The following is a 60948-nucleotide window of genomic DNA, read 5'->3' on the forward strand; positions in this document are numbered from 1 at the left end:
ACAAATCACATTTACAATAATTATTGTAGAATTGTTAAACGTTAGAAAATGGGTCAATGACGTATAAGGATTTTCTACAGGCCAATTTTAAAATACAAAAAAAAAATAATACCTGTTGCAATTGTTCAAACATTAATGATGTTGTGTAAACATAAATTCATATTAAAAAAAATTTATTTAAGTGATTTTAGTGTTTCTTCATCTAGATTCTAGATGAATTGGCCGTAGCCTTCAAAATGTCATGTGGTGCGACCGTGATTTATCTTAAAATTAATTAATTTCCTTAACATGCTTAACTTTTTTTTAACAAGTTCTTAGTATTTAAAGTGTTTAGAAATAAAGTATCTGCATTTCTTTTGAGTTTTTGTAAATAATGATCTCATTTTTTGTTCTATAATTTCAGAGTTGCCTTTTAAATCTAGTTAACAGACTTATTTTTCCTGTAAATCACATACAACTGATAAAAATGTTTTAAAAATATCATTCACTTAAGCATACTGTATCAGTGATTCATATTTCAGCCACAGAAATAGGATTTATTTTTTCTTTTATTTAATACAGTGATTGCTTTTATTGGTCGCACCACATGATGAGTGGTCGCACGAAGACCTTATATAGTTAAAAATCTTTTTAAAGAGATCAATGAACAATACATTTTATACAAAAAATTTATTTAAACCAGATTTTATACAAATTTCACAGAATTTTCCTGAACACAAACATTTTTTAAACTTTTTTAAATTATTTTTTTATAAAAATCACATCGCAAACATAAGTGCACCATTTCATATAACTTGACTTTTCTTTCTAATAAATAATAATTTTATAGATATAAATACAAGTATTGTATACAGGTAACATTTGGGGTCATTAGTAATTAATACTTTTATTAATCAAGGACACATTAAATTGATAAAAAGTGACAGTAAAGATATTTAGGCTATAATGTTACAAAAGATTCTATATCAAATAATCCTGACATATAAAATGCATCACAGTTTCCACAAAAATATGAACATTGATAATAATCATAAATGTTTCTTGAGCATCAAATCCTCATATTAGAGTGATTTCTGAAGGATCATGTGACACTGAAGACTGGAGTAATGATGCTGAAAATTCAGCTTTGGTCACAGGAATAAATTACACTTTACTATATATTCACATAGAAAACAGCTGATTTAAACTGTAATAATATTTCACTCTTCTCCTATAGCAAGGTACTCCGCTCTTGCAGTAGGGTCAGAATTTTTACTTCGCTTGGCAGTGGCATCTGGTAAAATAGATTAAAATAGTTTTAAATAAATAAATAGGCAATAATAAATACATTACTAATAAAAGCATAATTACTAAACTGAAATTACATGCTCTAATTGTTTTTTTTTGTTTTGTTTTTTTTGTTTTTTGCATTTTTCTCATATTGTACAAAGAGTAAACATAAACCGTCTGAAATATTTAAAAAAGAAAATATCCCAAATTGCATAACAATCTATTCCAAATGATACTAAATTAAATTACTTTTTGTATATAAACCGTCAATTGAATATAAAAGCACAAAAACTGCCAATCTAGGACATATATCTATTATGGAAAACAGTCGGCAGTGGTCGCACCACATGATATATGGTCGCACCACATGATATTTTCAAATTCAGTCAAAATTTATGATATGAATTTTCACTATGAAATTTATGATAAAAATATATATTTGTAGAAATAACTTTAATATAAAAAAAAATGTTTGAGGTCATACCACATGACTACATACCAACCATTACAAAGGTTTATTTATTTATTTCCAATTTGAGAGAATTACAAACCTGCCTGCTGCTTCCATGGATCCTTGGTAAATTGGTATATGATGTAACTTCCTGTGTTTGAATAGTTTTCAACATAAAAGTCCCAAAATGGTAGTTCCTTGATGGTCGCACCACATGATATTTCATAAAATGGACATCATCAGACAAAGTTTGTCTGTGTATTATAATGGATATATAAATACAAATGCTTTGAATTTTTTTTTTTTTTTTTTACAGGATTACAAAACACTTTGGAAATCATGCCAAATAGAGTAGAAAATAAATGTGAATAAATTTAGAGTAATTTCAAAGATGTTTTCAAAACAGAAGTTATGGCCGGACAGTCGCACCACATGATATTTTGACACCTTAAATAACAAAAAAATTACAAATAACTTAAGGTTTTTGAAAAATTAAAGTGAGTACATATACAAGGGAGAGGTACTACAAATATACAGTATCTTTTTATGCATTTAAACCCGTTTTTACCTGAAAAAAATGCAGTTGGACAGAAAATGTAGGCGTCACGTCCCCTGGATCCCACCCAGGCCCACATAGCTCCGTCCGTGGATGACGGATACGCCCCACAGCAAATCCTTAATCCCTTTGCTTGAAGTTTTTGCCGCTGATCCATATACTATGCTTACATAATAGTCAATTACTGATCTGATTAATGTTATGTAAATAGTTTTCAATGCCAGCCTGTCTCATTATATCTCATTATATTCAACAACACTCTTTTACACTTATCTTCCATCTTCTCAATATGTCCTTTCCATGTGAGTCTGCTGTCTAACCAGATTTAGCAAATGATGTCGATCGTCCTCCATTTGTTTTTCTTCTCAAGTCACGTTTGATCCTGCGAGTCTTCGTGAGATTTCGTCTTGCTGTGGAAATGGTAGAGCTGTTAGATTCCGAAATTTTTGGAATCGAGTCCAATTCCGATTCCTGGTTCTGAACCGATGGGAGTCGAGTCAGAGAATCGATTCCTCCCTGTTGTTTTCGATTCTTGTTGTTAAAATAACCATAACATTAACAACCACACTGATAAGGTGTGGTTTATCTGTCAATCAGATGCATGTGGAAGTTGTGTTTTTTAGCAATAGGCTCTCTGCCACAGATCTGTGTTCTCGACACGTTTTCTTTAAGAATTATCTTTTGCTAAGAGACAAAAAGTGATGCTGCTTGTAGCGAGCTTCAACTATAGGGATGAATGAGTGTTGAAGGTTGGGAGCAGATGTGCTGTATCAATGGCGTCGTGAATTCACACGTGTAAGACTGAAATAACTGTAAGACCTGAGAAATTAGATAAATGCCAGGCAGTCTACTTGAGGCCCTGAGAGGACAAAGGACCTCTCTGGAAATTAACATTTGAACTCACCCTTTTGCACTATCGAAATGAAAGTCTCACCTCCGAGTCATCCTAATCTACATCTCATTCCCTCATCCCCCACTCCTTCTCCCCCATGCGAAGACCACCAAAAACTCACCCAAGAATCTAAATGGTTTAATGTGAATGATTATCATTGAGTATTATACATGTTTGGTATCATTTGAAATGTCTCAGTGCGACTGGTACAAATGTCTCATTTCCAAATAAGTAAAACAAAAGGTAATACGGTTTTTAAGAGTTTAGAGATAACTGGCACACAAAGGAAGGTGGTCTCTAGGCAAATGGTCTCATACCCCCATAAGGTGTAACCTCTGAATGCAAATTTCCATTGTTAGCATATGTTTCCATATGAAAGAGGTTGTCTATATAATGAAATGCAGCAAAGGGCTCTGGGCCTTTCTGTACTTAAGATTACTCTCAGATTACTCTATAAGACTCTCAGCCTCATGTATTTCTTATATGTCGGGTTCGCATCTCTTCTCTTTAATTCAGAGCTTTTGATGTTTTGTATTATCTTTGAATTGATTATGTAATTGGCATGATACATTTACCTGACATAATAAATTGTTACATTTGATTATTCTAACTGACTCGGACGGGACTAGTTTTCCAAACAACGTTTGAGTTACAATTCTTATCAACCTACGTCTGTGATTTCATGTACGGATTCGGACTTGACTAACATCTCCGTGTTTATTACCGAGGTAGGAGTGTCTGTGTTTTACATGTGGGCATTGCAGAAGATCACGTGTTCAGAATGCGTGGATTGCGTATGAAATTTGATCAAATGTATTTTGAAATTAAGTACTTTTAAAATTAAGCACTTTGAAATATAAAGTAAAACGTCCTAACGTATTTAGTGTTTTTTAAACATTTTATAAAAATTGTAGTATAAAAAATCTAAACATACATTTATCATCATGATTTTATAGAACTGGGTTCTTAGAATAAACCCACTGGAGTAAAAAGTTGTAACTTATATAATTTACACGTTATGTAATTAAGTGCAGAAATGAAAGTAATCTTACCTGAAACTGATATTACAGTAGCCAGTCTTAACAGTTTACGTGATTTGGCTCTTCTTGTTGAGCCAGTGTACCGAACACATCTACATCCATTATCGGTGCGCAAAAAGCAGAAACTTGAATACCGGCGCGATAGCGAGAGATTGTGCGGTAGTTCACGTTGACCAAAACACACAAGAAAAAGCGTTTTGGAAAAAAACATTTTCGGCAATCACAGACATTCGCATTCGGACGGGATTAGATTTCTCTGAGGACCGCCGAGTTTGACGAAAAACAGTAGGTAATTTGCTCTGGAATTTTTACAGAGGTCGTGTGAGAAAAAGACAGACATGGCAGATTCGGACAGGATTAAAATCCCAAAGTACGTCTGTGAAACAGAAATTTCGCTAACGTCCCCCTGTGAAACTAGTCCCGTCCGAATAGGGCTTAAGACATTATTTTCATTAAAGAGTTAAAAAGAATACTCAAACATTCGCTCACATTTAATGATGCACAGATATCATTAAAACCTTTTCATTTATGGAGTCAGATGAAATAACGAGAGAATACATATGAGAAAATGTACTGCATTTAATCCAAAATACTTTGCCACGAGAAAAGACAGTAACACGTAAAGACCTTCCGCGCTGGTCGGATGCCGGACTTTGGGCCGATCGAGCACGAGCTTGCACATGTAATGAAAACTTTGAAACAGAAGATGGTATACCCTCTCCTCATTCCCTGCGTTGTTTGGCACTTTTTCAACATGACAATGACTCTATATATCACATATACTAGTGTTTTACCTGACCTTAACACCACTGAGCCCCCTAAACTTACCTGTACAGATGTGTGAGACTCCAACAAAAATGATATCATGTTGACCTCCAGAAAACTACAAACTGTGAAAGTCTGGATGGTCCACAACACTTCTGGGAAAATCTTCTGTAGACAGTTGAGAATGCACAGTTAGGAAACCCTATAGAGTCAGAGCAGTATTGACAGGGCTGATATTGATTTTCTCCAGGCTCCATTAATGCAGGTTTTGACAGAACCGCATATCTGCAGTAAATGGCTTACTAACAAATCAGATATCAGACCTATTCTGTGCTCTAAATGAAAATTGATGGTAAGGTCAAAAACAAAACAAAAATCATACGGCACATATGAAATGTCTTTGGGTTTTTTGCAAGCAGGGGTGATTTTGAGTTGAGTGCTTGGAGAAAGAAGCCGTAAGAAATGGATGTCAAAACCCAACGAATCTTGACCACAAACTAGACAGGCATGAGAATAAAATGTATAATATGAATTTGCATTTTGAGTTCAAACAGTACAAAGAAATGTCTTAGACATGGCATATATTCATTATTAACTGAATTATTAGCAGACTGTGTAGATGTGATGCTGACAGTAAGGCCATTTTCAGAGCAATCTCTCTTCGACTGGATGGCTGTCTATCATTTAAAGTCTCTTATTCGGAGAATATTACAAAAATGAGTCACATCTCACAGCAAAATCAAAAAAAAAAAAAGTAAGCCTGTCATTCCAATAATTATTATTAGTGTAAACATTATGTTTATACAATGTATAAACATTACATGTTTTCATAAATAATTGTAACCAGAGTTAAAATGCATTATAATATTTGCAGACTTGGTTGTTTGTCTTGAGTTTTAATGCATTAAACTTTCTAAAGGAGTACCAGTGAATATATTAATATTATAACTGTGGTTTTAATTATTAATGATAAGGTGCATAAAAAATGCTGCATTAAAAATACCTTTATAATGCATTATATATATATATAAAACTTTAAGTAAAGTGTTACCGAAAAGGATAACCGAGAAAAGGGTGTTTAGCTCTTATTAAATTGCATCAAATATGAAAAAAAAAAAAAAAAAAATTAACAAAGAAATCAGTTACATATTATTTTAAGGTGTCATTGTTACAGTGTAATTATATATTGAGTAATATTAAGCAACTACATGTACTTACTATAGGGTTAGGGTAGGATTTGGTTGAGGGTTAGCTGCATGTAATTATGCATAATTTACAGTTATTACTATGGTAAGCACATATAACATATGTAACAAGAACACTGTAAAATAAAGTGTTACCAAAAAATAAAAATTTTCTGTTAGCAACATATATATTTCTTTTGATTTTAAGATGAAATCTGAACTTGACATGTTCTTGATGAGGTTCTGATGGAGAGTATTGGCGTTTTGTCAATGATATCAAATAGCCTTTTGATTAAAATGTTCCACCATGAAGGGACAATTCATCTCAACTGCTTTTGTGCACCTTAAATAGTGGAATGAATGCTTGGCGTGTGCTGCATTGAACAGCCGTCTTGATGTGCGGTCACAGTCAGATCAGGCTCCGCTGTCGGCATCATATGTGCGTCTCCTGGGTGTTGACGGAGGTGGGAGGATCTTGTGTGGAGATCCTGGTCTGCGTGATCAGAGACGTCAGCCTGGTCTTACAGTCTCCTCTCCGCTCTCCACAAGCTCCTTCAGCTTCTGCTCGGGGTTCACCACCGCTGGCAAACTGAAAACACATGCACCGCTTACTAATCAAACGGGAGAAGAGCCTGTGTATCATCAAACCACTGAACCACAAAACCGTTTATCTTATAAAAAGAAAAGAACGCTTGTATTTTTAGGATTGTGACACTAACACACAACCTATTAATAAATGAACCATGCCATAATGCAAATATTGATAAACCTGGGATAGATTTAATGAGATTGCAAATGGTAACACCATGATACATGTTTCACATTGCTCATGATTCACCCGGGGTTAAGCATTAATTCTGGGTGTTCATACGCTGCCATTTCACACTAGACTCTTAAACCCTGGGTTAAAGGAGTAGCTCACTTCAGAATTAAAATGTCCTGATGATTTTCTCTCCCCACGTCATCCAAGATGTCCATGTCTTTCTTTCTTCAGTTGAAAAGAAATGAAGGTTTTTGAGGAAAACGTTCCAGGATGTTTCTCCATATAGTGACTTCAATGGGGTCCAACGGGTCGAAGGTCCAAATGTGAGTTTCAGTGCAGCTTCAAAGTCTCGACACGATCCAGCCGAGGAATAAGAGTCTTATCTAGACAAACCAGCGGACGTTTTATAACAAATATATACTTTTTAACCACAAATGCTGGTCTTGCACTAGCTGTGATGAGCCACACATTACGTAATCAGGTTGAAAGGTCAAGCGTGACGTAGGCGTAAGAACTGATCTAGTGTTTACAAAGCGAATGTGCAAAGACTAAACCAATGCCCTTTACAACAAAAAAAATCATATAGCTGTGATCGTGTCGAGACTTTGAAGCTGCACTGAAACTCACATTTGGACCTTCAACCCGTTGGACCCCATTGAAGTCACTATGGAGAAAAAACATTCATTTCTTTTCGACTGAAGAAAGAAAGACATGAACATCTTGGATGACGTGGGTGTGTGTAAATGTGAACTGAAGTACTACATCTTTAACGTTCTTTTTTGCGGTGTCAGTGTCATTGATTGGATGAATGCTGTAAAAGATATTTTTACATAAAAGTTCTAGCTTTGTGCCAATACTGAATCACAGCCGATTGTTTATACAAAGCGTGGTGTTTCTGAGACTTTCCAAAGCACGTGAATATGAGGCAAGCGATTGGCTGTCGGTTGATGAGCATCAAGCCGTAACATTATTTCACACTGTACAAGTTTGCAATGCAACGCATGTTTAACAGCACCAACGTTTCATAACCCCGGGTAAAACACGATGCTAACCCTCTTCTACATTAAAAGTGTGAAACGTTCCTCTACGTGGGGTTAAAAGCAGGGTTTAGAACGATGATAACCCGAGGTTGAAGTGCAGAAAGTACTAATTGAACACAAGTACCATTTACATCAAGACTACCATGATACTACCAATATTTTTTCATTTATATATAAAAAAAAAAACGTAGTATTACCATAATGCTGTTAATGATGCAAGTTTGAATCATTCACTCTATATTCTTCTTTAATAAAGGTGACAGAAAAAATAAAATAGCAGCAGGACAATATATAATAGTCTTTCTGAAAGGATAAAAGGAAGAAACATTCACACAGAGATTCTTTGAAACCCCTCAGTCTGGGTGAAGAAAGACACCTCGTCGCTCGTTCTGAGCCAATCCACAATCCACTTAATCAGCTAATCTTCGAGAGAAGCTCAGCGCTCCAGATCTCCATCTCTAGTGGCCTGAGTATATCAGCCGTCGCCAAGAGCTTCCGCATTCATCCCATCCCTATCACACACTCGATAATAATGAGAGACCTGGACATTTACATAACGGGGACATCTTTCTATTACATGACACAGAGGCAAGATAGCTTCTTTCTTTTTTTCTTTTTTTTTTGAGCGAGAGAGTGAGAATTATCAATAGGAATAAATGTCTTTTCTCAGAAGGCTGATTACAGTAAAGCAAATGCAGAAACTTTTCATACACCGCAACTGTATTAAGAACCGAAACCTTAATATGATGCTGTTTAAAAAAAATCATTATTATTTGTTTGGGTCTACTTGAATAGGTTAACATTTTATAATATTTTTACAAACTATACATTTTTGGAGCACCTCAATTTACAGTCTGTCTGAAATACTCTGATTGAGTTCTGGCCTCTCCGGCAACACTTTCTGTGAAGTCCATGCTTATAATGAATTATAGCTCCATTTATATTTATTTATTTATAAGTAAGTATTAATATTCTATAAATATATTTATAAAGACTCATTTAGACCTATACTGCATAAGAGCAGCCGCCAAAATTATATTATTTTTATAATTATTATAAGTCATGCATTTGCTTTTTCAGTGCAAGTTTTTTCAGTCATTCTTGAATTGAGTTATTCTTGAATATTGTTCACCTACTTCCAGTATCTAAATGGACTTCTCAGCAATCTGATAGGCTATCAGTCACTCTTCTCCTTACCTATCCATCTTATCCCTCATTACAGCACTACTTCACCAGCTGTTTATCAGACTATATCAGCCACATGTCATCCAAGCCATCAGTCAGGTGTAATGAGATCACATCTCAACCACAGAACCCTACAGGGAGTCAAAGAGGGCTCTGATATTGGGAGCTTTTCATGACACATTTATAGTCAAATATTGATTTCTCTGTGCGTCATAATGACAGCGTTGTGAGCACAGAAATATCATCATCAAGACATCCAAAAGCTATGAAAAAGCAAAAATATGACTGTCAAATGTCACTGAACCCTGATATGAAATAATAATAAGGAAATAATCTTTATTATGCTTTTTATTTAATTTACCATTTTTTTTTGTCAAAGAGATGCACTATTTCTTACTAAAAGCTTCGAGTGCCGAGAAAGATCTTTCCGGCGCTTGCGCAGACCGAAGCGCCCGCGCCCTCAGATCACTTGGACGTCGCTGTGTACAAGAGGTAAAAGCGATATAAATACTGTTCGTTTTCTCACACAAACCGCTCGTTTCGTGTCTTAAGCCATCAATGTGTACTTACGATGGGGAATTGTTTAATTTGGACTTCTCTGTGCATGCTCTTTGAGGTGGTGACCAAAGACCTGGATTATATGACTGACAGACAACGGTTTGACCTAAAAATAGCAAAATTGAAACTACTGCGGAAAAAAAGACACCTACATCTTGGATGCCCTTGAGGTAAGCTAAAACATACCAAAATTTAATTTCAAAGTGAACTATCCCTTTAACTAAATTTGACTGGTTTGTGTGAGATGTTTTCCAGTACACGTTCAGTGTTTTGATGTTGCACGCCTTCTTCTCCCTAGACTCAAAAGGTTTGTAACACAGATAAATATTATTGTTGGATATTAAATGTCCCCAACTAAGCAAGCCGAAAGCCGAAAGCCAAAGGCGACAGTGGAAAGGAAGCAAAACTCCATCAGGAGACAGAAATGTAGAACAACCCTTGTGAGAACCCAGGCTCCCCATACACAAAAGAATTATATTTGAAATATATTTTCTGGATATGTTTTGGAATATATGCAAATATTTGAAATTGGCCCAATAAATATATTTCATACTTATATTTCATATATTTTTGTTATATTTCAGAATATATTTCAATGTATTTGGAATATATGCCACATATATTTTTGACACTTTTGGGGACCCGTACAGAAAAAAATACATTGAAATATATTCTGAAATATAACAAAAATATATGAAATATAAGTATGAAATATATTTATTGGGCCAATTTCAAATATTTGCATATATTCCAAAACATATCCAGAAAATATATTTCTTTTGTGTATGGGTCAGCCGCTCAGCTCTCCTCTGGCCAACGAGCCAACAGTGTATGATTATGATTCAGGGCATTACAGGTCAGAAGTCACACTCCTAAAAGATTAATGCTCCATTTTAAAACACCATACACCTTCACTGAACCCTAAACCTACCTGACAGTGTTAACAAAAGCAACTGTGACATAACCATGTCATTTTAGCTTGTTTTTTTACTTTTATCGTGATTCGTCTTTCAAGGGATTCGCACCCGATCTCTCCACGTATTCTGTCCCAGCTGAGCTATCCAGCAAGCTATTACATCAGTAAAACCGAACATATGGAGCCGGTTAAATGATCGAAACTCCAAAATATATTCGTTTACACGTCATGCACTATGGTAAAATGTGTATTGAGGTCATCATAACATCATTGTGCAAGGAGCCGTGTGAAAACAAGTCTTTATTAATCCATAATCTGCCCCTGTAATCAAAATTGTGTGTGAAAACGATTAAAAGCACTTGCTGTTTCACTGCCTAGTGTTCATTTCTGTTGAAAACTGCAGTGATATGTACATATTATTACGTATTTTGTGTTTTAATTTTTTTTTTTTGCCACAGGTATGTTTTTCCAATGAGCTTGAGTTGCCTTTTCAGGAAATGGAAAAACTGTCTTTTTAAACTAATTAAACACTGTGACGACAACGTTGATATTGTGGATTTATATATGGTCAGACACTTGTGTGTCATTTTACCAAAATCAAGCTCAAGTAACGCTATAGAGAGCTTTCTACTGACTCTAATAAACACCAGGAGAAAGATGATCCCTGATCTCCTGCGGGAACATGTGTGAACAGAGCAATAAACCACATAATGCAGTGCAGAGCCGAACCATGTGACCTCAGACGTGTTTGACAAGTCAAGTGTCTCGGTGGAAGAGCGGAGTAACATCTCACAGCAAGAACTGGCCAATCTGGAGCGGTCCATGAGGATGAGATGCACTGGGTATGGAAGCTTGTTTCCGCCACAGAATAAAACCTTTTAAAAGATAACTTAAACTTTTATTATAAAATAAACTCGCAAATGAAAGACAATTCTGACTTTATAACTCGCAATTGCGACTTTATACCACGTCATTCTGAGATAAAAACTAGAGAATTGCGAGATGTAAACTTCTGTAAAAATCTGAATTGCTGTGAGATGAAAAGTCGCGATTACTGTTTTTATTTTTGATTCCGTGTTCAAGCTTCCATAACTGGTGGACTCACAAGATACACTTTTAACTGTTCAGGGACTCATTAATCCATTTCTGTTCGTCAAATATCTGTTTAATTTGTTCAGTTTATGTCTCATTTTTTTGAATCTTTTTTTGTTCATAGAAATATTTACACATGTTAAGAAATTTTCCGGGTAAAAAGCAGTTGAAAGTGAGAGTTTATACACACCGGGGGTCACAAGTTTGGAATGACTACGACTTCTGCTCATCAAGGCTGTATTTATGTGACCAAAAATACAGTAAAAACAAAAAAAAAATTTGAAATATTATTACAGTTTAAAATAACTTTTTTTTCCAATTTGAATATAATTCAAGAAAAACAAATTAAATGCAATGCTGAATGTTCAGCTTTTTTAATATGTCTGCATCAACCAGACAGGAATAATTCCTGAAGATAACAACGTCAGCTCTCGGAGAAATGCTGAAAAGCACACAAGCGAACTCATGACTGCTGTTATTCGTTTGCAAACGTCAGTCTATCTATGTAAATGAAGTTCTGCTACATGGCATACTTAGATTAACAGCAGTCAACATTACTGCGCTCATTGCTTGTCTAGTTATATGCTGTCACATTGACAGCTTGAATACATAAGCAAACAGCTTTTATAACTCATTTACACATTTAATGATCATACAGGCTTCCTTTGTCAAGGTGATTTATTCACTAAAGCAGACCTCCTCTGCATAGGAAATGAAGAATTGAATGTTGATAAGCTTATATGCAAAATAAATGACTGCCAAGAAAAGCCTTGAAGTTTCCTTTGGATGAAAGCCATATTGCTCTGCATGACAGCGAGAGACTATTAGCGGTATTTATCTTTGCAGTCTAAACATCACATGTTCTTTATACATAATTCACTTTTGTATAATCAATACTAACTATTCTTTTAAGGGGATAAAGGTCCGTTTAAGGATTTTACCTGCTTCCTCCGTGTGTGTTTAAAATCAACACTGAGTGAACATTTCATAAATCTATGAGCTATTGATATTATTTACAAGGCAGACGGCTTTTCAATCATTCAAAAGAAATATGCATATTTGTCTATCATACAGAGCTGCAGGTTTTAAATTAATGACAGACTCTCAAGATCTGAACCCTGACAGACAAACCTCATCTGTCCTTAGTGAATCAGATCATCTCACTTATATTTCTCAATCATATTTCACCTTTGGACCCCTGCATTTTCATGAATGTTCTTTTCCAGCAGGTCATGATTATTGAGGATATATGGGGATAAAAAAAAAAAGTTTAAATAAGGTGGCGGCCAAACGTTATGTCCAGCCTAGGAAAATGGACATCTTGCCCTTCATTCAAATATCATTAAAAATGTGGTAAAGATTTTGTAGGCAAGTTGCACGAGTATTTGTGATTAAGCAATGAAACATGCCATCATTTTTGGCCAGGCTGTCGTGCAAATGAATTATGAACACATGACAAAAACAAGAGAGAACCAACGAAAGTTGTTGAGGTCAATGTATGCTGTAGTTTTTGCCTTTTTCTGACAAATAATTGTGTCAGATAAATACCTTAACCATGTTTAATGCTTTGTTCTGCCCTCATATTTAGAATATTTAAAAATATTTTCCTCATATTTTGATGGTTTAATCAAGATTGTATGGTAGGTAAAAACGGCTGCCTCTGAGCATCACTTTTGGCCACTACTGACATGACTGAGCATTTACTATACACTTTTATCTACTATATACACGTCTATACCTACATAAATAACAAATGAATGAAGTCAAAGTCTGAGTGGAGGGACAAGCCTTTGTTTGGATTTGAACAAAGAATCATTACTGAATAAAAATGACAACATAAGCCTTTCCAGTGGAAATGAAACGAGCCGTGAATGTCAAACACACCAGAAGTTGTTTTTAAATGTCATGCTAAAGGAGAGTCTGGAGACGTTCACGTCACAATAAATGTATCTTTTGTTTATCTGTAATCCTCTTCAAAGACAATAATTTTGTGACAAATCCTGATGACTTTTACCGCCTGCGATCGTATAAAAGCCTGTTAAGAGATAAATACTGTGTTTACGGTGTCAGGGCACTGGCATCCTCAACCTTAGACGGCTTCTAAAAGCTTGCGTTTGACGTACACGTGGTCGTTACTAAAGAGCTCACATTTTGTGTGATTTTTGTTTCATCATCGCCGCTGTCTCATCACATGAATCTGTGCCGATGGTAGACAGTTAAGCCGCAATGTATCATGGGATAGTGTTTACAAAGATCAGAGCAAATGTCAAAGTACACACATCTCTTAATCTGAACCTTCTGTTTTTGGCTTAATGCTTCAATGTTTATTAGCACTTAGATGTTGTATTGCATTGCATTGTGGAATATATTCCACACAACGTGAGAGTCTTCTGTAGAGCCGCCTCAAAAATGTCATTAGCGACTAATTACATCTTCAACAATGTCATTAGATTATTGTACTAATTACTCTCTCTAAAAAGTATTGCATCATTTGTTACTAGTTACTGTGACGGCTTGGCTGAGGATGAAGATGAGGTGATGTGCAGCAGATCTAAATACAGCGTAACTTTATTAAATAAAACAAAAGAGCGATAATCCAGTGCGAAGAGATAAACGTAGCATTGTGCGACGCACAAACATCCGAGGAATTTTGGCATATTCTTTTCAACACACTATGCTTAGGGACACACAATCTCACATACTGTTAAGGATGGATATGAACACTGGGACGCAGAGTGAGAGAACTAATGATGAAAACAAGGAGCAGGTGTGTGTGTTAATCAATGAACAAACGAGTAACTATGACAACCAGCAAATCAAAAAGGAAACCGGAAATATTGATTTGAAATTAAAAGTCTTTGAAAATGAAACTGAAAACCCAATAGAACGTGAAAATTACTTTGTAAATTGTAAATTTGTGAAACTGCTCTTTTAATTCTTTTCTTCTTAATTATTCTTGATCTGACCAAGTATTTAATGGGAGAAGTTTGCATTAAAAACATACATTTTAACATTAGACTTTGATTTTGATGTTAAATCCACTATTGTTTAATATAGTCTATACAGAATTAAATGCAATTACATCAGAAGTAACTGTAATTAAATTAAAAAAAATTAAGGCTAATCTTTTACTTACTTTTCAAAGGAAAACTAATTACAGTAATAATTACTTAGTAATGCATTACACCCAGCATTGGTCACTATAATATATATATATATATATATATATATACACCACCGGTCAAAAGTTTTAGATCGGTAAGATTTTTAATGTTACCAGTCTTCAGTGTCACATGATCCTTCAGAAATCATTCTAATATGATGATTTGATTTGAAACAATTATGATTAATATCAACGTTGAAAAACTGTTTTTTACATTTTTATTTCATGATGCTATGATGAATAGAAAGTTGAAAAGAACAGCATTATCTGAAATCTAAAGCTTTTGTAACATTAAACACTACCGTTCAAAAGTTTGGGGTCAGTAAGAATTTTTATTTTATTTTTGGGGGAAAGAAATCAAATAAATCAATACTTTTATTCATCAAGGATGAGTTAAACTGATCAAAAGTTACAGTAAAGACATTTATAATGTTAGAAAATAAATGCTGTTCTTTTGAACTTAATTTCACCATCATTTCCTTGTAGACAAACTGAAACAGGTTTAAAGTCCATGCTTTTCTTTTAGACCCAGAGAAAAATGCACTTTAAAAAAAAAAAATTACATTGGCATTTCACTTTTTTTGTTGCATTAACTTCAGACACTTAAAATGACGAATGGAACACCCTGCAGTGTTCTGGCGTACATTATAAGTCCGCAAGACCGCAAATGATGTGCTCCCTGTGTGTCTGTACGGCACAATCTATTAATTAAAAGGATTTTTCCTTTTAGGAGTAAGTAGACCGTAGGTACATGTACTGTAAAATAAAGTGCAACCCTCATTTCTGTGGTGCATTATGGGACTGAATGAGTGCACTCAATAATGCCCACTATGGTCTACAAATGGCTTTTCCTCAAAAAGGGGTGATTTCAGACCGGCAAATTATACACACCTGTGTGGCGTTACTCTCAGGAGATGTTTAAAACCAGCCAATCAGACTTGACCTTACAAGATCGAGAAAGTGTCTTCATTTTTGTGTCAAGACTGGAGCTGTGTCTGTAATCGAGTACTCTCTGAGCAGCAGCAACACTTGCTGAGGAACAAACCTCACGACAGTTAGAAACGTTAATATTACTTTCATAATTCAGATGAAAAGAGTAATTCATTCGAAAAAGAGTATAAAAAAACTGGATGGCAGTTTTTGTGTTTAGGGTAAATCAGCGTGTATAATTAGTTTGATACATGGATGATGTGTTGGTCTCTCTCAGGGTTCTGTTGGGTCTATCAGTGTGATCTGTCCTGATGTGGGGAATTGCTCATGACACTGGGTTCTTGTCATGCGTGCACTTCCTGATCCCGCTGGAAAAAAGTCAAACCCAGCAGGACATGTTGCAGCTACACTACTCTGATCAATCCTTTCTAGTGGCACATTTTAAATTCCTACTGAAGTACATATGGAATGTTGATCCTTTGATTTGCTTGTTCCCTGATGTAAAATACCCAAACGGATGGATGGATGGATGGATGGATGGATGGATGGATGGATGGATGGATGGATGGATGGATGGATGGATGGATGGATGGATGGATGGATGGGATGGATGGATAGAATGGATGGACGGATGGATGGATGGATGGATGGATGGATGGATGGATAGATGGATGGAATGAAGGATGGATGGATGGATGGATGGATGGATGGATGGATGGATGGATGGACATATGAATAGAATGAAGGATGGATGGATGGATGGATGGACGGATGGATGGATGGATGGATGGATGGATGGACATATGAATAGAATGAAGGATGGATGGATGGATGGATGGATGGATGGATGGATGGATGGATGGATGGATGGATGGATGGACATATGAATAGAATGAAGGATGGATGGATGGATGGATGGATGGACGGATGGATGGATGGATGGATGGATGGATGGATGGACATATGAATAGAATGAAGGATGGATGGATGGATGGACGGATGGATGGATGGATGGATGGATGGATGGATGGATGGATGGATGGATGGACATATGAATAGAATGAAGGATGGATGGATGGATGGATGGATGGATGGATGGATGGATGGATGGATGGATGGATGGATGGATGGATGGACATATGAATAGAATGAAGGATGGATGGATGGACGGATGGATGGATGGATGGATGGATGGATGGATGGATGGATGGATGGATGATGGATGGATGAATAGAATGAAGGATGAATGGATTGCCGCGCTGCAACTGCTCTCTCCGCAGAAGCTTTAGGTTTAAACACCTGATAAACTATTTCAACTCAGATCAATATTTATATTTATATATATATATTTATATATTAGTTTGACGTTGAGTTTTTGTTCACAGAGCACGACTCTTCAGAGAAACACACCTTGTATTGGTAGCGACTGGATTTGTTCTCTTGAAGGTTCTTGAAAGGATTTGGGTGGAATTCTTCATCATGTTGATCATCTGTAACTCTGGATGTGGCTGTGACTGGTCTAATAACTCCAGGCTTTGTCTTTGTCTAAGACAGATAAACAAGAAAAAAATAAAAATATATCAATAATTCCTGCCGATAAAAACAGCCAGCTCTTGTTTCTCTGGCGCATATCCTAAATAGAAACATTATTTTACAAAATCTCCTCTTCATATCTACTGAACGACGTAATGTAGCAGAAACCGAGGTAAACATTTTAAATGCAAATAAATATGATGATCAAATACATTTCACACACACACACACAAAATACTTACCAGTGTTTTTTCAGTAGTTGCCAAGGGTTGAAAAGGAGAGCTTGCCTAGAAAAAAAGATGGCTTTACCCATGACATCTATAAGAGATGCATCTGCATATGAAACTGTGTATATTCGACATTGTTTTACATTTGACAATAGATTCATGATTGAGCTGAAGAACACTCAGAATGAATTAAATAGTTTTCAAACAAGTGATTCCAAAATATGTTCTTAATTGTTATAATATTATTTGAAGTGATTTCATATCATTCAGCTCCATGCCTATAATCTTTGAGTTTGTGATATTCCATAAAATCTTTGAATCTCAAAATCTGTGAAACAATGATAGTAAACGGAGTCTCCAAATCCTGTAATTTGCGTATGACTAGTGCAAAGTGCCCGTGATTTGATTATAATGATAAATTCTAGAATAGTAGGCTACTAAACTATGTATAAGAAAAATATGTCTTTCTTCATTGTTTAATAGGGGCCGATCGCCAAGACTTGAGAGAATAATTTCTCTCAAAGTCAAAAATGTTAGCCATTAATGTTTAGTGTGTAAATAAAATTTAAATAAAGTGAGACTCAATTTCCACTGTAATGTAGAAACAACATAAAGACAGTATATTTTAAATAATTGTTTAATAGCATCTTTTTTGAAATGAAGGCATCACTGATATTAATATAGCTACTGATGTCTCAATGAAAATTATTTTTCCCCAAAATTTTGAACATTTATTTGGCTTCAAAAAATATACCAACTTTTAATTTAAGTGAACTTAAAACAATCCTCACATAAACTCGTAATTAATGTCATATTTATCCTGTCTAACAGGTATGAAATACACAGAAATTGAGGTTATCAAACAGTCCGCACTGCATAAATTATAAATTACATATAGACTAATCCTTACTCACTACTCTTTACTTTCCTTAAGATTTTATTAAACTCATTTCAGACAAAACGGACATTTGGGCATAAATGTGTGTGTTATTGTTCCTTCAAGCGCGAAAGAGAATTCGATACTGGGAATTCTTTCTGTGTGTCCTGTGTGTGTGTGTGTGTGTATGTGTGTCAGGAGGACATTCACTGACAGCGCGTTCTCTTTTGTCTTTTCCCGCATGAATGGTTTAAAAGCATTTGCGTGAATAAGAGCATGATCATATAACGCTAGCTAAAGGATGACAGAACAAACGGATCCTGTGTTTCGACCCTCACTGTCTCTAGTCAGTGCAGTGTGAGAGGGGGAGTGGCCAGTGTCAGTGTGAGAGGGGGAGTGGCCAGTGTCAGTGTGAGAGGGGGAGTGGCCAGTGTCAGTGTGAGAGGGGGAGTGGCCAGTGTGCAGTGTGAGAGGGGGAGTGGCCAGTGTGAGAGGGGGAGTGGCCAGTGTGCAGTGTGAGAGGGGGAGTGGCCAGTGTCAGTGTGAGAGGGGGAGTGGCCAGTGTCAGTGTGAGAGGGGGAGTGGCCAGTGTGCAGTGTGAGAGGGGGAGTGGCCAGTGTCAGTGTGAGAGGGGGAGTGGCCAGTGTCAGTGTGAGAGGGGGAGTGGCCAGTGTGCAGTGTGAGAGGGGGAGTGGCCAGTGTGCAGTGTGAGAGGGGGAGTGACCAGTGTGAGAGGGGGAGTGGCCAGTGTGTGAGGGGGAGTGACCAGTGTGCAGTGTGAGAGGGGGAGTGGCAGCGGCTAGAGCGGCAAAAGCCAATGTGTGCTTCTTTTACCGAGATATTTAACAATATCTTTTGCATTTCTAATCCAAACAACGTCAAACTTGGCACTGCACTTACTCGTGCCCGTAGCAAGACACCCGTCAAGTTTGAAATCCACCGGACTAACGGTTCGAGAGATATGCGACTAACAGGCACACACAGACAGACAGACAGACAGACGTTCCTGTAATTTATAGATAGATAAGAAAATCGTATAAGCGAGATCAAATTCTGCTCTCAGAGTGTAAACATTGTCTAAAATACCATTATTATATTCAGTAAAGGTCAGAATACCTGCATTCTCAAGTAAATGAAAATCCTCTGGCAATAGAAGAAGGGTTCAGTTTACGGGTCAACTGCTGTAACGTGTACACACTTTATATTCATAGGCATAATGCAGCAGCATGTGGGCAATACAGGCTGAATTGTGTGATTGGATCTGACTGAATAACAGACATTTACTCTGATTACCAGCGTTGCTACTGGTGGGTTGAGACCCCAAAATGGCTCTCGGTTCTGTTCTGACGGGGAACAGCAGGGGAAATAGGCTTGTCAACATTTGGAAGATGAAAATGCTTCCCATATCTTTTCTTTTCTATGCATCCAATAAGTTTTCTATACTTCTGTAGGATAAACAGTTGGATCTAAAATCTAGTGTGAAATCTGGGTCTTTGATTGGCTTGTGTGCTCAGATTCACTGGCATACAAAAATAGTTTGGCTAGTAGAATTGAATAAAAATAATAAAATGGACAAAAATGTGTTATCAAAGTCTTACAGTAGCAATGTTTCTAGAGCTCTGATATTGCATTTTAATGTGAAGGACTGCAAAATAAGAATGTTTCCAGGACTAACACTTCTATAATTGATGATTTGTCAGATTTGCCTTCTCTGAAGCCTGAGTGTAAAATATGTACAAAGATCAGTGGAAATACTCACATATCTTGTTTCCCGTCCCAATAGTTTTGGTGATGGTGATGACGTCTGTGACTTTAGAAATTCAGAATAAAAGAAAAAAGAATGATTTATGCACACATTTTCAACGCAAGTACAGTGAATATAATCAAAATGGAAAGCTGGGTTTGAACAGCAGGCGCTGAAAGTGTTAGTCAGAGTGGATGATCCAATTCTTCATCTCATATTGCTAACAGACGTATTCTTTGGAAATAATCAGGAAATTGTAGCTCTTACAAATGACAATCTATTTCCTTTTTTATTTGATTTTATATTTTTTCTACTTTTTATTATAACTCATAGTTAAAGTCAACGTCGAAGACCAAGATACACTGATTATACACACAAACAAGAAAAATATTTTATTCCTAGGCAAGCAGTGTCATTTATGATTTGACTGAACGTGATTTTGTTGTGTATAATCCAAATGAAGATGAGATAATTCCCAGTGTCAATCTTTAATTACATACCCTTGATGTCTCCACTACCAAAGACTGCATAGTGGCTTTGTTCACATGGTCTGATTGATGCTGGGGGAAAAAATAGATTAAAACATGAAAATCGGTAGATAAAAGGAATATTGTTTAGGTCTGCTCTGAGCAGAGTGTGTTACGGTCGGTGGCAGCTCACTTTTTGGATTGAGTCCTCGAGGACTTCATCAATGGTGGCGTACAGGTCTGCAGACTGCTGACGGAGCTGCGCTGGAGAGCACATCTGCACACACACATTCACTTTCACACATCAGACACACTAAGACAAAAGCTGACGCAACAGTGTATCACAGGACTGGTACATACAATATCAAAATATAGTTCATTTTGCTGGACGTTTCACCAAAAGAAAAATATATTTTATTTTATTTATTTATTCCATTTAATTAATGGATTATTGATGCAAAATTATCAGTGCAAAGATGCATGTCAAGGTTCTAAAAGTCAATTATAAAAATGATAGTTTGTGCTGATCTTTATTTGGGGCACAATCCCGGTCTCTCATTATTTATTTTCACACGTAAAATACTGTAAAGCAGTATTGCTTACTGAAATATCGAGTTATATAGCAACATATCTACTGGTTCTACCAGCCAGCACATGGTATACTGTTATACCCAGTGAATTCAGGTGTTTGTGTCTCATTCTACCTCTTCATGAGGGTCCTCCCAAGAATAGTTGTCTGCAGGGTTGAGCGACGCCTCTTTCTTGTTGACGTCTTCATCTATAGCCTTCAGCAGGGAAAAAATGATGAAGCTTTAATCTTTTAATGATGCAATATATTCTTGACCTTAGCAAGTGGGTAGAAGGAGGTTTTAGAAGCTATTAAATTCCAAAGATGTGAGTCTGCTCGCGTCTTATATTGATTATCCCACTATTTTCTGACCCTGTTCAGTACATTTTAACCTCTCCTATAATGTCTAATGTTCTGTTAAGGGTCCCTTTGATAGCTTATGAAAAAATCCATTCTGCTGTCCATGAACGAAAAAAAAAATAATGACTCAATTTCAATCTTTTTAACGAAAATACAATTGTATGGAATCCAAATATAACACTGATTTAATGGCTTAAATTGACACTGAATGAGATCCATTTATGAATTACACTAAATAATAGCTGTCATTTAGCGTAATTAGATAAAGCAGCTCACCTGCTGTTCCAGGAGCAGAGTATTTGTAGGAATAGCAGCGAGCGCCTTGTAAGTGGATTTGATCCTGTGTGTCTTTTTTTAGGAAAGAATGGTTGAGAAGTCATAAAAAGTCAAAAGCAGAATTAAACAACATAATATACAGTCCCCGTGCTAAGCAATAAGGTGAGACGGTATATAATTCCCTATCATGAAACAGTCATATCACAATATTGTTGTTTTTGCATGGAAAAAGTTATCAATAATAAATAGCCATGTGGTTCTTTCTCCTTACTGGGGGGGAATGCATGCATGAATTTATTATACAAAATATATATATATATATTAAAAAAGCCAATATACCCATGCATGTGACTGCGGATCAACTTAAACATCACCATCAGGTCAGAATATCTCAGTCTGCATTCGTGTTATGTGGAAAAAGCTTAAAACCGTACTCCAGAGATAGCCGTGCAAACATCTGTACTGTGGTATACCATGCGTGTATTGTTCGAACCAAGGGTACCGGCAAACACGAAACATGCAAAACTTGCCCTTTGCTAAAGATTTACTGCTTTTGCAGAGTATGATGCATATCATGTTTCCCAGCAATGCGGGAGGCATGTCACTGCTGGAATGAGTGCCACTTCTCAGTGGTAGGGCATGCAAGTAGCTTGCAGGTAACAGCGAAAGGGCATGCACTGTACCTTTCTATTTTTACAGTCCCCATCTGCGCAGTCTGGTGTGCTTCCCCATAGGGATGGAGAGGGTGATGAACAGAAAGAGTATGAGGGAGAGGGGGAAAGCTGACGGCTCAGGATTGCCGGGGAGGGCGAGAGGGTGCAGCGATCTGGGGTGGAGGACCGGGAGCTTGGCTGGACGGGAGGACAAGCAGGAGAGGCTGGAGGTGTGTAGGACAGGCGGGCCAGACCCATGGGTCTAGGAGAGGGAGACAGCCTAAAATCCGGGGATGATAGGTGCACTCTTTCCACGTCATTTATGTGAGCGTTTTGGAAAAGAGCACTTTGTTTATTCTCTTTGTGGCTTATAACGGGAGATATGGAATTACTGTGTGATTCGAAAGTGTGTTTCAGAGTAGGAGATGAAGATTTGCATGAACTCAGAGCAGGTTTTGGTACCGAGGAGTCTAAATTGTCAGATGAACTTCCTGTGTGTTTCAGGTAGGGTTCATTGGAGAGCTCAGATGATTTCTGACTCTGTTTCAGTGGCAATGAATATTTTGGCCTATCATGGGGTTTTGTTTCATCATTATGTATTAAAGATTCGCCTGACTTATTTGGATCCATAGACACAGGACAATCCCCTGACACTGATGGATTTTTATGGATCTCGTTGCTGGAACATGACAGATAGCTTAATTTAGGAGATCTCATGCAGGAGTTGGAGCTACACAAAAGAGAGCTAGGAACAGTCGGCAAACGATTTCCCTTGGGACCTGATTTAGACAGGTGAGCATTGGCAGCCTGGGCTGCAGGTGAGCTTGGCGAAGAGATGTGATTTGTAGGTAAGATGATGCTACTAGTACTGGTGAAATGTCTGCATGAGCCAGGTCTTTCTGGTGGATTCATGAGTGGGGATTCGTCAGGTGCCTTAACCAGCTCTTGTTTCCAAATATGTGGCTTTGAAATCTGGAAAGACTTTGTATCTATGGAGGTACAAGACTTTGCTTTGGACACGTTCATGGGTGCGACAGAAGAGGCAGCTGAGCACGCTAAACAGGAGGACATGTTAACTGGACTGATGGGCCAACAGGGTGTGTAAGGTCTCTGAGATGAAGAGGACAGGACAGGTAGACGGCCTTTCCTGAGGATTGCCGTTAGCAGGGAGAGTTGGGTTGGAGGAGTCCTGTGCCGGGGACGGGGCGAAAGAGGACAGGGTGAGGCTGTACGACTGTCACAGGGTGTACCGCAAACAGACGACATCTGTAGCAAACTGGAGCCCGGAGCCAAAGAGAGCCGCTTGATTCTCACCACAGAGGGTGTGAAAGTCCCCGACCTCACAGACGAACACGGGGAAACTGTGCGGCTAAAGGGACCCGGAGAACCGTCTCGTGAGAACATGTGGAGCGCAGACCAGCTCCTCTCCTTGTCCCAGCCCTCGGAGAGAATCGACTCCTTGGAAGAAGCAGGGGATGTGAGGAAATCCATGGAGCTGGCAGGGCTAAGGGCCTCCTCTCTCTGGGACGCGCTATTTAAAAACAGACCTGAGCTGACCTCAGCAGTGTTGTGAAATCCTAGATGAGAAATGCCAGGGTGTTTGTTAGCAGTGGTTTCCATGGCAGGGGTTATGCTACCGGATTCTGCGTGAGGACCAACTAGGGTGGTGGGTGGTTTAAGGGTTAAATTGTCAGTTGACTGAATCTGAGAAAGAAAGAAAATTACGGAGCCATAAACAGAACTCATTTGAGTATTGCAGTGATGATTAATCATTGTTTTCTGCAAACTGTTTATTAACAGGCCTGATTGCCCATTACAGTATAACCATTATAATCATTATTAGAAGTCTATGTAGACATTACAATTTCTGATTCATTTCTGACTAACTTCGCACTTGTTGCCCAGTGAGAATTTAGTGAAGTCGGTTCAATTGTTCTTTCGTGAATCCAATCTCAAATGGCAAGCTGGTAATTTCAGCACCAAATGCATGATGGTTTATATGTTTAAGTGACACATACTGGGTATGCCATTGACGAGAGAAGTCTGTTTAAAAACATTATTTTTAAGCTTCTGATAAACACTAGTGGCACAGACTAATTAGACACAATAAATGCTCCTATCCATCATTTGCTCGGCCAGAACTTTATCTACTGTGTAAGCACGCTAATGTGTGTGTTTAATTAACAGGGGACTGCAACACAGAAAGCAGCCGTGTGTGATCAGTATACTCATTATCATGATGTCTCCCATTACAGCTGGCTAAAAGATATTAAGGATTCATCCCAAAGCAACTTGAACATTGTACTCTACAAACAGTCCTTCATCTTTAAATTACAACTTGGAAAGTCACTGCTTCAATATCTTGTTTTCTTGTCAATCATTCTGTCACAGCGTATTAAGTATATATAATTGTGGCATTTTTAAAGAAGGTTCAACAGTTAAGTTAAAGAACAAAATTTGGTAACACTTTACAATAAGGTTTATTAGTTAAGATTAGTTTATGTATTAACTAACATGAACTAATAATGATCTTTGTTAATCTTTGTTAATGTTATTTAATAAAAATCCAGCTGTTCATTGTCTGTTCATGTTAGTTCACAGTGCATTAACTAATGTTAACAAATACAACCTTTGATTTGAATAATGTATTAGTAAATATTGAAATGAATATTAGCTAAGATTAATAAATGCTTTAGAAGTATTGTTCATTCTTAGTTCATGTTAACTAATGTTAACTAATAAACCTTATTGTAAAGTGTTACCTTAGAAATGTCATGAGGAGTTTGCGTTTGCCCATCTGACAGAATATACCACAATACTAACCTCACTTTTAGTGGTGTTCTTGAGCGTTTCTCCCAGCTCTTCAGGGTCTTGGACGTAAATAACCTCAGCCTTGTAGACACCCTCCTCCGCCATGCTCTTCTCAAAGTCCCCTGGCTCTCGTGAGGTCTGACATTGGAAAAGGAAATGTTACTAAGAGACACCAAACCTGAAATGGCAGCTGTGACCAAAGCTACACATGGCTATTTCTAGCTTCTGAGCATCTTGACGATATCAGAGAGTCAGTGAATGCATTTATGCGTGCGTGTGTTTCCCGTTCCAGCTCGGACATCTTTTTACCAGAAGTCCATGTCCCTCATGTATTGCTCACATGCAAGAACGCATGACACACCCTGATTGTGTAAGCCCTTCAGCAAATGCCTTCTGCAGTTTCCCTTTTACACAAACATAGGTCATCTTCTCCTAAGGGACTCTGGGAATCACTGACATCTCCCTCTATCAGATTTGAGAAGTATTTGCTAATTAAAGGAACAGTTCACTCAAATATGACTGTCCATAACGCACACAATGTTATTAAGATCAATGCAAGTGTTACTGCAACGCAAAAAATGTGTGAATTATGACTTAAATTTGGGTCTGTTCTTCCAAAAGCTTCTACAGAATACAAATAGCACAGATGTCGTTAGCTGATTTTATGACACTTATGTAGTGCTTGAATCATCATAAATTAGGTATCATTTGAAAGCTTACGAACTCAAAATTCATCCTGTAAAAAACATTTTGAAATTGGATGTTGTGTTACCATGGAAACGGTACTCTAATTTATTTTAGCTGGCTCCTCCCCTAGTGGGCGGTGTATTTTTTTATATTACAAAATCTTGACAAAACAATGTCGGAAAGGTCTGAGTCTGGTTCCATAGTTTGTGATAGAAGTGATATTTGGACAGAAATGTATTGATTTGTTACAGAAGAATGCATCAAAACAAAATTTAATTCAATGGGTGTGTCATCCGGTGGCTATTTGTAGTACAGTGCCTAAACAAAATCTCATAGGAACTTACATTTTTATGATATCAACTTTAAATTTGGAACACAACTTGGTTAGACATATGGCTTTGATTTATAGTAATTTTAAAGTAAAAAATAATACATATTTAGTACAGTACATTTGATTTACAGTAAATTTAAACTTCCATAACTTTTTCATAATTTCATTTTATGAGGTGCTTTCACTTCAGCAATAATCTGCTGAGTGTCTTCTTTAAAACAAGACCAAAGTCTGGATAGTGCATTTTCATGTCTATTCTCAGAAAGGGGGGTGACAGTTAAGTGGTTAAACCCATGTTCACTACGGACTATCATCGTATACAAAGAGCTGGATTATTTAAAATTCTTCAAAACATTCATGTTCCATGGAAAAAAATATCGGCAAATGGGTTTGGAACGGCACAAAGTAAATAATTAACCCCTTGCGTGTGGTGTCATGTTTGAGAGTGGGTACTTGTTTCCCATCCCAAAAATGATGACATTTCTGAGATGACAAGAGTTTGACATACTTCATTTCTGACAAAATTGCACAAAGTAAGTAATAAACCCCTTCCGTGTGGTGTCATGTTTCGTTTTTGACTGACACAGTGTGGCATTCATTTACAGGAACCACACTGAGCCTCAAGAGTATTTCTCACCTGGTTTGGTCTGCCTGCCTGAAGCACCTTTTTCCAGATCCTGTTCTCCACGGGCAGTCTTTTTAGAAGTGGCACAAAGGTGAAAGACTTGAGCTTGGTTGCAAATACAGTGGTGACCTGTAAAAACAGACGTAAAATCAAAGTAATTTCAGGGAAACAGCGTGAAGCCAATGAAAACAACAGAGAGCCATCAAGCCTCTGTCTGCACCAACAAACGACAGAAACAAAACAAGCGCTGTATCCAGATGAGCAGAAGTGTTTCATCCTCATTTTGTCTGATTGGAGCATTCAGTGCTGCAAAAACTGAAAACTGCTAAAAAATTATAATAATGAAACACAAATCAAGAGCTGTGATTATGAAATCATGCTACAGCCATTTATACCTCTTCATTTTGCAATCATGCCTTTTCTGGATTTCGGTTGATCATTTAGCAGCTCCTGAGGATGAAATACGTGCCTGTCTTGCTAATAGTGACAAAGTACTTGTTTCCCACCCCAAAAATGATGACATTTTTGAGATGACAAGAGTTTGACGTACTTCATTTCTGACAAAACGCTTGCATAGCACATTTGCATCCTAATCCCCAAAAAATGGCTGAACAGAGTAACTTTAATGGAAATGTTTTACCTTCCGCTGACTTGACATGAAGCGATTGGAGGATGATAATGTGTGGCCTCGCAGATTGCTTTCAAGCTGTTGTATATTCATTGGAATGCAGAAACAACAGAAGGTCCATTCAGTGTATGAATGTAGGCGTCAGGGACGGCCCTTTCCTGCTCGCATTTTAAAATCGGACAAATAACGATTGTTGGCGTGCTCTCTTGACATGCGTATGATTACTAGCAGATGTCATAATTATCTGATTTTAAAGCAATCTCTTAATCTTTCACAATCCATTCTAACTCATGAATACAAAAACAATGCATGAATTTCTTGAATAATCTAATGTTGGATCATAATTGTATTTATCTGCTTAACTAATATGTAAACTGACAAACCATTTTGTTGCATTTTTATGTGGTGTTTAGGGGTTCGTTTGAAAAACATTACAGGCCAATAAATAATGATGCAGGTGGAAAAAATCAATAAATGATACATCATCAATAGCGGGTCCCTTTCATTAGTCAGGACAGATTGCTTTTGCAAGAGGCTCGCAAGCCTTAAAGCTGAACATCAATTAACCGCCTAAAATCCATTCACTGACCGCCTCATGCATATTGTGCACAAACTGCAAAGATTTTTCTCGATCTGGCAAGCTCTAATCTGATTGGCTGGCTTTGTCTGCCTAGCAAACATTATGTGTTTGCATGATAATTGTGCTTACAAGATACAAGCTTTTTTTGAAGATGAAATTATCTCTAGATTGCGACTGCCTTGTAAGTGGCATCAAATCCTTGAGATTTTCAAGTGCACTGTAAATAATGTTATTTTTGTTCTTTATTGTGTTCTTTATTTGATTATGGCATTCGCATCTTCTTGGGATTGTAATTAAAGTGTGTAATTGTGTTTTATTAATCTCAGAGCCGGTTGGTTTGGTTTATGGTGTGACTCTTTTCTGTTGTGAAAATGAATGGGGAAAATATTTCCAGAAACAAGAGCTCTAAAAAAGTGAAAGTTATATTCTCTGTTGTGGCTCCCATCAAAACACTGTGATCTCAACATGTGAAAGTGCGAGTTATTTTTGTCCTGTGATCCTGCACAACAATCCCGGCCCTTAAGCCATGCTCCAACTACACAGTTATGACACTTTTTTTCTTTCTGTCCCTGTTTGGCTGTTTCATCATCCATATGTTCTCTTTTCATTGATATTCCTTTGGAATGAGATAAAAAAAATCCCTGAAGCATTAATATGAGCCCTTGAAGACATGCATAACATTATTTCCACAATCTCGATTAGATGCTGTCACGGTCAGGTTGCAGCAGAGATAAAACAGGATCGAAGTGCAGCAGGTTTATTCAAGAAAACTAACTCAAACTTTCAGGACAGGACAGGACAGGACAGGACAGGACAGGACAGGACAGGACAGGACAGGACAGGACAGGACAGGACAGGACAGGACAGGACAGGACAGGACAGGACAGGACAGGACAGGACAGGACGTAGACCTGACAAAAACCTGAAAGAAACTCAAGGCTTAAATAGACAACAACTGAGGAGCTAATTAACAAGACACACCTGAACAGAACCAACAATCAATTGAAACCACAGGGAACTAATTAACAGACTAAAAACCAACCTAGAAACAGACATGAGTAAAACAGATCAAAAGCAAACTCTAAAGTGAACAAACATACACAAACCATAACAGGTTCTTTAATCTCATGAGCACAGAGACATTCTGATATTTCATATAAATGAAATATCATATATTCTGTGACTTGGCTAAGTTAAATTATGTACTGAACATGTTTCTGTTCATTTTGGCAGTTTGATAAAAGTGTAGGCTAATTCCTAATGTTTTATTCCTATTTTATTCAGCATTATGCATTAAAGAAGAACCTATTATGTTTTTATAACATTTTCAACTTTTTTAGTAATGTTGCTGTTTGAGCATGAAAATGATGTTACGAAGCACAAAGTACACGATATTCCTCATTTAAATAATTCCCGGAGCGGGAATAAAGGGTGGGGCCTGGTTGAGTTAGTTAGTTAATAGTGGCAGTGTCTGAAATTACCTACTCTCTTGAGTAGGCACTTATTTTGAATAAGTAATTACTTCATGGCCGCAAAAAAAGAAGCATGTCCTATATACTTAGGCATGTGTGTAATTATGAATGTAATCTGGACGTACTACATCCGCCATGTTGTTGTTATCATGTGACCTTCCAGCGTCAGTTGCGTCGCTTCAGTGTCATTCATAAATCGTCTCCAATGGCCTCATGGGATAGTAAAGTGTCCATCATACGCACACTAGAGAATCTCACCGGAAGAAGTAGATCATCTGGGTATTAGTGCTCTTTTATCAGTACTGTGAATTCAGACATACTTCTTTTGTTACAGCCAGTGTTGAAACTCGCAGTTATGGTAAGGGAAGTGACATTTCACAAATGTCCACTCACGATGAGGGAGGAGAGAGAGACAATCAGCAGTAGGGGGCGTGTCCACTCATGATGAGAGGAGAGGAGAGAGACAATCAGCAGTAGGGGGCGTGTCCACTCATGATGAGAGGAGAGGAGAGAGACAATCAGCAGTAGGGGGCGTGTCCACTCACGATGAGGGAGGAGAGAGAGACAATCAGCAGTAGGGGGCGTGTCCACTCATGATGAGGGAGGAGAGAGAGACAATCAGCAGTAGGGGGTGTGTCCACTCACGATGAGGGAGGAGAGTGGGCCAATCAGCAGTTGGGTGCGTGTCCACTCATGATGAGAGAGGAGAGACAGCCAATCAGCAGTAGGGAGCGTGTCCACTCATGATGAGAGGAGAGGAGAGAGACAATCAGCAGTAAGGGGTGTGTCCACTCATGATGAGGGAGGAGAGAGAGACAATCAGCAGTAGGGGGCGTGTCCACTCATGATGAGAGGAGAGGAGAGAGACAATCAGCAGTAAGGGGCGTGTCCACTCATGATGAGGGAGGAGAGAGAGACAATCAGCAGTAAGGGGCGTGTCCACTCATGATGAGGGAGGAGAGTGGGCCAATCAGCAGTTGGGTGCGTGTCCACTCATGATGAGAGAGGAGAGACAGCCAATCAGCAGTAGGGAGCGTGTCCACTCATGATGAGAGGAGAGGAGAGAGACAATCAGCAGTAGGGAGCGTGTCCACTCATGATGAGAGGAGAGGAGAGAGACAATCAGCAGTAGGGTGCGTGTCCACTCATGATGAGAGAGGAGAGACAGCCAATCAGCAGTAGGGAGCGTGTCCACTCATGATGAGAGGAGAGGAAAGAGACAATCAGCAGTAGGGGGCGTGTCCACTCATGATGAGAGAGGAGAGACAGCCAATCAGCAGTAGGGAGCGTGTCCACTCATGATGAGAGGAGAGGAGAGAGACAATCAGCAGTAGGGAGCGTGTCCACTCATGATGAGAGGAGAGGAGAGAGACAATCAGCAGTAGGGGGCGTGTCCACTCATGATGAGAGAGGAGAGACAGCCAATCAGCAGTAGGGAGCGTGTCCACTCATGATGAGAGGAGAGGAGAGAGACAATCAGCAGTAGGGAGCGTGTCCACTCATGATGAGAGGAGAGGAGAGAGACAATCAGCAGTAGGGGGCGTGTCCACTCATGATGAGAGGAGAGGAGAGAGACAATCAGCAGTAAGGGGCGTGTCCACTCATGATGACGGAGGAGAGAGAGACAATCAGCAGTAAGGGGCGTGTCCACTCATGATGAGGGAGGAGAGTGGGCCAATCAGCAGTTGGGTGCGTGTCCACTCATGATGAGAGAGGAGAGACAGCCAATCAGCAGTAGGGAGCGTGTCCACTCATGATGAGAGGAGAGGAGAGAGACAATCAGCAGTAGGGAGCGTGTCCACTCATGATGAGAGGAGAGGAGAGAGACAATCAGCAGTAAGGGGTGTGTCCACTCATGATGAGGGAGGAGAGAGACAATCAGCAGTAGGGGGCGTGTCCACTCATGATGAGAGAGGAGAGAGACAATCAGCAGTAGGGGGCGTGTCCACTCATGATGAGAGGAGAGGAGAGAGACAATCAGCAGTAAGGGGTGTGTCCACTCATGATGAGGGAGGAGAGAGAGACAATCAGCAGTAAGGGGTGTGTCCACTCATGATGAGAGAGGAGAGACAGCCAATCAGCAGTAGGGGGCGAGTCCACTTATGATGAGAGAGGAGAGAGAACCAATCAGCAGTAGGGGGCGAGTCCACTTATGATGCGAGAGGAGAGAGAGTCAATCAGCAGTAGGGGGCGAGTCCACTCATGATGAGAGATGAGGAGAGACAGCCAATCAGCAGTAGGGGGCGAGTCCACTTATGATGAGAGAGGAGAGAGAGCCAATCAGCAGTAGGGGGCGAGTCCACTCATGATGAGAGGAGAGGAGAGAAAGCCAATCAGCAGTAGGGGGTGTGTCCACTCACGATGAGGGAGGAGAGAGAGCCAATCATCAGTAGAGGACGAGTCCACTCATGATGAGAGGGGAGAAAGCCAATCAGCAGTTGGGGGCGTGTCCACTCATGATGAGAGAGGAGAGACAGCCAATCAGCAGTAGGGGGCGAGTCCACTTATGATGAGAGAGGAGAGAGAGCCAATCAGCAGTAGGGGGCGTGTGATAATGGGAGAGTAGAGAGAGCCAATCAGCAGTAGAGCCAATCAGCAGCCACCATGCAATCCATAGATAGTTTCATGTAATGTGGACAAAATGCTCAACAGTGCGACTGTGTGTGTGTTGAATTTGACTTGCACAAACTTTAAAGTAGGAAAATGAACTGTGTTGCCGGGGACAGTCCCAGCTGAGAGCAGTTCCCATAACTTTCACTATAGCGTTCTTTAAAATTATTATAAAATTATGCTAATGTTGGGACAAAACATTCTTAAAATTATCTGTATGGAAAGTTCTTATACCGATATGAATAGTTAATATACGTTCTCGTGATGTAGAGAGAAAATGTACTTAGAACAGTTTTTGGAACGTCCTTATGATGTTATTGATATTTGCTGAATGTTTTTGGAATGTTTGGATAAACTTTGTGAGAACAATTTTAATGAACCATCCTTAGAGTGTTATTTGTAAAAGTCAAATTTTTGTATAGCGCTTTTCACACATTGTTTCAAAGCAGCTTTACAGAAAATCATGATGTTATAATATTTATATCTTAATATCGTCATGCCTTATAGGCACATCTAGTAGATTCCCAGTTCACAGGGAACGTTCTCCGAACTTTAGCTAACTTTCTGGCAAGGTTCTCTCAAAGTTGTGAACAAATGTTCTTCCAGTGATGTTAATAAAACATTTGTTCAAAGTTATCTGGTCTTTAAAAACGTTAGCACAATGTTTTTTATATACTGTTGATGGATTGTGTTTTTGGGAATGTTTTAGTTGGGCGTTCATCTAACATTTTTTAAGCGTTACTACTTCTTTGATCAATAAAGAGAATTGAAGAGAAGAGAACATGAAGTCACAAGACACATGCATAAGGAACAAACAATGAATGCAAGTTGTATATGAAATATACAAGCAGGTATTTACACTGACTTCATTAAACCTAACGCATTACACTAAGCAAATAGGACTTTGAACTTCCTCTTCTGTAACAGCATCTGATTCTGAACTAAATTCTTTCATTGTCTTTCTATCATTCACAGATCCATTCCACGCCATTTTTAAATCAAACATCCAGATTCTGCAGACAAGTGTTCCTCTCAGTCTCTCTTCAGCCTGAAGCATCACAACGACAGTCTTTGAAACTCTGTATGAAACAGTTCATATACACAGAACACAATGGTGTTTGTGGTGTTGTCTTGCTCTTTTGTGTTGTTTTGCACATGTCTTGTTAGATTTGACTAGTGTGCTGTTTGAGTTTGTGTTCTTTTTCCTGTGTTTTTGCTTTAGAAAACATATTGTAAGCTTTGCTCTTCACAGTTCCATGTTTTGGACTGTGTACTTCCCAGAGGCTCTTACACAGTTTAGTGTACTACTACAGTAAAATGTCAATCTTAAAGTAAAGTCTTATCTGTTATTTTTGTAAAAACTTTTAAACGCTGGTAAAATGTAAACAATCTGGAAAAAGTGTGTCTTAACACAGTTTTTGGTACTCTTTTCCCAGTTTGAGTCCCAGCTGTGCCTTTCTGTACAAACTTTGCATGTTCTTCAGTGAAGGACGAGAGAGGACCAGGCTTGGACTATTTTACGTTATGTTTTGGCTATGTGTGTGGCAGTCGTCCATGAGGGGCTGCCGCTTTTAATTTTGTGTTTGTTTATTTCATAATTAAAGTGTTGAACATTCACCGGTTCCCGCCTCCTTCTTTCCCGAATAACATACTGTGTTACAGAAACCATAGTCACTAAAGAGTGGCGGGAAACTACAACAAAGGACACGTGTGATTGAAGGTAAACAAACTAAAAGTCCAAATATGACAGAACCGTGACACAAACATTCTGAAATAATGTTTTCATGATATTATCAAAATGATAGAATGGAATGTTCCTCAAACGTTCACATAAACAAAGAAAAACGTTCTTAACACGTTAAACTGGATGTTTTGAACGTGCAGAAATAACGTTTTCATAACTTAATGGCAAAACATGTGTTAGCAAAACATATTCTAAGAAAATGTTTTAGTTAGCTGGGGTATCACCCACATATTCAGTTTCAAGAGGGAAAAAAAAAGGTTGTGGCGTATTGAGTGCAGAATGAGACCCCCACTGCTAATGACTTGATCACTCCCATTATAATCAACATAACCTATGATGAAGCAGACTGGGGTCCCTTGAACAGTTTCACGTGGCTTTTTGTTCTGCACTCCCGCAAACCTTCCAATTATAATCAACAAAGCAGTCTCAAACCTCGCTCGCAGAGTCAATGGAATGCAAAAATACCACCTTTGGATATTAAATAAATTGTCATTGAAATTACAATTGCTGTTGTGCAAACAAGGGAAAAAAGTGAAAATGACCTAACACTCTCAGATAAGCAGATATTAAATCTGAGGCTTCAAAGAACCAGCCACACTCCTGCTTGGCAAAAGTTTGTTGTGCTTCATTTCAATTGTGTTGCTGAAAAGTCCATTTTTGTCATACATGTAAATTACTCAATATTGTTTGTTAGCAAATTAATAGTAATTAGTATTAATTAATGTTAGATGAAAGGTGTAGGTAAACTTCCAGTATGACCACAACTGTTATTCAGTGGTCCATCTGAATATTCGATGGACGTTACAACCAATTAATTGATAGATTTAATGTGACATCACACCCTTGGACTGCAACAACGCCAACCTGGATGACAAAACTCAACCATTTAGCGTGTTGTGTTAATTTTCTGGGAACATCTGCTCAATTAAATATAGTATGCATCATCAATAAGGTGTATACTGAAATATCACTGTTTTATTACTTTACGGCACTTTAAGTGTTTTCCATGTTAAGCGTTTAAAACATCTCGCTGTTTTTAGTGACTGAAATATTGCAGTAGTTGCTGGATATGGATCACAAGTGCCCAAAACTTGAATTTTATTGAACATATGATTGGTGATGTAAATATTCCTAGTTTCAACCCGATGGTAAAGTGACAGGCCTTTGCCCCTCGAGGTTGTTCCAGTAGGGTTAATCAGCGCTCATAGATCTCTCTTTTTGCAATATGTAGAAGAGCTATGCTTTATTTTTGTATCAGATAAGAAAAAGTGATTTTAACATGTGATTTCAGGCTTTTCAATCATTTGATTGAGCCACTTCCCAAGCGCTGCCTCCTTCTTCAAGAACAAAACCACATTGAGGCACATTTAACAAGACAATTACTCTTGAGCTGGCAAGTTCTCCCAATATTATCTCGCTGTATGTTCATGACTACAAAAATTATTATTTTTAGTCATATTTTCTGTCACACAAGAATCGTTTTTATCGAGACAAAGGAGGAGTGTCAAAGAGATTTTCCCATCAAATAACGTCATTAATTATCACTTAAAATGCTAAATCACACACGTTGAGCAAATCCAGATAATGGAATTAACTCATAATTTAGCATCTAATTTTTGCAATACAATCTGAAGGCTTAAAAAGAGATGTGATTGCGTAGAGCCGTTCGTTGCCTTGCAGTGTCTCTCGTCAATTTAAATTCAATAGGCTTGAGTATCTTCTTAATGAAGATAACTAATAAAGCTTAGCAGGAGATTTTCAACCCTCTAGCCATGAATTAGTCAGAGCGGATAAACTAAATAACAGGAATCAACAGAGGTCATCTCATTCTTGAGCAAGTAATGACTGTTACAAAAGAGGACAGCATTTTTACAAAGTTCCTGTGTCTTACTCATATTAAATCATTCGCCTTCTCGCACTGCCATGTCCTTAATTTACTGATGATGATAATAGGTACTTATGGCATTGGTGATGAGAACGTATGAGCCCTACGGGTTTTTTGTTATTGGTTGTTTTTTGTTTTTTTGCAATGCATCCATGTTTCAAGCCTCATGTGAGTTAAAATAGCTTTGATTCTGGCTCTGACATTCAGCCTTTCCTTCTCTCATGGACGCAGGATAAAAATAGACTTTAAAGGCCGACCATGAAGTTCTTGTCAAAGTGTTTGGTGTTCAAACAGAGAGAGAAAGTGGCACTGTAATGGTAGCAGACAGAGTCTAGAAAAAAAGTAGATCAGGCTGCTTGTCTTACGTTACCTTACATGCAACATGCATACGCATGTTCACTGTGTAATAAAAAATATGCAGTGACTAAACATTTCAAAGACATGAGCATAGCAGTTGTTAACACAGCACTGCAATATGCTAAATATAATTTTTGCATAATGATCATCAAAATGATCAAAATTGTGTCCTGTCAAATGATCTCCATAATGAAAATGTACCCTTACGCCAATACCAAATGCACAGTAATAGAGGCTCCCCAATGAGAAAAAAGACAGATAAAAAAAAAATAATTGTATGCAACATGACTGAAATTACTTTATTATCTCTCTTATATTTAACAATGTTATCTCATATTTCACTCTTAATAGTTCATCTATAAACTCATTCTATTTCTTCAACCATTCACAAACAAAACAGCTTTAAATCTCAGTCGCTCTCTCAGCTAAAATGAAATTATACTTTTAATCGTGAAACTAAAACAGCCAGTAGGTGGCAGCTAATCACTGTCTTAGTAAATGAGTCATTGAATCATCCAGTCAAACAATTTGTTCAAAACGGCTGATTCATTTAAGGATAAAGCTAGTGTGAGTGAGTCGCTGAATCTTTAGGGGTTTTTCGACTTCACAGACTTCAAAAACGTGGATTCGAATAACGAAACATCACTGTGTTGCTCGGAGACGCAGGATCGCTCTACCGTGGATTTGTTTAGAGCTATTTTTGTTGGCAAAATAGACCCAAAAGCTATATTGTGAGTCTAATATGTAAGTCACCTATTAACTTCTTGTTTATTGAGCTTGTTTATTCACATTTGTAATCATGCTGATATTCGTGAAAGCAGCACTCTTCCTTATGTGGTATTACTTATAAATATTGAAAAATGATTTTTTTTGCACCATATCATGGATTTTGGAGGCATTTTTTATTAAATTTAGTGGCATTTTGTGCCCCAGTTAATCTCCGCCACTGGTGTGTGTGTGTGTGTGTGTGTGTGTGTGTGTGTGTGTAATGGTGGGGCACTTCTCCACTGATGGCCAGTCAAAAGTAGCTTTGATTTTTTCCATTGCGAGAAACATAAAGTGCAAAAATGTCATTATACTTTTAAAGATACCAGGAGGGATTGACTGTCCAAGCACAGGACAGTCACTAGTGCAGGATTTGGGACTGTGTGTTCCTGGTAGTTTCATCAGCCAGTCAACAACACTATCATGCCGTTCCAGAGTGTCTGCAAATAAAGATTATAGTCTTCACATTATATTTATAACAGCAACTTTTACACTATCAGCAAAAGGGGGTTACACACAGAGCTTGCAACACCCCTGTAGTGTATCCACAGTGACAGCAAAAGCCACAAACAAACAGAAGCAGTCAAAGGCCTCAGCAGGCATTTCCTACTCGCCTATGAAATCTCTCTCTGTATCCCACAGTGTTATGTGGATCATACCGTTCCTTAAGGCTCACATTTCCATGCCATACCCAAGCAAGGGGTGTGTTTGTCCCAAGCTGTTCCCAGCATAGTGTTATATCCATAACACGGGACTCAGATCCAGCATCTCTTTGATTAGTAATTCAACAAACTTTGAAGAACCGATGCACTGAAAACTGGGCGGTTTTCAGCGGTTAGTCTTGCACAGGTTGTTCTCTAAAAATAACCGCTGTGGCTCTACAGACGCAGAGGCTTTGAAAGAAACTGTTTACAGCCCAGATTTAGTTTGAGTAATGATTTGGTCGCACACAACAATAATGCTGAGATGACCTTTGGTTGTATTTTCACTCTTGGCCTATAAAGCATTTGGCATCAGAGTTTAAAACGCAGCTGACGCCTCATTTCAGAGTTGTTTACAGCAGAACAGAGAACAAGACTTACGTGAATGAAAAACATAAGTCAGTATATTAAAAGTGAACAATAACGGCACGTCTTGTTCAAAAACACTGATTCCTTCAAAAAAAAAAACGACACACTTCAACTTTACAACAAACAAAAGTGCTGTCTAATCAGTCTTTTACAGTCGACCTGCAATATCTATTTAGCTATCTTTTGGTGTTTACAGTGTTTACGACTGATGCTAATGTTCATCAGTGAGTTTTCATCAGTTTCATGCGTGAAAAGGTTTGCTCACAGATATACACGCTGCCAAAAAGGGTGGACATCTTCATTGCATGCCTTTTGATGTTTGTATACTTTTGATATATTGGCCGATCAATCTAAATCCAATTTTTTTCTGAGAGACAAAAGTCTCACCATTAAAAGCCATGTCCCAAACACACAATCATAATGTTGTCATTATCATTTTATGTAACCCATATGACAGACTTGCGCTCCACATAATGCACTGAACTGCATTTTTTTTCTTTTTTGAAGTGATTCCAATCATATTTCAAGCAATTCAATGGTGAATATCTGAAGTGTCTCAGCTGAAGCAAATAATACATTATTTATCGTCTTTAATATATCGGGCAAATTTTCTTATCGGGGCTGATAACGGTAAAGTTAAAAATGAACATATCGGCCGATACCAATATTGTGGCCGATATATTCGTGCATCCCTATTAACAAGACATTTATGACATTTTCATGAAGGAGATGCAGTAGAGGGTTAAGCTCATCCTTACGGAAAAGAAGTTTTATTCAAGTGTTCTATTAGTATACTTCTTTTAAACTAAAAATAAGAAAGTATACTTTGTCTACATTTTACATACTTCTCAGAAATATACTTAAAATTACTCTTAAGTGTACTTGACTTATACTGAGAGAAAAGTCCTAGTATATTTGGCCTGTACTTGTACTCAATATTTTGATTGAGATATACTTAAAAGTATAATTAAGTATTCAAAGTATACTTGGCTTGTAGTTGCGTTAACTCTTTTGATCGAGTAGCCTACTAAATATACTTTTTTAACATAGTTTTTCATATACAGTCTTATTATTATTATTATTATACAGTCTTAAAATTATTGATTAGAATATTGATATAAAACAGATGTCTGAATATATCTGATTTTTTGTGTAGACTTGTCCACTGGTAGAGTACATAGGAATTTACTTTAATTCTACTTTTCCCCACCATTGACTGAATTTTCCAGCCATCCACTCTTATACGGTAGGGGGCGCTATGACACATCTTCCAGTACAGAATCTCTGGATCAAAACACAGGAGACGAAGAAGCTGCAACAAGTGAGAGAAGATTGCTCACACAAATGTAAAATAACGTGATCATCAAACATTAAACAGCATGTAAATCAAAACTGCTTAATGTTACCAAATGAAATGTCGAACCTATGGAGAGAAAACGACAGTCAAGCTTTGGGGGTGTTGGACTCGATCTACTCCATCTGTGTTTGATCATCGTTCTGAATCTGATCAAGGCGTAGTCTTTGACAAAAATTTGATTTTTCTTTGTTTAAAATGTCGCCTTTCTTTATGAAACTTACCGACATTCAAGTGTTGAAAAAAGGATGCATGTTTTTTAAGTGTTAAAGTACAGTTAAAGGTATTTTTCAAGTATAAAAAATAATATCTACATTTGAAAATAGTAGTATACTGCAAGTGCAAAAATAATATATAAATAGTCAACTATAAGTATGATGTTATGTTCACTTAAAGAAAACTTACAAGTATACTTGCAACTAGTAGTTTACTGAGAGTACTCTTCAGTGTGTACTTTCATAAACTAAAAAATGTACAACCTGTATTAAAATAGTAAACTACTAGTATACTTATAAGTGCATTTCAAATGAGAAACCTAGTTGTGTACTTAAAGTTTACTACTGTTACACTTATAGTCCACTTAAACGTATACTTTTATATACTAAAAGTGGGCCAATTTAGTCCCAAGCAGTATTGAAATAGTACACTTACAAGTTTACTACAAGTACACATTGATATTAGTATACTTACTACATAAAGTATACTTATAAATACACTTGAACATTACTTAAGTATACTTAATAAAATGAACTTTCTTTTTCGTAAATGCATGCTGTTCATTAACTTTTCATTATGTTTACTCTGACCTTTCGAAGCTGATAACTGGCCCTGTTGGCATCTGCACTGTAAATAACCATCTATTTTCATTGTATCCTGCCTGAATTCATCTTTGAAAATATTACCCTAAGCAGTCATGTCAACTTGCTCTTTGCTCAGCTCTTTGAGGCGAGCTGGAAGCTGATGGGTGTGTTGTTGGGTTTTAGGAGAATGTATACCCCAGAACACACCCATCGGCTTCCAGCTCGCCTCAAAGAGTCCAAAGGCTGTCAAGGGCTTTGGGGTTTTGCCATTTGATAAGAGACTGCATCAAAGCTGGGAAACACTAGCAAGGCTTTTTCTTCGGAGAGGCAGTTCTGTACCTCCCCTATTCTGCCGCCTTAACCCTTTCATTATGCATCGCTTTGCATTGAGAAGCTGCCTGAGAACTCATCTGTCAAACATATCATTGATTGTGTATGGTTGTAAACTTATTTCATGGTAACCTGCCTGGATTATTTGACACACAATAAAAGTTGGCGCTAAACCAAGAGTAAAAGGTGAAGCGTCTGGCATAATTCCTCATAGATAAATATAGCTTATGCAACATGAGGCAGAGCCAACACGAGGTGTTATGCACACAACACTCCTGTAATGCTAATGAGAGTCAGTCAAGCATTTTATAACAGTCACATTATATTGTGAATAAATAGTATTATTCATCCGTTAAACGTTGTTGCTCTAGACTTTCCACTGTAGTCATACTAAAATTGAATGTCTTTTCATTCATTTCTAAATAAAGTCCCCTTGTAGTCAATAGTTTTGTCTCATAAAACTCATATTTGATCATCAAAATGACATATTTAAACGTTTTTTTCCTTGAAAAAATATTATTCATGCCTTAAACCTTGTGCGCTGTGACCCCAAATGATGTTTGCCGAAATAAATAAAAAATGTTCTCTTTGTCCAAATGGCATGAGACTTTGTACTGTTGTCAACACTTTTTGTTAGATCTACAAATAAAATAAAAAAATTGGAATGATATCTGTTTTTATGTTAGTGTGAAAAAAGTCACACTTGTGCTGCTTAGAAAATGGACAAAATTCATCCTCAAAATCAGAAACAACGCAGAACACACATATAGACAGAAATGAAGTGGCACACTTTAAAACTATAACTATAAAAACTGCTCTCTTATAATTTGTCAAATAAAATATTCCAAAATGCAGAACCACCACAAAAATAAATTGGTTGCACTGACACATTGACAATGTCTGCGCACACACACACACACACAGAGAGAGAGACAGAGAGAGAGAGAGAGAGAGATGAAAGGATGAGACAATACAATTTAGCACACACACACAAACAAACAGTTCAAATACCGAGATCACAGAGTTTGAGGCAGAAGATCTTTCCTGCTATCAGAGTATTTTTGTCTGTGTAGCCCAGATGGGATTTTATTCATATGCATAGAAATACAGACGGCAAAAGGGTTAATAAGTTTGGTTTTACAGTACTAGCATTTACGTGTGTTTATACACCCTAACTTGCTTGCACTGGAATACCTGCCCATCTTTATCGTACTGGTTTTCTGTTGGTCTATTCCCATGTTTACTGGTCGGGAGGGGGCGGGGCTTAGGCGATGCAGCTCGCGAGGAGAATGTGAAAGGAACTGGCAATCCGCGTTAGTTCTCTAAAAATATAAAAAGGTACTCCCAGTAATGTTTGTAATCTGTTTTATAAGTTACATGGACTGGTGATTTAATATTTTACACAGGAAACGGACAGCTGTTTCTTTAGTTATTTGTCTACTGACCGAGATAACCTCCTCGTCCATGGGAAAAGACATTCATTCACTCTGATGATTCGCGTGTTTTCTTCACTATCTTCACACATATCTGCTAAACTGTTGGCTGACTGAACTCGCAGCACTGTACATTTGCAACTGGACATATTCTCGGGTCGTGAATACTACTAAGCACCTGCAGTTAAGCTAATTATTTAATTGTTTTTGTTTTTTGGCCACCATGCTCTCAAGCCTAGATGACTATTTACTTTGTTTAAGACTGTGAATGAATGAGAGACATGGATGAGTGTGTGGGCTCACTATTATTATTATTAATGATTTGCATTTTCATTGATCTTGGTGTCAATTGAATTGAGGGTTCATATTGGAATTTTTCAACGTCATACATATATAATCACATGTACTGAATACTTTATTTCACCTTTACTTCAGTAAATTGTATAATATCCCCTATTCACATTTCGTTGTGTTATTTGGCCACATTCTTAGTGGGATAATTGGAATTATGGCCCGTTCACACCAAGGACGATAACGATAAAGATATAGTTCTAAAAATCTTTCTCAATATTAAAGAATAGCACAGTTCACACCACAGCTATAACGATATAGAGAAACAATATCATTGGGATCACTTTCAAAACGATTTTTTTTCCAGCTGTTGAACGATAAAACATTGACAGCCAATCAGAATCCATTCTAATTTAAGGGCCCACGCATTTAAAATGGCAGATGACATTGCGGAGAAGTTAATCGCTGAGGTCCAGAAAAATCCAACACCGTTTGACAAGTAAAGCCTCGGGTATAACTGTGACTTACATGCAGTTCATTCTGATTCAACATCATGGCGAAACAGTTCAGTCTTCAGGAGACCCTGGATAATGTTTTAGACTCTAGTGATGGTGAAGATGTGGCCGATGCTGAATCAGAGGACTTTGATGAAGCTTCTGAAACAGAAGATCACCTGGAGCAGGACCAAGATCACAACGAAACTTATGAGGAAAATGCAGATGAAGAGGATGCTGATGAGGACACTTACCTCTCTAAAGATAGAAGCATTGGCTGGACATCATCTCCACCACCTCGTGCAAAAAAATCAAAGCCAGCACTGCAGATGACCACAGGAATAACCATATACGCATCTTCTCATGCTAAGGACATCAAATCAACCTTTGAGCTGTTTTTGATAGAGGAAATTCAAAAGATTGTGCTTGAAATGTCAAATGTGGAGGGGAGACGAGTTTTTGCTGATGAGTGGACGGATCTGGATTTGGCAGATATTCAGGCCTATATTGGTGTTGTTATTCTTGCAGGTGTTTACTGTGCAAACCATGAGGCCATGGCAAGTTTATGGCATCCAGATTCTGGAAGGGCAATTTTTGGTGCAGTCATGCCTTTGAAAACCTTCAGGAAAATTTCAAGGGTCATCAGGTTTGACAAAAAGAAGAAAAGAGTTTCTTCAAAAGATAAATTAGCTCCAATCCGGCTCGTATGGAACAAATGGGTCGAACGTCTGCCCATGATGTACAATCCTGGCCCAAACGTCACGGTTGGTGAGTTCCTGGTGCCGTTTAGAGGGCGCTGTCCATTCAGACAGCACATGCCCAGTAAGACAGCGAAATACGGCATCAAAATTTGGGCTGCATGCGATTCAAAAACAAGCTACGCCTGGCAAATGCAAGTTTACACAGGCAAGTCAAGTGGAAATAAAAAAATGGACCCGGGGACGAGAGTCGTGCTTGATGTCACCGAAGGCCTGCGGGGTCACACGATCTTCTGTGATCATTTTTTCACATCACATGCTCTTTCCCAGGAGCTGCTAAAGAGGAGGCTTACAATGGTCGGGATCATTGGGAAAAATAAGACAGAACTCCCTCCTGCCCTGCTTGCAACAAAAGGCAGAGCTTGCTATTCGTCAATGTTCGCCTTTACAGAAACACAGTCCCTTGTTTCTTACTGTCCCAAAAAAGGGGAAACTGTGCTTTTGCTGAGCACACTACACCGGGACACCTCAGTGAGCAGCAGAGACGACAAGAAGCCAACCATAATCCTGGATTATAACAAATCCAAAGGAGGAGTGGACAACCTGGATAAGGTATTTATTTATTTATTGCATTTTCTATTTATTTATTTTTATTGAAATGTGATTAAAGTGAGTGTCATATTTAAGGCTGCAACTAACGATTATTTTGATTATCGATTAATCTGTCGATTGTTTCTACGATTAATCAGATTTATTTTACATTTTTTTTTTTTTTTATTATTGAATTGCGCTCCTATTCTACTGCGCTTCATCTGTTTGAAGATGTCTAAGCCCACTGGCGCTTGTTCGTTGAACTCTGAAGTTTAACAAGACACTTGTCAGAATATGCAAAATGGAAACACTCGACTGTCGTAATGAAGTGAGTTTGGAGTAAAAGCATGTTATTAAATGTTGTCTTTTTGTCAAGAGGTTCATAAATGCTAATGTTTGCTTTTTCAAATGCACGTCATTAGTGACTCAAACTCACAGTGTTTGTAGATGGAGCAGCGTTTACAGAGCCGTACGTCACTGACAAGCTGCGCATTAAAAATAATCGCAGGCTTTCATAATCGTGATAAGCCAACTCGATTTACATGCGATTTCATGTAAATTGCGATTAATCGTGCAGCCCTAGTATTCACTACTGTAAAACGACGTGACTTGCTGGTGGTTTCCCAGTCACAGCACGCAGACGCGACTAATCGAGAATCACATTGGTTGTCGATTATTTTCATTGTTGATGATAATCGATATTATCGATTAGTTGTTGCAGCCCTAATCATATTCATTTTGCAACCAGACAGCAGCAGATGAACTAAGTGTGTGTTTGTAATATTTCAGATGGTCGCCACTTACACCTGCAAACGAAAGACGGCTCGATGGCCGATGGCGCTGTTTTTCAACATGCTTGACATCTCTGCGCTGAATTCCTACGTGCTATGGTGTGACACCCGTCCAGAATGGCACTCGGGGAAAAGCTTCAGGAGAAGGCTGTTCCTGGAGGAGCTTGGAAAAGCTCTGGTGGCTCCGCTTAGGGAGAATCGACAGCACCCTCCACGCACACCAGCCTCTGTCTGTGTCCTGAACAACCTTTGGAGGAGACCTCTGGAGGAGGAGAATGAAGCTTCCACATCACACACAGAAGCAACTCCCAGGAAGAGGATGAGATGCTTCCTCTGTTCCCGTGAAAAGGATCGGAAAACCACAGTGACGTGCAGAACCTGCACTAACCCCATCTGCAGAAGTCACACGATTTACCATGCCTATTGCCTGCAGTGCAATGACTCGTGATCAACACTGTATGAGACGAGACCACCGATTATCCCTCCTAGGTGTTCGATTCTTCCATATTTAAGCTTTTTTTAAAACGAATTTTTCATTTGTTACTGCTTTATTTGCTAATTTGTTATTGCTGTTAAGTTCATTGCATTTTGATGTTCACGTTGTGTATTTGTACTCAATGTGTAAAATATATTCTCTTTATTTAGTAACTGAAGTGTAGATTACATTTGTAGAATTATATGAAAAATAGATAAACAAAGATAAATAGATAAATGAACTCTAAAGACTCCAAATTTTCACTGTGTAACATCTTGTTTAGGTTTGATTCTAATCATAATGTAACATTAATGAAAAACTGTTTTGTTTGTTTTCTTCAGTACAATTTTTTTTTTTTTTTTTTTTTTTCTTGAATTTTGATATCATAATATGTAGGAATGTGAATCCAACTGGAAAAACTTGTGAAAAGATGTCTTTCAGTTAGTCAAATAGTGAATAGTGGAGCTCTGCAGCCATCTACTGGTCAAAGTGATTTTTTTTTTTTTTTTTACTTTTTTAGATGGGATAAAATCTTACAGTAAACCATGTCAAATTATCCATGTGATCCTCATGAATGAAAGTTAGAAATGTGGGTCTTTTATAAAGTGAATTTTAAATAAAAAGCTGTTTTGTATAAAAACCTGAGTAAAATTATATTTGTCTAAAACAAAAATTGTTACAAAATTACATTTTATTGCGTGGGATCTCTGAAGACCCCAAACAGCACACAAGGGTTAAAATAGCTTGAATGTAACTGGACACCCTTGCCTCATTTAGTATATGGTTCTATGAATATGCAAATGAGCCCCGCCTCCACTCACTCACTCAGCTCAGAGATCCACTGGTTGACGATCACACGTTGATCTGATTGGTTACAAGGTAGTTTGTGACGTCAGAAACACCAGCGATTTCAAAGCGTGTTTTTGAGACTGTCTTTGGTTCACTGCAGTTTTAAGGAGGAAATACTCAGCAATGGTGTCGACTTATGAATTTAGACATGGTTTGTCTTGAATCATATTAAAAACACCACATAGACACATAAACAACATTAAAAGCTTGAGTTTCACCACAGGGGGACTTTAAATGGTGTAAATATATAAGGTAACACTTTATAATATGATCTAATTTGTAAGCATTTATTAAAGTATTTTGCATTAGCATTTTAATTAACATTAATTCAGATTATTAAATGCTGTAAGTATTGTTTATCATTAGTTCATGTTAACAAATTAAACCTTAAAGCGTTACCATATGTGTCTATGTGTGTGTTTTACATGTTCTGCCTGTCATATGTTATATTTGAAGTAAGCATAATCTCAAATAAGACTCCAAAACTCTTCTGAATGATTTTGGTTAATGAGAAATTATTAATGACTATAGTCAAGTGGTTTGCGAAGAATTCAAGCAATACAGTTGCACCTGTTGCCTTTCTGACCATGAACTTTCCAGCAACATTTGTTTCTTCCATGTTCATTGACAATGACTCTCTACTCCACTCAAACATCTTAAACATTTGCTTAAACTGAACGACTAATTCCACTCAACTGCGCACTTCACACACCGAAAGAAAAACGTTCTTGGTTAAACAGAGACACTGTCAGTCCTGAAGGACGAAATCCACACGATAACTGACTGCTTTTCCTTTCTAGATCCCAGGCGTTTGGGCTTACCTTTCCCCAGGTCCGGTGTGGCTGTTCCAGGGCCATGTGTGTGTGTGTGTTGTGCTGAAGGCTTTTTGCTGCTATACTGGCATTCCCGTGCCCTGCGTGTTCAGCTTGACATGAGTGAGAGTGTGTAGTGTCCCGATAACTCTTGAGCACAGCAGGTTTCCATTTATAGAGCCTAGAAAGCCACAAATAGTCCACAGACATCAGGAGCCTGTGACAACAATAACAGCCATCCGTGATGACGGGACGGGACGATCCCACTGGAATGACCACACATGGATCATTTACTTTTGAGTTGTTAAATAAAACGTGGAAATGTGCAGCTGTAATAATTGGAGTTACTGTATAGCATTGGGTTGTATTTTTTGCTTTCGGTCTAAAACATTTACCCAACATTTGCCTATTAGCAAGAAATTGGTCCCTGTCATAATGTTTTTTTTTTATTTGGTTTTTTTTTTTTTTTTTTATATTTTTCTATTTAATTCAACACTTCTGGTCAAAAGTTTGGAATAATTAATATTTGTACATGTTTTTGAAAGTGTCTTCTGCTCACCAAGGCTGTATTTATCTGATCAAAAATACAGTAAAAAGTGACATATTTTTACAATGTATAACAGCTGTTTTCTATGTGAATATATAGTAAAGTGTAATTTATTCCTGTGATCAAAGCTGAATTTTCAGCATCATTACTCCAGTCTTCAGTGTCACATGATCCTTCACAAATCATTCTAATATGATGATTTGATGATCAAGAAACATTTATCATTATTATCAGTGTTTTGCTGCTTAATATTTTTGTGGGAACCATGATGTACTACCATTAAAAAGTCTAGGGTAAGGAAATAAATAAATACTGGTAACACTTTACAATAAGGTTCATTAGTTAACATTAGTTAATGGATTAACTAACATGAACTAACCATGAGCAATACATTTGTTACTGTGTTTGTGTCACGGTTTTGTTTTTGGGTTTGTTCACGTCATGTTTCCTTGTCTGTCATGTGATCCTGCCATGTGTTCCTTGTCTGATGTGTCATGTTGTCATTGGTTCATTGTTTCATTGTTCACAGGTGTCCCTTGTCTAGTCATTAGTCTTCTGTGTATTGAAGCCCTCATGTTTGCCATGTGTCTTTGTCAAGTATTGTTACCTGTAACTGCTGTTGTGAGTCCTGGGGCCGTTGTCGTGCCGAATTTCGACCCCTGCCGAATTATTACCCCCCTAGTATTGGTAGGTTTAGGATTCGTTGTGGGGGAGGGGTTAGGATTAGGGGTGGGGTTAGGATTAGGCAATCAGGTACTGACTTCAACGAGGGGGGTAATAATTTGGCAGGGGGTGGAAATTCGGCACAACACCTGATATGATTAGTATAGCTGGATTGAGTTATCTGAGATAATTGCGCGTTCATGCGCTGGTTAAAAGGGGATATGTATCGATAGTAGAAACATTGATCAGCAACGCTGCTATTGGCTGCTAAGCGTGGCCAAAGAGCGCGCACAGTTTTTCTCCTCAGCAGAGCAAGAACTAATAGTCGAAATTATTCGGAATTTTAATGTTTAATCAAAACGCCAGGGAACACCTCAAAGTCTGCAAAAGCCAGGAGAGAGGGCTGGCAAAAAGTAGCAGACAAGTAGCGAGATAATTTTTCATGAAAAAAAGTTTTTGCTCTGTTTTTCTGAATTAACGAGTTAATTATCTCAGAATTACGAGATAATTTTTCATGAAAAAAGGTTTTTGCTCTGTTTTTCTGAATTAACGAGTTAATTATCTCAGAATTACGAGATAATTTTTCATGAAAAAAAAAGTTTTTGCTCTGTTTTTCTGAATTAATGACTTAATTAACTCAAAATTATGAGATATATTTTTCATAAAAAAAAAATATTTTGTTCTGTTTTTCTGAATTAATGAGATCCCTCAAAATCCTGCCATGCAGGAGCTCTATTTTAGCTGGATTGCATGGAAGTAAACATGTCCCACCTTTCAAGTTTAATCCGGTTTTATTTTACTTTGGGTTTGAGACATTGGGAGATACTGCTGTCTTTAAGTAATATAAATGGTATTGTTATTAGTGCGTCAACTTTGCGCAGACACCTCAAGACTTTGCGCCTGTTCAGACGAAAAGAACATTCTGATCTGCTTGACATTGCTGTGTTTCTCCAGGATCAGTTGAACCGATATGGTATGCTTCACGGATATAAGATGATGCATCTGAAATGCATTCAGGCTGGCTACGTGGTGACACAAGAGACAATCAGGCAATTGTTGAAAATACTGGATCCCCATGGAGTGCAACTGAGGCGCCGGAATCGTCTTCGGCGACGTTTGTATCATAATCCAGGCCCGAACTTTTTATGGCATGTTGATTCATATGATAAACTTAAACCATATGGGATCTGCATCAATGGTGCAATCGACGGGTTTTCACGAATGATGATATGGCTACATGCATACTCTACAAGTAGTGATCCCAAGGTCATCGCTGGATACTTTATTGATGCGGTGTTATCAAGGAATGGGACAGCCACCCGAATTCGCTCAGACTTAGGGACAGAGAACTGTTACATGGAACAGATGCAGATGTTCTTGAGACATGATCATACGGACGACTTTTCGAGAAATTGCTATTTGTATGGCTCAAGCAATCATAACCAACGGATAGAGCATTGGTGGGGATTTTTGAGGAAGCAGCATGCACAGTTCTGGATCAACCTATTTCAAGATCTAAAAGATTCTGACGACTTCTCCGGTGACTTCCTAGACAAAAGTCTAATACAGTTCACATGTCTTGAAATAATAGAGGTAAGAAATGTGCTTTAGACATGTAAATTGTGATATGTTATTCAGCTATAGATTAGCATTAGTGGGACACAGTATGTCAGAGAGGGATGACTTATATGACCCTGATCATATAACACAAATCTTAACATACAGAGATTTATTGTTTTCAAATATAGAATTTAACATGCATGAAACTGTTTGAGAAACGGCTCTACTGTATAATACTGGACCATAAGCCTTTATTTTGCCTGCAAGTGGTATTGCAACGGTGTGGACACATTTTCTTACTTTCCCACTCTTTTCTTTATATTTAGAGAGAACTGCAGGATGTTGTTCACCTCTGGAACACTCACAGAATTCGACCATCCAGAAATGCTGTGTCTCCAGGTGGACGTCCAGTGATGATGTACACCCTACCCCAACTTTTTGGTGCTAGAGAGTACCTTAAAGAGGCATCCCAACAGAAGATACAGGCTTGTAGGGAGGAATGTCGTGAGAGAGGTCCATATCCCTGTGATAATACAGTGTTTGACATTTGTTGCCTTGCCATGGCAGAAAACAGTCTTCATCCACCAACCTCTCCAGAGGAGGCCATTGATCTTTACATGTTCTTACGTGCTTACATACGTACCCAAATTTAATAATCACAAGTTGTTCTACTGGATCAAATGACTGAATGTGAGCACCCACTCATAGCCAAAAAAAACAACAGAATTGCAGTTTGGACGGAAAAGGTTATATACCATGACATTCATTGTAAATGTTTGACAGAAGTACTGTGTTTAAGCAATCAATAATAGACAACTCTTTCATAATTGACATCTCCCAACTGAGCTCCATATCATCTCTTTTTATTCATCATTATGTAAGTACATCTCAACCACAGAACTGGGAACAATCCTGTACCTGCAAATGAAAGGTATCACATGTTGCCATTGTCAAAAATGGCACATTTGTCCTTATGGTGGAACTATTTCGTATCACCAGATGTGGTCTGACACACTTTGGGCTCATTAGCCGCGTTTCCACTGTCGGGCCAGGGCCGGGCCAGGGCTTTAAACGGGCCGTGCCGGGCTAATAGCCTCGGGCCAATAGCACCGGGCATGCGTTTCCACTGTCGGGCCAGAAGCTCCACAGCGCTTCACTAAAACACGCCCGTAACACGCCTCTCTGGGACAACGTCACACTAACCCATCATTTCACCAACAAATGGAAGTTTTATCAGAAAACTAATCAGAAATCACTGGAAACAGCGTTGAAAACAAACACGATAAAAGCGGCCGTTTGCTAGCTTTTTTTTGTTTGTTTGTTTAGCAGCTACTTGAATATTTAAAACCCAAGCATCGATGTTTTACCACAGGTTTACAATAAAAAGTGATACATTGATCATAATGAATTAATTTATGTAAAAATTGCACATTAGTCACTCAGAAATAAATTACCGTTAGGTCTATTTCACAAAAGAAAGAGGACATGCACACTTACTTTTTCAGTCGCGTCTGTTTCTTTATCTGGTAACTTAGTTACAGGACATAATCCATCACATTTAGAAAAAATTATAATTTCTACAAATATATGCCATACGACCTGAGGAGCTTTAGCACTCTCTCGACTCCCATACAGATATTTTCAGTCAGAGAAACAGAGGAAGCTCCCGAAAAAAAAAGTTACTTTATTTTTTGATAGTCCGGTTTAAAGAGACGAGACGTAGGCTATGACAGATCAAATAAAAACATGACTGTGATAGCCTTTAAGATTGGTCTGATTTCTTCAAGCATTCGCTATGTTTTTTTTTTTACTATGTGTATCTTCAAGCGTTTACTATGTTTACTATGGTAACGGCTAGCGCGCATAGTCTTTTGCATCACAAACAGAAGGCATTCAAACATGAACGCGATTTAAATTATTTTATTTTTAAGTCTTAAATGCTGACAGAATCATCCGGCGCTGCCGTCTCCCAACGGTAAACTCTTCCTCTGTTGGTAACCACTCCTCTAGCCCGAGCTGGCCCGCTTTGGCCCAAGGTATTCGACGGGCCAGAAATCCTGGCCGTTGGCCCCGAGTAAGCCCCGATCAAGCCCCGGAAGTGACAGTGGAAACGCGACTGGCCCTGGCACGCACTAGCACGGCCCGGCCCTGGCCCGACAGTGGAAACGCGGCTAGTAAACAGGGCAACCTACATGATGTTTGGATGGCCTTTAAATCAAACATATTATTGTATCTTGTTATCATGTGTCTCTGGGCTGCACATAAAGCACTTTTTTTTACACAATTATTTGGCATATAAATACAGTGCAGTGCAACATTTTTTCTACGTAAAAGTAAATCGCTAACGTTAGTTAATACCACTAACAAGGCTCAAAATAGTCTCACACTAACACGGTAGCATAATGAGGGTTCCTACATGCAAACCGAAGCATTGAGAACTTTGTAAGTGTACAGACAGTTTAATAGGAAGATACTTTATAAAGACAGTACATTACGCATACAGACAGGATCCATCTTGGAAAACAGTCTCGACTAATCGAGTCACGAACGCCGTACGAAGTGAGATGAACTGTGACTTGGAATCTCATATGGTCCGTTGTTTCCCTTGTAGTTAGTCACCCATATATTTTAATAAACAGATATAATTCATGCATTTCCATGTAATTAGATTTCACAAACGTAATTCCTATCGACCAGCTCACTTAGCACGGCTTTCGTGACTCGATTAGTCAAGACTGTTTTCCAAGATGGATCCTGTCTGTATACGCGAAGTGTACTGTCTTTATAAAGTATCTTCTTATTAAACTGTCTGTACACTTACAAAGTTCTCAATGCTTCGGTTTGCATGTAAGGACCCTCATTATGCTACCGTGTTAGTGTGAGGCTATTTTGAGCCTTGTTAGTGGTATTAACTAGTGATTTACTTTTACTTAAAATATGCCCCATATACTAGCGTTATAAGCTAATCTGTTTTTAGAGATAAAACTCTTTACATTCGATTATCATGAAAACGCATCCCAGAGAACGATCGACTCGGTAAACCATGTGTTAATTACCCCTAGGTTCATTTTTCACCGGAGTTGTCCTTAAATATGTTGTCTAAAGAGTGCTGGTGAATGCAGGAACTGCAGTGCAGTTGTCAAAACTCAGTAATTCTACTGTGTGAGACAAGATCCATGTGTGTTATCTGCAGTAAAGACCCGATTTGTTTGAAAACATCTGTGCTTTTTATTTGTAAAAAGCAGAACACCTTCTAATGTACAGTGCTGTATGTTAGAACAGTTTTCCAAACACTGCCAATATTAAGATTTAACATGAGCTGACATTACCTCAGGGTGCAAGTTAATTATAATTTCTCAATGAAAATGCAACTTTACAAGAACATTTCTTTTAAATTGTCCCAAAAAGTATGCTCCTAAACTGCTAACAGAAATGATGGCTTACATAAAAGTACATATAAAATATTCGTACATGTATCTAAATCACTTAAAAATGAAAATGTATCCACATGCATTTATAACATACATTGTGTAAAAGGCTTATAATAGTTTTTTGGTTAAGTGGACCTTAAAGTATATTAACAAAATGTTCAGCCACTCAATATGTTTCTACAGACAGTTTAAGTCTGGTAATAACAGCAACTGCATATGAAACGTTGCAAAACATGTTGCCATTGTCAAAATGGCAAATTTGTCTTCATGGTGGAACTATTCAGCATGAACAAATGTGATTTGACACACTTTGGGCCCACTGCAAACAGGGCAACCTACAGTAAATGGCATTTGAATGGTCATGTATCATTATCAATAAATCAAACTGATTATTGTATCTTGTTATCATGTGTAAATGTTTCTATGGGCTGGATATATTCGGAGTCCATCAACAAAATGTTCAACAGCCAGTAAACATGTTTCCACAGTAAGTTTGGTAATGACATTCTGGATAAAATATAAAATAAATCACCCTGCGCTCATAATGCACCACCTGAGTTAATTACTTCCCCTATGTGCTCTGTCTCACATTCACACACTATCTAAAGGTAAACAGATGGCACTGATAAGGCTACAACTGGTCAAGAGGGAAGAGTGTGTACATGTGAGTGAGTGAGACACTTGACATTGGACATTGCATAGAAGTTGCTGGACAGTATAGCCTCCATTTCAGCTCGGAGGTCAGGATAGCTGTTGTAAGTTGACGGCAGCTCTAAAGTTGGGCCACAAGTATGTGCAATAGGCAGCCTTGATAACCCTTCCAAAGGGGTGAATATGACTTGAATGTCTTTAACGCAGATGACATCAGACCCTGTCACGAATCTCAACATCTTCCGGAGGCCTATCTCATCCAATCCCCTGATGTACTGATGTAAAAATCGCAAACTTTGGTTCTCTGCTGGAGTAGCTGGAGAGGCCGTGATCAACTTTAATACCTTTCGGGTTGATGGTTTAAAGGGATAGTTCGCCCAAAAATGATATTTAACCCATGATTTACTCACCCTCAAGCCGTTCGAGATGCATATGTCAATCTTTTTTCAGACGAACACATTTTCAGTTATTTTAGAAAATGTCTTAGATGTTTCAGTGGTTAGAATGTGAGGCTATGGGGTCCAGCTCGTTGAAGTCCGCAAATGTGCACGCATCCTCCACAAAAGTAATCCATCCGGCTCCAGGGAGATAAACTAAGGCCTTCTGAGGGTAATCCGTGCGGTTTTGTCGTAAAAATATACATATTTAAAACTTTATAAATGAAAATAACTGGCTTCCGGTGGCGGTCGGCGCGCGTTCATGGAGATGAAAGCGTCGTGACGTAGAACGAACGTGACAGTGCAGCCAGAGAGCAGAGCAAAACAAAACTCTACGTTCGTTCTACGTCACGACGCTTCCTACGCTACGTCCTACGTCATATGCCAGCATCCATCTCCATGAATAACATGAACTCCATGTTATCCAGTGCATATTTTGGTTGCTGGATTATTTGCTTGTGGGCCACTTGGAGAAGCACAGCTTTCAAGTTCTCTTGTGTTGGTACTGTTCTTACTCCCATGCGATCCATAAGATCAAGAAGTTCATCTTCATCATCACCATCAAGGGCATCTTGCAAAGCAGTGGACAAGAGATCGCGCTCAGACTGACTAAGATACAACATTAGTGAGTCAAACAATAAATCAGGTGAGACAGTGTGTTCACCAAATGTTATTGCTGCTGTAAAGGCTTGAGCCAGCCGAGAAGGAAAATATCCATGGTCCTTTAACCCCTTGACCATTATCCTACCAACAGATTTCCATTCTTCCTCTTGCCATTTTGGGGATAGTCATGGCACCCTCACATCTGCACCCTCTGCTGCACAGTCTAAAAACTCTGTCCAGAAGGCAGCATATACATCCCTGGACACGCCATCAGCATCTGCCCCCATTTCATGAATGAAGCTGTATTTCACAGGGTAGGACATCATCGCTTCATCCTTGAATTGGGAAATCAGTTCCTCCAAGAGATTGACTCTGTGGAGTTTCACTGTCACATGCAAAAGTTCATAAGTAGGACTTAATGGGCCAGCAGGCACTGTGTCAGAATGGACAGGAGTTGAGCTGTAGGCGTTGATGTTTATCTGTGCCTCTTCTATAGGCTCATGTAAGATTGTGTCATCAAGATCTTCTAAAAATGGTCCACCTTGCAAAGGGCCAAAAATGACCTCCGATGTATCACACAAAGATGTAAGATCAACAATCTCTACAGCAGTGGAGACAAAAGCTTCCACAGTGTGTGTCTGCTGTTCACTGTCATGTGTTTTTTGTGTCAGCTGCTCATTATCTTCTGTTGTGTTTTTCTGTCGCTCATTTAGCCTCGCTGCATCTGTCTGTTCATCAGTTCCTTCTGTCATCTCTGTGAACACTTCATCTCCATTTGTCAGGTGCTCTGTGAACAAGTACAATCTTAAAATCCCCAATTTATGTGTCTCATAGAGCTCTCCCACACTAACACCCTCATCAAGGTATGCTTCCTGAAAGTCAACAATGTTGTGACTGAACTCTTCCCACTTTCCCTTTCTCGATTTCTCATTGGGGAAAAATAGCTTTTTAGCTTGTGATAGAATCTCTGTTTTTGTGGCTTTCTTGGAAATATCAAGAACTCTGGTTCCTCCACCATTGCGTTTTCTCACTTGTTTATTGTCGTGTATCCATCCTAGTTCTATTTTCCTTGTCATCTTCACGGCCCTTTTGTTATTTCTCAGATGTATCTTTGTTGGCTGCATAGAATGCTCCTCCTCAAAATCTTGATCTGTGTCTTTATTGCTTGTCAATGTGCCCATCTTTCTTCTAAGTTTTTCAAATAAGGACAGTCTTTTTAGATCATCACCACCTTTTCTCTGTTTTTCCATACAGAAACGCCTTGTAGCAATCCTATCACCATATGCTGGAATGTAAGCAGTCATAGTGGCATCATCTATTTCTCCAACTACCGAGCTGTCAATCTGTAATGAAAACAAAACAATACAATACAGTAAGACATATTGGTTATCTTAAATCTAAGAGATGGCTATATTTCCTATATATGAGTGAAAATTAATTTCTCAGCAGTAGCTACAAATCAGCTATTTATTTCTATTTTTCTTCAATTGCTTGTTTCTTTTTTCGCATGGGAATAAAAAGGAGCTAAAATATTAAGTAATTTAAAACAAAAACTGCTGTCTAAAAAAATGGTTGTAACCATAACAATGAAGTTTGAGTGACATAATGATGCTGAAAATAGTGTATTAACAGTGAAAATCCTTGACATCAAAATTAGGCAGGGGACTGATTACTTTCATGTATTCCTCTTTAATTATGTAACCATTTACCTCAGTTACAAGAAAAGCACTTCTCCCATATATTACTGCTATTATGTACTCCATAATATTGCTATTCCACATTGATTCCATACTTCAGCTCCCAACCAAGGCCTGTGCTGGCATCTAAACATTACTCCATCCTTTTAAAACAATATCAAATCACATGGAAAGCAGTAATTGTAAGGGCACAATATTTTATTTTGTGTATTTATTTATTATTTCAAACATACAAGTCAGCACTTTGCCTGAATGTATAATGGTGATGCTACTGCACGTTGCAGTCTAACTGTTACTTGTTTATGTAGGGTAGAGACCAAAATATAGAGTGAATTGACTCCTAAAGATACCTATAAACCTTATTTTACAGGGCTAGAATAGGGAAGACATGAATGCATTGTTGGGAGAGGCAGGTGTGCTTGGCATAAAAAAGAAATCGGAAGCACTGGCACTAAATGTGATAGGGTTACAATTTATGATGATTACTTGTATAATCTTGCTGAGATTCAGTAAAATGTAAAAAATTCAAATTAATATATTGCAGGAATGAATGTGCTGTCACCTACATGATCTTGCTGCATTTTCTGAATATTTTCCTCAGGAATCCCTCGGCTCTGAAGAAACATCCACAGACCATCATCTTGTGGGAGGGGGGTATTTGAAGACGTAGCCATAGCTGGCCCTGAACAAATGTCGGAAAAAGGCAGCATTTATGTAAATATGTGTTGCACCACAAATATAAACAGATTTAGGACTGTACCCTCAAAAGTGTAATCGCTTTAAATATCTTTCTTTAAATATCTCTCTTATATTTCGGCATTTTTTACGAGAACATTAAAAAAGGCGAAGAGTGTGATAACGTTGCTAAAAATGGATGTTTCATGTATCAACTGTATAGGTAGGCAACTATAGGCCTTTCTTATCACTTGGAAGTCAAACTGTCTTAAGCATTTGAATGTGCTCACCTTTAACAGTAACATTACTCAAATTGTAGAGAAGGCTAGACTCAAGAACAAGGTCAATAGTGTTGAGACACAGGCTATATGTACTCATTTATCTGTGATTCACTGCACAACCGGAATCTAGTTTCTGAAAAATATATAACTTGCTTTGGAAAGCTTCAAAAAGCTAGCTCTGTTTCCAAATTATTAAATGCATCAAGTACACAGTTTAGAAAATATCAACAAATAAAGCAATTACAGGACACATATGCATAGTGACAAACCAAAAGAGAGGGTGCAACTAAAGAAACCGAAGCAATGTCAGAATATATTCAACATTATTATTGGTGTAGCACGCTGAACACTATAGCAGCTAAACGTCCGTGCAAAACTTAATCGAAATAGTATCCCTGCTGGCTCTGAAACTGGCAAAGCTCTGAATGTTTGTTTACTGTTATGTAATGTCGCGATGTCCAACGTGTTGAATGCACTGGGGATTTCTGACGTGACTTTTTCCCTCCCCCTGACAGCAGCCTCTCTGTGTTCGAGGACCTCTTGATTTACAAATTAAGTACTAAAGTTACAGCAAATAGCGTGGTTTACTTATCCTAGCCAACAAACTGAAAGGAAGGTGGTTAACGTAATATTCCTCCTAAAAATCACACGTAATTATCCCCACGGTTTACATGTCGTCAAGCGAACAGTTAGCAGACATCATTTGGCATTAACATGTAACTATAATAACTTAGCTATCTTACCTGCACTGAACCCATGTAGGCCTGGTACTGTTGTTGTTGTTGGAGCATCAGCAACTGTGGCGTTACTTCGTGCAGGTGAGAGCTTCTCGCAGGATTTTGAGGGATCTCGTTAATTCAGAAAAACAGAGCAAAAACTTTTTTTTTGCATGAAAAATTATCTCGTAATTCTGAGATAATTAACTCGTTAATTCAGAAAAACAGAGCAAAAACTTTTTTTTTGCATGAAAAATTATCTCATAATTCTGAGATAATTAACTCGTTAATTCAGAAAAACAGAGCAAAAACTTTTTTTTTGCATGAAAAATTATCTCGTAATTCTGAGATAATTAACTCGTTAATTCAGAAAAACAGAGTCGATTTTTTTTCCTCAAGTGAATGCAATACGCTTCCGTAAAAAGCATCCAAATACTTCAAAAAACAATAGGTCACTGTAGACTTAATAGTATCAAATGTTAAAAAAGGAAGAATTTTACATATTCAGATTTTAAAAAACAAACAAAAAACAATATATAATAGTTTTCTGCTGTAGAAACTATTCAAACTAATTAATTGAATTATAATAGATTTGCATGCTGTGCTTTCTAACTTCGAGACAGATGGTGCTTGTTTTTGGCTCTGGGGCTCTTCTTCATCCCTGTGAAACCACAGACTATCAAACCTCTTGCCAAGCTTTCTAAATTGTCTGCAAAAAATAAATGAAAAAGACTAGGGAGGAACAGTGATGCATATGATGAAGAATACTGCAACAATACCAGCTTTCTCTACAATAACGTCTTAAGATAATTTTTTTCCCCTCTCTCTCGCTCTCTCTCTATGGGCTATATATATATATATATACTGTTATATCTATCTATATAGATATAGATATAGATATATAAACCCAGTATATATATACTGTTAACGAAAATGATGTAATGCTGTCTGATAAATTGTGATACGCATGCATTAATCTGGTCTTCTGTATGAGGGATGGTGCTTTATGCCGTTCTTGTTTAACTCTGGTATTACTGCAGGATTAATCAAACAAATTACATCTGCTTTACTGAACACACACATCAATATTGGCAGACAGCACCTTTAACCTTAGATTCACAGCCGTTGTGCTTGATCAATGATGACCGAATCACAACATTACTCTTCTATTGTAGATGCTGCCTCCCAATCAATCGTTCTCTGTAAACAGGGATTTTCTCCAGTGATTTTAAAATGAGTTTATACTGTTGTCAGGAGAATGTGCTCAGTGAGCCTGAAACTCAGAGAGCTGAAAAGCAACATCGAAAAGCGTGAACTGTTCTCGGTCTGTTGTACTCAGTTGTGCCTGGAAATGGAAAAAGCATAGATATGTCCTGGGAGGCTGACAGGAATGGGAAAAGAAAGGTGGAAGAAAAAACAAACCACCCCCTGGCTAATCAGTTAACATGTAGTACTTCAACCGCCTGGCTTATTCAGCAGACAACTTCAAAATAATTTGAGTTTCCAAACAAATCTATTTATTATTCTGGTGCACGTCCACCTTGTGTAATTATTCTTAATCACGCTGGACTAAAAGAAAGGCCCACAATCTTCTCAGCATGTCGTGTTGTGTATTCTGGCCTCAGCTGGTCCTGTCCGTCACTCAGCGAGCCTTTATAAGCCTCCAAATGCTGGAATAATCACTTCGTAACCTCATGAGTCATGCCTATCCCACTGACACACTTCACCTCTGCCGCTCAGTGGGATGAAATCTCTCTCTGTTTCCTTAGATATGGATGAGAGAAATTTCAGAGGATGGGAATTTGTGATTGCAGCCAAACGGGTTGTTTTATTTTCCTTTCAGTTTTCCACGTACCATTGTCAAAACGATCCCCATTCACACGGATCCGCGAAAACGACTAAAAACGCTGTATTCTGCTGCCAGGCCAGTAGATGGCGATGAAACACTATAGACTGAACACATAATACGCATGTGCACGACATCATCGTTTTCAGAGGTTCACTTATTTGTCATTTGATGTCCTGTGGCCAAACATGAGAGCCGTTTTAGACCAAACATATAATGGTGAGTGAGTGCGACCTGTGAATGCTGTGAATGCTGAGATATTTTATGCTAGTGTGGATGGAGAGCGTTTTTAAATGAAAACGCCGAATATATTCGGATTAATGTAGACGTAACCTCAGAAACTTATGACAAAGTTTATATGTTGATAAAGCAGGCAAGTGTAGCATATGAAAAAACAAACCAAAACACTGTGAATAGGAATATCTATGGCAGCACCTCATAATGTGCTCAAGGACTCTTTCTAGCGTTATTGAAGACATTAGATGTTGTGTTCTTTCATCCAGAGGCCTTCACTTAATCTATCCCCCCATACATTCTCTGAAGTTTACCGGATTTCATTGAAAGATTGGCTTTTAGCATCGCTGAAAGTATTCCCTTCAAGATGTCCCTTTATCCATGTGATTATAGAAACACACGCGTGTTGCAAGGAAAGGGATCATGCTAGATTATCTAGTGAATTTCAGCTTTAGTCATAGAGTCATATGCTTAAAAAAACACCTCATGTTATTTGTATTAGGGAAAATTGGCCAGATTTGATTAAATGCCATTTTATTCACCTTCTAACTCCTAACCCATGCTGCAGTGAAGCCACCCAGATTTCTATGCAAATTGCTTGAATTGAAATTCCTC

At 38.1% G+C, this 60948-nt stretch overlaps 2 protein-coding genes across 4 annotated transcripts; one reads left to right on the forward strand and one right to left on the reverse strand.

Annotated features, from left to right (window-relative positions):
• Window positions 1-6101: 6101 nt before the first annotated feature.
• mlip (muscular LMNA-interacting protein) lies at window positions 6102-47454 on the reverse strand. Of its 3 annotated transcripts, none has more exons than XM_084392294.1 (12): window positions 47002-47454; window positions 26976-27092; window positions 25333-25458; window positions 22540-24213; window positions 21857-21928; window positions 21357-21437; window positions 20846-20929; window positions 20686-20745; window positions 20201-20251; window positions 17580-17624; window positions 17215-17349; window positions 6102-6746 (listed from the first exon to the last, which is right to left on the reverse strand). In XM_084392294.1, exons 1-12 carry the CDS (start codon window positions 47392-47394, stop codon window positions 6591-6593), a joined length of 2994 nt encoding a protein of 997 aa, XP_084248420.1. In that variant the 5' UTR covers window positions 47395-47454; the 3' UTR covers window positions 6102-6590. The 3 variants fall into 3 exon arrangements, with proteins under 3 accessions (XP_084248420.1, XP_084248421.1, XP_084248422.1); XM_084392295.1 differs by lacking the exon at window positions 47002-47454 and adding an exon at window positions 27604-27649; XM_084392296.1 differs by lacking the exons at window positions 6102-6746; window positions 17215-17349; window positions 17580-17624; ... (1 more) ...; window positions 20686-20745; window positions 20846-20929 and adding an exon at window positions 20931-20977.
• On the forward strand, window positions 41819-45966 carry LOC311280273 (piggyBac transposable element-derived protein 4-like). Its single transcript, XM_084392297.1, has 2 exons — window positions 41819-44086; window positions 44855-45966. Exons 1-2 carry the CDS (start codon window positions 42836-42838, stop codon window positions 45302-45304), a joined length of 1701 nt encoding a protein of 566 aa, XP_084248423.1. The 5' UTR covers window positions 41819-42835; the 3' UTR covers window positions 45305-45966.
• Window positions 47455-60948: the final 13494 nt, after the last annotated feature.

Source organism: Rutilus rutilus, assembly GCF_951802725.1.
Source record: "Rutilus rutilus genome assembly, chromosome: 20".
Lineage (NCBI taxonomy): Eukaryota > Metazoa > Chordata > Actinopteri > Cypriniformes > Leuciscidae > Rutilus > Rutilus rutilus.

Coding starts and splice junctions, on each gene's coding strand:
- mlip (XM_084392294.1), bottom strand. CDS start 47,394: ATGTTGGGTAAATGTTTTAGACCGAAAGCAAAAAATACAACCCAATGC. Junction 17,625..20,200: donor TGGGACGGGAAACAAGATAT/GTGAGTATTTCC, acceptor CTTTTTTTCTAG/GCAAGCTCTCCTTTTCAACC. Junction 17,350..17,579: donor CAACTACTGAAAAAACACTG/GTAAGTATTTTG, acceptor TATCTGTCTTAG/ACAAAGACAAAGCCTGGAGT.
- LOC311280273 (XM_084392297.1), top strand. CDS start 42,836: ATGGCGAAACAGTTCAGTCTTCAGGAGACCCTGGATAATGTTTTAGAC. Junction 44,087..44,854: donor GAGTGGACAACCTGGATAAG/GTATTTATTTAT, acceptor GTAATATTTCAG/ATGGTCGCCACTTACACCTG.